This window comes from Coturnix japonica, chromosome 4, assembly GCF_054131305.1.
Source record: "Coturnix japonica strain WE chromosome 4, WE-NBRP24, whole genome shotgun sequence".
Lineage (NCBI taxonomy): Eukaryota > Metazoa > Chordata > Aves > Galliformes > Phasianidae > Coturnix > Coturnix japonica.
The window spans coordinates 11,785,468-11,849,602 of record NC_140666.1 but is presented as its reverse complement, the minus strand read 5'-3'; the positions used below and the strand labels follow the sequence as shown (position 1 = coordinate 11,849,602).

General features: G+C 45.5%; 3 protein-coding genes across 10 annotated transcripts; 2 read left to right on the top strand and 1 right to left on the bottom strand.

The window, feature by feature from the left end:
* Window positions 1-9,621: 9,621 nt before the first annotated feature.
* On the top strand, window positions 9,622-18,965 carry RAP2C (RAP2C, member of RAS oncogene family). The gene is made up of 3 exons (XM_015860416.3): window positions 9,622-9,979; window positions 11,941-12,260; window positions 16,413-18,965. Exons 1-2 carry the CDS (start codon window positions 9,707-9,709, stop codon window positions 12,217-12,219), a joined length of 552 nt encoding a protein of 183 aa, XP_015715902.1. The 5' UTR covers window positions 9,622-9,706; the 3' UTR covers window positions 12,220-12,260; window positions 16,413-18,965.
* Window positions 18,966-22,257: 3,292 nt separating this feature from the next.
* FRMD7 (FERM domain containing 7) lies at window positions 22,258-35,777 on the top strand. Of its 2 annotated transcripts, none has more exons than XM_085544533.1 (12): window positions 22,258-23,996; window positions 26,399-26,503; window positions 26,799-26,841; window positions 27,985-28,018; window positions 28,669-28,766; window positions 28,852-28,966; window positions 29,081-29,228; window positions 30,432-30,527; window positions 30,614-30,777; window positions 30,866-30,934; window positions 31,017-31,092; window positions 31,207-35,777. In XM_085544533.1, the coding sequence occupies exons 1-12, from the start codon at window positions 23,940-23,942 to the stop codon at window positions 32,221-32,223; spliced, it is 2,022 nt and encodes a 673-aa protein (XP_085400659.1). In that variant the 5' UTR covers window positions 22,258-23,939; the 3' UTR covers window positions 32,224-35,777. The 2 variants fall into 2 exon arrangements, with proteins under 2 accessions (XP_085400659.1, XP_015715764.2); XM_015860278.3 differs by having other exon boundaries at window positions 27,940-28,018.
* Window positions 35,382-62,903, bottom strand: STK26 (serine/threonine kinase 26). 7 transcript variants are annotated; one of them, XM_015860394.3, is made up of 12 exons: window positions 62,354-62,903; window positions 62,140-62,256; window positions 47,995-48,225; window positions 43,654-43,710; window positions 41,917-42,025; window positions 41,663-41,820; window positions 39,992-40,177; window positions 39,207-39,355; window positions 38,561-38,654; window positions 38,050-38,112; window positions 37,825-37,961; window positions 35,382-37,336 (listed from the first exon to the last, which is right to left on the bottom strand). In XM_015860394.3, the coding sequence occupies exons 2-12, from the start codon at window positions 62,179-62,181 to the stop codon at window positions 37,312-37,314; spliced, it is 1,251 nt and encodes a 416-aa protein (XP_015715880.1). In that variant the 5' UTR covers window positions 62,182-62,256; window positions 62,354-62,903; the 3' UTR covers window positions 35,382-37,311. The 7 variants fall into 7 exon arrangements, with proteins under 7 accessions (XP_015715880.1, XP_085400665.1, XP_085400663.1 ...); XM_085544539.1 differs by lacking the exon at window positions 41,917-42,025; XM_085544537.1 differs by lacking the exon at window positions 62,140-62,256.
* Window positions 62,904-64,135: the final 1,232 nt, after the last annotated feature.

The window sequence follows — 64,135 nt, the reverse complement described above, 5'->3', positions numbered from 1 at the left end:
ATATGCAAGCTAGGTTGTCCCTTTGCTCCCTGCATGTTGTTTTCCCAATTGAAATGTTAGCTGCAACAGAGAAAACAGAAGATGAATAATGTAAAATACCCATTCCCTGCATCAGATCGCTGATTCCCAGCAATCTGGGTCCCTGGGCTCTCAGTTCCCTTCCCACTCCTGCTCTGTTGCTTGCAGTGCAATGCTCTGCAGCACTGGGTGAGGTGTTGGGAAGCTGGGAGGCCTGCACTGACCCATTTGTTTTTGCAAATGCGCTTCAGATTTGCTCTGATAAAGCTCCTTGTCCCCGGGTCCCTCCCTTGCCCACCCCAGTGCTCTGGGTGCTGCTGCTGGCAGCCCAAAGATCACTCCCTTCACGCTGTCCACAAACGTCTCCTGCCAGCCCATAATTCAACACGCGGTTCATTGGAACGCACGCTTTGCTGAATCAGAGCCTTAGCATCATGTGGTCCCAGTGTCTGTAAAGGGGAAGGAAAATCAGTTGTTGTCTCTTTCCATGTAGATTTTAATATGAAATGATCAGCTAATTCTAGCCAGCGTGCTGTTAAAGCTTCCCGTTACTGTCATCAGGTTTTGTAATCGAGCTGCTTCTCATTTTTAGGATTATGGGAATAAAAAAACACAACTATTTTGCACTATGTGAAACGAATCAGAGATAGATAGTAAACTTCTTTTGCTTGGGGATACGAAAACAACCACAACACCACTGCTGAAATCTTTGCTAGTGATCTCTACTGACGTCTCTATATCAAAAATAACTCTATGCCTCTCAGACAAGATACTTAAACACGCAGAAATAACACAACTGTTAGATAACACAAAGTTCTTTTTTCCAAACACACAACAGAGAGAATTACCTGACACTGAAATACAAGGTTCCAGTTCTTTATTACTGTACACAGATGCTATGTGATAGTGGTGGAAGCCAAATGATTTTGTTGCCATGGCTTTTGTATCCTAGCAGATGAGGGGATGATAAGACCATTCTTAGATTGGGTTATGGGATTTATTGGTTGTTTTGGTTTTCTTTCCTTCTCCAATTAGCTTCCTTTTCATTCTATTTTTGCTGTACCTCATGAAGATGAAGCGAAGCTCCCCGTGCTCCCAATCACATCACCTGACAACAGGTCGCTTTCTTCTTCTGTACAAGCAGAGAATTGTACTTCAGGCAGCCACAGAACTCAAACACAGAACCACGAGTGGTTGATTTAAGTCCATACAAACACACTGTACTGTGTGAAGTAGATAGCCAAACCAATTCTTTTCATAGGCATTCCTGGTACAACAACGCTAAGAGAAACGTTATCTATCCGTTTAACGGTGTCGTTTAGCGTATATACCAACAACTACAGTTACCCCTGTGGCATTGCAAGAAACAAAGTAGCACCAGGTTCAGACAGGCTAACGCAGTGTTTTGGTTCCATAACACGGTAGTTCATTCCCTCAACTGCTACCAATGGTGTATGCTTGGGATTTCCTTTTCTTTTTGCCACGTTATATTGCTGTAGTGCCTGTACGTGCTTTAGAGATGTGCATAATGCTACTCATTTTAGTATGTTACTTCTCTATTGTTATGGTTTTATTTTTATTTTTTTGATCTTTTAATAAAGTGTATAAAATTCTTGGTTATGTTTTTTTGTTTGTTTGTTTTTTGAGGGTTTTTTTGTGTTTTGTTTGGTTTTTTTTTTTAAATTGATCCATATCTACGCATTAATAGGAGTTGAAGGACTTTCCGAGTTCCGATTTATTGGTCCCGACCTTTATAAAGGTTCTGATGTAAAAACAATAACGACTAATGGATTTGATTCGATGTTATACCTGAAAATGTAGAACAACAGAATAAATTCCTTTCCAGAAAAATCCCTTCAGTATTTTGAGTTCTGTAGCCGGTGCCTCCTGGATGCATCGGGCCTGTCCTATTAAAGTTACTCACAGAGCAACAGAGACGTTTGTATTTTAGAACAATAAAAGCCAACCTTTGCAGACGCTGCCTGCTGGTTTCTCTTGTGCCTCCAGACCCTCTGGGACACGCATGGTGTGCTGTCTTTGCTTCCTGGTTGCCCACGCTTCCTTTCCAACCCTGACTGCGTGTGATCAGGGAGGACATCAGAGCTGCACGCTTGAAGGTAACCCTGAATAAGGCATTGAGTGCAATCCAGAGACCTGCGGCTTTTGTAGCACAGTGATGCGTGTTCGTTTTTCTCTTACAGCAGCTCTGTCAGATACCATTTTGAACATCCTGATGCAGTAACACAGCACTCATCACCCTTTGGCTGTGCTGGGTTCCCAGAGTCTCCTCCAAGCGCTCTGCTGGGTGCTGTGTTGCCTGTGGGGCAGTCTGGCCTCTCTGTCCTATTTTAGTCTCAGCTCCCAGGCTGCTGCAATGATGGGAGTCATGAAAGCCATGTGTAAAAGGAGGTTGCAGTGCCAACACGAGGGACTGCAGCCATGGATTGTTGGCCATTGGTTCCTTGATTGACTTAATGAGATCCAAAGCAGGTTTGTTGCAGCTCCTGGGCAGTGTGTGTGTGAATGCCCAGCCTGGGACAGCACCTGGTGTCCTGCATCGTGGACAGCAAGGATCTCCATTCCCAAACGTGTTCAACAATCCTCTGCCAGGGAAAAGCAGGAGCTTTAACACTGACATCAGGCTCCTGGTCTGCTGGGACAGTGCTCCCCACTGCCTTTAGTAGGACGTGCTGTTGACTTTGAAAGAAGGCAGACCAAGACTAGGACAAATTATGTAACCGTTCCTTTTTTATCAGCCTGTTTCCTCGTCTTCTCCTTGCAGGTTAATTGACTCTATTTGTGTGTCAGAGCCACACAGATTTTCTTCTATAAATGACTCCTTCTTAATCTGATGGCACAGTTACAGGTCTGCATTGTTTCTGAAAGTAAAGAAGAAGGGGAAAACTGAAACTTCTAAGCAGTGATTGTTTTGCTGTTCCAGTAATGGTGTGGGACCCTTTCCTAATGCTCACTGTTTTCACTCCCAACTTTCCTCTGCTTTTCTTTCTCTGCTTGCCAACGTTGTTCCAATCGGAGAAGCTCAAAACTCTGGGCTGAAAAACCTTGCTGGGTTAATGCAAGGGTGACACATCCACAGTTCTTAAGGAGCCCAAATCAAGCTCGTCTCAGGGTGGCTGTGGGCTGTCAGCCCTGCAAGGAGGGAGCTGCGCTGCTGCACTGCAGCCTGGCCAGGGAAGGCACATTGTGCCTCCTGCTGACAGCAGCCCAGCACAGCCCGTCCCTGCCAGCTCGGGTACAGCAGCGCTGGGATTTGGGATGGGAAGGAGAGAAAAGGAGGCCAGAAGAAGAGAGCTGGCAGTGCTCCTTACTAGTGAGCCACGGCTGCTCGAGTGCAGTTGATTGTCTTGAGCTGGGACAGAGCCTTATGGATGAAGTTGGATTAAAGAACCCGAGCACATCATCCATGATAGTGTATTTATGGCAAACGTCACTTGGAAATATAACAGCACCCAGCCTATCTGTCTTCCTCTCCGCTGGGGTATGTTTGTGTGGGAAAGCCAAGTTTAATAAAAATCTCCATTTAGCTCTTTGGCTATCAAAGCTTCAGTGGGAAACGTGGGGAAAATAGCTATTTTTCAGGGTTTGCTCCATATTCAGATGAGCCTCTGTGGTCCAACGGCAGACAGTTTTGACTCAATCTGGACTTAGTGCTGGATAAATAGATCACTTTGATCTATTTGTTAGAAGGAAGAGGAGGATGGAGAAAGAAACATTTGGCTAATCCCCACCGAGTTGTGGACTTAAATATCCTCTCCAGTAAAAGCAGCTGGTTAACCCTTCCACTCGGAGCAAGCTGCAGCCCAACAAACAGCCCCGTGCTCTCAATTTTATGCCGATTTTATGCATAATGGACCAGTTTGTCCCTTCTGGCACACGTGGGTTCCTCCCTGGAGAGCATCTCCCTAAAAGCCGATTCTTGTGAAAAGCCCACAAAGGCCCCGGGCTGAGTGAGGGCAGGGGGACCTTCCTGGAGAAGAGCTGAAGCCCAGAGGCCACGATGATGGGCTTGAATGAGCAGGTTCTCCTCCAGGCTGGGCCTGGCTGGGCTGGGAGATCTTTGCTGCAAATGCCTTGTCCCTTTCCTCCTCGCTGTGCCTTTTGCAGGGTGTTTCATCCAGTCAATGCAGCAACAGCAGCTGTCCTCTCCCTGGCATTGCTGCTGTCCTTGTCCAGGATCTGGAGGTGTAAATCCAGCCCGGGGTGATGGCACAGCAGCTGCTGTCGCAAGGAGCACTGCAGCCATGCAGGAGGGTATGATGCAGCACCGAGGATTTCCTGAGAGCCACACCTGGGCTGCACTGAGGTATTTCCGCTTCGCTCCATGGTGCATGTGGATTATTTGCTCATAAACGTTGTCTGTGCCATCCCAAAGGAGCTGCTGCCTCCTTCCTGTCCTCTGTAGCCACCGTGTTCTTGAATCCTGTGTTTATAATCAGTGCAGCTACTGCTTTAATGCTTCATGCCGCCATAATTCAGCTGATCTCAGTGGTGTGGTTTCTGCTGCAGTGTCTGTGTGCAAGCAGTGGCTCTGGCTGGCCCAGGCTCCCCTGCTATGTGCCATTTCCCTACCAGCTGCCCTCTTTCTGTCCCACATCTTCAGTGCCTGGAAGGGCTCTCACTTTGAGCAGCTCCTGGCAACAGCCCTGGGGTGCCCAGGGATGCAGGGAGGGATCCGCATTTGTGCCCCCCAAGGCAGCATTTGGACCCTTCCCTCAGCCAGACGAGGGCTCAGGAGCTTGCCTTGTGCTGGGGGATATGCCACTGCCCCACTGGCTCCAGGCCCTGCTCCACCACCTCTTCTACTTTCTTCCTTCTGTTTGCTAGGAAGCATCTCCGAGTTCCGTGACCTCAGGTTGAGATACCCCTCTGCCCTCTGTGCCAATGCCAAAGCGGCACAGCTCCCTCAGGGAGAGTGGGCCAGGCTGGGGGACTCGGAGTAGCCAGGGGATGCCAATGACAGCTCAGGACTTGGGGCTGATCCAGGACAGACCAGCCCTGCTCACACCACATTAGCACATCCCAGCTGCCAAGGGCACTCCTGCTCCACGCAGCTGCAGGGGCCGCTGTGCGTATTTAATTGATTGCATCATTCAAACAGGGTCACCCGGCTTGTGCCAAAGCTTGGAGCGGGGAATTTAAGAGCCTGCCTAGAGCTGGGCAGCTAATTGCAGGGGCTGACCCCTTGTAAAGCAGCCGGCCCCATGTGCATCACTCTGTGCCCCTTGTTCCTGCTCAGCTGAGCTGAACAAGAGGCAGCAGCCCTCACCTGGCCACACTTAGAGCTGTCTCTCATGGAGAGGATGAGTCCTTAGAAGATTCTTTACTCTGAAGGTGGGGCTGTGGCTGGATTTGGACATCATGGGCAGTGCTGGGGGGAAACTGGACTGCAATCACCCTCCCATGCTCTTGCCGCTCTGCCAGCTTTGCTCAATTATGGGAAATCCTTTAAGCTTTTGCATTAGTGCTGTATTTAGATCTGAACTGCATTAAGTCTTGGTACAGGGGAAGCAGAGTCAGATTTCTCACTTAATATAGAATGTTTTAAAGGTGTTGGTCACCATGGCCCCACCGCTGCCTGCCCGGTGGCTGGGGCACAGTGGGTACTGCAGGAGGGGAAGGTGCTTGCTGCCTTCTTGTCTGGCTGTGCCTGGCTCTGGCAGAGCCAGCCTTCCTCTCTCCCTCCCTCCTGCAAGGCTGCCGGACTGGCAGGAGGCCCATCCTGCTGGCAATAAATGTGTCATCAGGATGCAAGCAGAGATAATGAGTCACGAACACCCACCACTAGGCAACCCAGTCCTGGCACAGGGCTGCAAGGCAGGAGCAGAGGAAACAGGGCAGCTCCAGCCCACACTGCCTCTTCCAACCTTTGTGCTGCAGTGATCAGGCAGGAAGAATTTCCTCTTTGCAGCATTATTGATCTGCACCGTAAGGACACAAAACAAGGGAGCGTCCCTTCCATCCAGGCCTGCTGTGAGGCTCATGGCAGCGCTGTTCTGGGGCTGGGGAGGCAGCTCTGCTCTCCTTGTCCAGTGTGGGGATGTGGCAGTCCCCTAGAATCCCTTCCTGCAGGTGTCATGTCACCTCAGCCCTGTCTGCTGTGAGTGGACAGCTAGGCAAGGATGGGATCGTGTGTACCCCAGTGGCTGGGCCAGCTCAGGGCACGATGGCAGGAGAAGCCTCCCAGGCTCCCATGCTCACTAGGCTGTGCTTTTTGCAAGAAGAGCAGGTGTCAAGTTGTGGCTGCAAAAGCAACCTCAGCACGCTCCCAAAACATCGCTGGACTCCTCAGGGACAGACACAGCCCATGGCACAGATCTGCCTGATGGAAGCTTTGATTTTCCACCCACTTAGGAGGCACGAAGGGTCCCTTCACTCCATCCCACTGACCACCAACTTCAGCCAGGTTGCAGTTTGGGCAACAAGTCATGGGTGGATAATGGTATCAAACCCAAAGCAAAGCTGCTGTTTGCCTTTTATCCACCTCTAATCGCTCCTGGAGCTGCTGCCGCTCTCGGTGTGGTGTCCATCCCCATTCACTGCAAAGTACAAGATAATGGGGGATAATTTTCTTCCCAGGGAACGTGCAAGAATTTCTGTCAGTGAGATGTAATGTGCAAATAGCTCATGTATAAATGATCAGAGCACAGTCTTGATATGGAGGGAACAGAAACCCTTCAACAGCAAAAAACCTAAGAAGAGTGACTTTGCAGGCGGTTATGTCAGCTTTTGCAAGTACAGCCTGGGGAGAATCCCTGTCTGTCCAGACATACATTGCTTGCAGCTCTGCCAATACACTTACAACAGTAGAATCATATAAGAACCTCAGTTGGAAGGGACCCACAAGGATTATCCAGTCCCATGTCTGGCCCCCACACGGGACCACCCTAAATTGAAGCCCCACATATGAGAGCATTTTATTCTCTCCCTGCGACGGTAATAAACTGGAGAGTATCACTCTAATTGATTGTCAGCTGCTTCGTTCTGCTATTGCATGTCATGCACAAGTTTGCACACCGCTGTAGCACTTGAATTGTAACTGCTGAGGGAATGTGATTAAAAAGGGAAAGCCGTGGAGTTTTGAAAGAACTCTTCTCTGAGGTGTCAGTTTTAAATTGCTTTATTTTCACAAGTCTTCAGTATATCTTGACAGCACGTTTACCTTCCCTCACCTTTCTTTTCAGTTAGGGTTTAAAACAGCAGCTTTGGCTTATTTGTTCGTTGTTGCCTTCAGGCTTTTGAGCCTCAGAGGGGCGTATTTTCAGCCTTACTCCACGACAGCACTGGCTGGAAGCTTCTCTCTGTATGTAGGAAGAGGCTGTCGCATGCGTTGGTGATTTGCCATGGGAAAGTCTGAGGCCATCCCCACCCCATCAGCTTTGGGGAAGCTGGTGGAAGCTGGTATCACAAGGTGTGCGGGGTTATGGGGAGGTGAGCGGGACTGGGATTGTCCTCCTCAGAAACTCCAGTTACCTTCCTGTACCAGCTGTATCTCAATGCATCCGCAGAGTCAGTAACTCTTTTGTTAGGGGTAAGCAAAGTAACGGGGAAAAGCAGCTCAGCAGAAACAAGAGATTTCAGAGCAAAGTTGCCTCTGAGTCATCTCCACATTGGCAGGAGAAACTGGCAAAGAAGAGCAGTGTCTCTGCAGGTAGTGCTGCTGCAAAGGCACAGATTAAGAGGCTCAACCAGGTGAACGCATCCAGCCCCTAAGACAGACCTCGTCATACTGTGAAGGAGCTGAAACAGAAAGCTGCTTTTATTATTATGGGGCTGCTGAAGAAATGACACAAAGTCTTCAGCTTCTTTTGCGCGTATTCACACATACTTTGTACCTGGCTAGAGCGCAACTCAGGTGAACTCCTGGCTGTCCCTGCTGGAGCAGCCTCTGCTCTGCCGCCTGCTGTAGACTTGCTGGCAAGGGCCTGGTGCAGAGCTCGTGCAGAGGCAGTGAGTCACAGCCACCTCTGCTCAGTCATTGCAGCCTGCAGAGGCAGCAACAGCAGTCGGGGCGCTGCTCGTGCTTTGTCTGGTGAGGAAGTGACTGTACCCCGCCATGGGAGCTGCTCCCTCCCCTCAAGAGCCCGGGCTGCTCCTCCTCGAGCTTCAGGACAGGGCAGTGTGCAGGAGCAGCCTCTCACCTTTGTGAGCTGGGGATTGCAATTAGTCCCGGCCCTTTGCTTGTGCCATCTGTCTGTTCCCCGAACATCCCTGCAGGATGTGTGTCTTAGCAGGTTAATTTAATAACCGCCTGCTTTATTGTTGCTGGCCGCGGGCACGGCACGGAGCAGAGGAGCACGTCAATAGCACAGAGCAGGAATCAGATCCAGCCCAGATGCTCATTTAAGAGGTTTGTTTTGCTGAGGGAGAGCGAAGCTTCCCATGGGCCCAGCCCTGCGTCGTTCTCCTTGGCAAGAGATGGGTAACAAACAGCAGTGATTAAACTGGGCCACAGACACAGGGAGCGCTACAAAGAGGTGAGGGCAGCACGGAGCAGCAGGAAGGTGCTGCTGGCTGGAGGTGAAGGCATGGACAAACAGCAGCTGGATGAATGGGAGCTGCAGGATGGTCAGGCATTGGAATGCACTGCCCACAGAGGTGGTGGAGTCACCGACCATGGGAGTGTTCAAGAAATGTCTGGATGTTGTGTTGAGGGATATGATTTAACTGGGAAGTATTGGTGATGGTTGGACTGGATGATCTTCTAGGGCTTTTCCAACCTTGATCATTCTGCGATTCTGTGATCAATCCCAGCTCTGTGCACGAGGCCGCCCCAACGCTGGGTCCCACTCTTTACCCCCAGCCCCATTTCCTCGCTCATCCCTCCACCCCAGCCCCATTTCCTCCCTCATCCCTCCACCCCAGCCCCAATTCCTCCCTCATCCCTCCACCCCAGCCCCATTCCCTCCCTCATTCCTCCACCCCAGCCCCATTTCCTCACTCATTCCTCCACCCCAGCCCCATTTCTTCCCTCATCCCTCCATCCCAGCCCCATTTCCTCGCTCATTCCTCCACCCCAGCCCCATTATTTCCTCCCTCATTCCTCCACCCGTTGCACACAGGCCGGGCGGCACCACAGAGAGGCGCACACAAGGAGCCCAAGTGACCGTGTAATCTCATTATTATAACCCTCATCCTCATCCTTTCCCCTTGTCTCCCTCCATCAGTCGCCGATTAGAACCGGGCGGCAGCTCTGGACCTGTGAACAAATAACGCTATTTACGCACACAGCCGCACGGCGGTCGGGCTGTGCTGGTGTTGGAGGTGCCCTGGAGCCCAGCGGGATCCCATCCGGGCACTGAAAGCCCCAGGGGGTTTCATGGGGGGGTTTCAGGGCTGAACCCGGCCCCTTGTTGGCACCGCCCTCCACACGAGGCCCGGCCCCCAGCACCGCCGCCATGTTGGGTCGGCTCCTCGGTGTCACACTCAAATCGTTCCCCCGCGCGCACACCCGGTGCCGCACCCAACCCCGTCCCCATGGGCGCGGTGACGTCACACGCCGGAAGTGACCCGCGCAGAGCAGAGCGGCGGGAGGGGCGCGTCTCCGGTGTCGCAGCGTAATCCTTCCGGGCGGGGCCGGGCGCTGCCGGGGCCGGGGCTATGCGAGGGCCGCGCTGCCGCCTGCCCTAGGCCCGGGCCCGGCGCGGGGGGAAGCGTCGATCGGGGCCCGATGCGGGAGTACAAGGTGGTGGTGCTGGGCAGCGGGGGGGTGGGGAAATCCGCCCTGACGGTGCAGTTCGTCACCGGGACCTTCATCGAGAAGTACGACCCCACCATCGAGGATTTCTACCGCAAAGAGATCGAGGTGGACTCGTCCCCGTCGGTGCTGGAGATCCTGGACACGGCGGGCACCGAGCAGTTCGCCTCCATGAGAGACCTGTACATCAAGAACGGGCAGGGCTTCATCCTGGTCTACAGCCTGGTCAACCAGCAGTCCTTCCAGGTAACCGGGCTCGGCCTTCCTCACACACGGCACAACCGAGCCCGGCCGGGCCCCGCTGGTTGTGCGGCTGTTTATGGGGCTGCCCCCATCGCGGAGCCCCGCGCTGTGCTGCACAACAATGACCCGCTCCCACTTCCCTGTTAGAAACCTGCAGGCGAGCCCCTTCCGCGAGGAGATCACTCGATATTAAAACCAACGCTTCCTCTTTTCTTTTTCTTCTTTCTTCTTAAAAAGGCGTTTTTCTTCGGTTGCTTTTGAAGAGAGAATTCTTGCTCCTCACTTAAGACTCGTTCAATCAGATGCCGTTTTCCTCCCCCCCCCATCCCCCCAAATCACGTTCCTGTCCAGCACGAGCTCGGTGCTCTGGCAGCGTGGGTGGTGCACAGAAGAGCAGCGAGCCAGATGGTGTCATGCGGGGCTCTGGAGCTATAATGCGGGGCTCTGGAGCTATAATGCGGGGCTCTGGAGCTATAATGCGGGGCTCTGGAGCTATAATGCGGGGCTCTGGAGCTATAATGCGGGGCTCTGGAGCTATAATGCGGGGCTCTGGAGCTATAATGCGGGGCTCTGGAGCTATAATGCGGGGCTCTGGAGCTATAATGTGGGGCTCTGGAGCTATAATGTGGGGCTCTGGAGCTATAATACAGGGCTCTGGAGCTATAGTGTGGGGCTCTGGAGCTATAATGCGGGGCTCTGGAGCTATAATGTGGGGCTCTGGAGCTATAATGTGGGGCTCTGGAGCTATAGTGTGGGGCTCTGGAGCTATAATGTGGGGCTCTGGAGCTATAATGTGGGGCTCTGGAGCTGTAATGCAGGGCTCTGGAGCTATAATGCGGGGCTCTGGAGCTATAACACGGGGCTCTGAGCTCGGTCCTGCTATTAGAGCTCTCAAGAAATGGAAGCGTCGGGGCAGCGACTGGGCTGAGCTGCCTGTGGGATTGAGGCTTTATTTGAAGGGAAACGTGCGTTTAGCAGCACTGCGTACAATGCAGGGATCTGCATCTGCTGTGTTGGCTTTGCTTTTGGAATTGGGCGTTTTCCAGCTGCTTGGAGAAACCTCGCACACCCCCCACTGAAGCAGAACGGCTGCTTCTATGAGGGCTCGGTTTGGCCTTAGCAGAGGGTTCCATGTAGCTACAGACATGCTCCCTTTGGAAAACAAGGCCGTCGGGACGATTCTCCCTTCATTCTCACATATTCGGGGGACCAGTGTCTCCCCATTATTCAAGAACCGGCCATACACAGTCCACCCTGTTAATCTTTAGTTCTTCTTATCTGTCTACAGCATGTTTGCTGCAAAGCCTGTAGGTGTAAACCACCCTACGGGATCTTTGACACAGTGGTGACTTCAGATGCTTAATTGCTTTGTCTCAGAACTATGCAAGAATTTGCAGAACTCAGTGGCTGGCACTGATAGTGACTTAAAACAGTCAGGGGGCAGAGGAGTCTGACTCAGCCTGTGTAAACTAATGTTAGCTCAGGCTTGAATAAATGCATCTCTAGGTAATGCAATCTTCTTGCAGCATCTAATTTGGTTACTTACACGTGATTAAACGTGTTCACAATGAATTATTTTAAGCTCTCCACAAGTGAGAAGGCTATTTAAATTATTGGCTTTCTCAAGCTGTAAACTGAACGCAAACATCCTAATGGCTTTTCGAAGCAGCTGGGCTGTCTTCCTCCAGCCAAACTGAAAGGCTCTCTGAGATTTATGTCTTTATGGGCCTGTTTTATAAAACATAAGCATAGCTGTACATGTGAAGTTAGAAAAAACATTATGAAAAGTGGGTGTAGAACTTCCTGTGAGTTCCAGATCCACATGGCTGTGAGTTTAATGAAGCTTTGAAACGTGTTCAGTATTGAGTAGCATGTGATGGTTGGTTAAATGTGCTTCTGTAGTGGTTGTATAGTGATTTCATGTGATTGCTTGCACACACTAACTGCTTGGATTGTTTGATCAGGACATCAAGCCAATGAGGGACCAGATTGTCCGGGTGAAGAGATACGAGAAAGTCCCTCTGATCCTAGTGGGGAATAAAGTGGATCTGGAGTCGGAGAGAGAGGTCTTGTCTGCAGAAGGCAGAGCTCTGGCTCAGGAATGGGGCTGTCCCTTCATGGAGACGTCAGCCAAGAGCAAAACGATGGTGGATGAACTGTTTGCTGAGATCGTCAGGCAAATGAACTATGCCTCCCTGCCTGAAAAACAAGATCAGTGTTGTACAACTTGCATCGTCCAGTGAGAGAACTTAAGGAAAACCTCAGTCATGGCCATACAGAGCAGGTTGGTTGAACGGTCGTAACTAACTGAAGCATGTAAGCTTAATATTTATTACTGTTTAAGTAAGATAAAATGCGCCAAGGAGCCTGAAATTAAGTGGTGTAGCTTTGGAGGTAGCTTTCCTCTGAAAGAGCTGGAAGTTCGTGAGTTCCTTTGCACGTAAGTACTTGAATCACACAGACTTGTTGCCTTACTGCAGTATTGTTGGTTCGGGGAACACTGCCTTTGCTTGTAGCAATTCTGTAGTGCAGCAGAGTTCACAATCTCATCTCCACCTGTTCTGACTGTCAGCACTGCATTGGACATTACTGTATCCTTAATGATGTTTTGTGATGTTTTAGTGGGATTCCTCATTGTGTTTGCTATCTGAATTATTTTCAAGTTAATGTGAAGTACCTTGGACTTGAATAATATTATATTTGCCCAGCTTCCCATTAATTGCACTGAGAAGACTTTGAGCTTGCTTCAAAGAAAAAAAAAAAGCTGTACAGAAACTGAATGTACTTGGAGCACATTTCTGTCTTATCAGTGAAATAAGTTTAAGAGAACTACCCTGAGCTGTGAGGAGTGGCTTGAAGCCCACATGTACTGGTCAAGGACATGTACAAAGTGTTCTTCATCTAACGACTCCTGAGCAGAGAATACATGATAAAATGGCCTCCCGAGGCCTGACTCTGCTTTCCCAGTGACTCATAAGAGGTGTGGCAAGAGTACAGTGTTCAGAAGGGACCCTGAAGGCTTCACTGGTCTTGGGTATTGCTTTCCGTCTTCTGCAAGGTCCTTTGCCTGCATGGTCATCTTACTGTACCACACCTTGCCTCTCACCCAGCTGTGTATGTGGCTCTGCTCCTCCCGTGCAAGCAGAGCACGGTCATCCCTGTGTAAGGTGCTCATGAAACCCCCTCCTCCGTTTTCCTCGTTGCTGCTGTGGGTGTGGTTTTACCACCAGCTCAAACCCCTGCTTCTGGAAGAGGCCCTCTGTGCAGCCAGCTGGTCTGTCAGACCCACAGTTGTCTGTTGCATCTGACTCTGCAAACAACTTGATGTAATCTGTAAGGGCAAGCACAGAGATGAAGGACTTGAAAATGCAGGGGAAAGAACTGCCTCGCTTGACAGCTACGCTGATTAAAGCTTAAGTTCTGACTGCCGTGTTAGTAAGTCAAGTCAAAGGAGCTCCTTGTGTCTGAGTGACAAGAGTGAAAACAGGTTATTACGAAAGCTTTGGACTGTGCATGCTCTTTAATCTTGAGCGTAAGGTCAGAGAGTGAAGTCTCAAAGCTTGTCTTTGAGATTGTTATCAAGTGCTTTGTGGATGTAAAATTTTAGGTACTCATGACCCTGGTACTGTCATTCTAAAGACAGCAGGGTATTTTTATCTCTAGTTCTGTGAAGTAAGGAGAGGCTGCTGTCACCGTGTAAGACATGCGTACAGGTTCAAGGTTTGCTTGCTGAAAGGCGAGTAGACTGTATTGGAGCAGGGAAAATACAACTGAAGTGCTACAGGGTTAATATCTCAGACCACTCATAGCAATGCAGTTTCAGCGAGTTCTAAGGCTGCTTCACAAATAAGAGCATCTCTTATGGTATTGGGCCAAAAGTTACAGCAATCTGTTGGGTTACAGGTGTTCATCTGGTGCAGGTTGCTGTCTTCAGCTCTGACTAAACAAGGCCTGTTATTGATGAAATTTGTACTTCCAGAGTTGGTTGCTTCTAAGAGAAGCTTCTGAATAACCTGGCCGGTTTAGAACGTGACTTTAAATAACAAATTTAGGCTTAAAGGTGACAGGGAACAGAGCCATGTTATCCCTTTGAATCCTTCTAAGTTATGCTTAATCAGGATAGGTTTTCTAAGCAGAGCGCGCTCTTGCTTCAGAACAAACATCTGCGTTCTCATGTCTTTGCAATCCCTTGAAACACAGGATTCTAAGTTTTGTGGTATGGCTTTCTTCTTCATTCTGCCATGCTCAAGAAGTCACATAAAACCTTTAGCATCAAAAAACTTCCTTGCTTCTGGGATATGCTGCTTCTGTCCAATATCTCTTACTTCAGCCTCACATTTTTGGGCTGTTTTCTTATTCCTTGCTTCCATTTGATTCTTCCTCTTTGATTTAGGGGTAGGATCTCGTTAGCTGTGCTGCCTGGTAGTGAACATCTTGTGTAGGAGCTGCTGATGGTGTCTTCTGATAGCTGTAATCTGCTCTCTAGGGGTAAATGTTCTTATCTGTGATCCAAGGGACTAGCAGTGCTTCTCACACATCTGCCTGAGCAGTGGCCCCTCCTAGCCAAAGTGAAACCAGGGCAGTTAAAACAGTTGTCTTAAAAAACCCATGCGTGGGAAATGGAGTTGAGCTGTAGCTCTGTCCTGTCATCACCCCTGCAGCGTGTGACCTGTCTGTGTCTGGGAGCTGTCTTTGCTGTGGACCAGTTAGTCAGCTCGGGTTGAGGTACACAGAGACTGGTTGTGTTTCTACATTTTTGAGGAACTTAAGGGAGGGGTGAGAGTACATGCTGCTCCTCGTCACATCTAAGGCTGTTTCAGGATCAGTTTTAAGTAGCGGTTATCACTTACGTCTTTTTGGTTGGTAGCTCAACCTATCTGTTGAGGTATCAAGTAGGACATTGTTGTATAGGTTCTTTAACAGTATTTCTTGAATAACATGTCTTTGAGGTTCTGTTCCAGGCAGCCTTTGGTGCAATGGGGGCTGGAACACACACACAATCAGAATAACCCATAGTTCCTCTTAAAATGTGCGTTCTTGCATCTTGTTTCCCTCCCTGTCCTGCTTCTGCAGTGCTCATCTGTCATCTCGTTCTTGCATTCAGTGACATGAGATTCCCAGTAGCTGCTCCCTGTTGCTCAGTCCAGCATTTCTCTTTAATTTTCAGTATGACAGTGTTTCGTGTTTTACATCTTCCTTGGAAAGTAGTGCCTGCTGTTGAAGTTCTTCTTTAGAGGCACTGAACAGATGGAGAGCACTTACTGTGGGCTGCTCCTGGTTAGTGAATTCTGGCTCCTCCATTCATGGCTAACTGATATTAGCAAGTGCTGAAGGAAGACCACTCCTTTAGGGATTAAACCTGAGCATCTGCTGTCTTCTGTGTGTGACTGTGTGACACAGACAAATTCATCTTACCAGGCTTTTTTAACATCCCCCACCCCCTTCTGCCTGCTCACAGAAGGGAGTGTAGGAATGTCACAGGCCAGGAAAGCCAACCTGATGGTGCTCTCTGTAGTAAATAAGGTAAAATGGAAAGATCAAAAATCTAAACTGGGTGTTCCCTGATTTGCAAACACACGGATGCTGAGAGAGCATTTTGAGGAAGCTATTACTTGCTTCTGTTATTGCTGTGCCGTGTGATTCTGTGCTGGTCACAGCCCTGGGTGCTGCGTTTTGGTGAAGTTTTGAGATGGATCAAATCCTGGTGGGATGAAGAGCTGCGCTGTAAATGTTTTGCCTCCTGTGCTCCAAGCAAAGATAAAAGATGTATTAAGTAGGTCTAATGCACCACTACTGAAAGCTAAATGCTGTTGGCTCTGCTTTGGTTTTAATTCTTTTCCAACAGTACAGGGACCCTCCTAGTCCAAAACCAATGAACATCAGAGATACAGAAATGTCTTGGGCAGTGCTGATAAAGGTTACTTGTCTGTGTGTGCTTAAGAACAGCAGCACACGATGCTGCCCTGCTTTGAAGCTGTCTGAGAAATATTAAGGGTTTTTTTTTATGGTAATTTAGATCTGAGCGCTGAGAACTCAGATGTCTAAAGCACTTCTGTTGGCTCACCTGCCTGCTCCCAGAACTTGTGCACTGTGCCTTTGCTTTGCATTGCTCAGTGGTGAAGGGCCTCTGTGCCGCCAATGTGAAGCTTGGTATCACTCCAGAGGAGAACTAAGGTTCCCTTGGTTGTTGGAGATCTTTAGAAACAGCTGAGTGTCCCTTAGGGGCACCTGTTAAGATGGAAATGGTTGTTAGCTGCTTGCTTCTTACAGTACCAGAATTAGAGGAGAAGGACTTCAAGAATGCCACCGTGTAAAGTACTGCTTTGGATCTTAGTTCCACACTGTGGAAGCAGCTAAGTTCACTTTGAATGATTGATTTGAATTCAATTGAATTGAATACATGTGATTTTCATTGCTTGTTTTGTTTAAATTTCAGATAAAACTCAGAGGAAACTTGCACAGATGCTGCTTTGGAGAACTTTCAGCCCAGGTTGCAGAGCTGAGCCTTGGTAAACCTGTCTCTATTACAGCACATTGCCATACATCTAAGTGCATAAGGTTGGTGGCCTCCAGGATCCACACACCTTAATCAGAATGCTTAGCATGTTTACCATAAGTTTAAAATCTGTTCTTTATCTATCAGTCCTTTTATAGCTTTCTAAGTTCATATAATGGCTAATATGCAAGAGTTCATTTTTAATATTTTAATTGATTTCTTTAATCAATTTCTGAACTTGTATTTATTAAATACTTAAACTCAGTATTACCTACTCAATGCCTTTTAAAAGAGAGTTTTAATGGAGAATAAATTGAGCCTTAAACAAATGGTTACTTCTGTATATTACCTCGCATCAGTGCTTATTTCTCTTTGCAAAGTTTTCTCCTCCGATGCAGTCTGTGATTCTTTGAGACTTTTTGTTTACGTGTGACAGTGTCATGAAAAGATGCTGAAGGCACCTCTGTATGGATGTAATATCCCTATTCCTGGCAAGTGCAGCTGTGATAACTGTAACCAGTCTGATTTGACAGCAGGGATCTGTTGCAATGGGCTGTGAAGTCTCCAGCTGATGTTTTTTTTTGGGGCAATCGTGGGTTTCTTAAACTCATTTAATCAACGAATGACAATTGTAGCATTGAAAAATGGCAGCGCTCTTTTCTGTCTACTGAGTTTCTCAACTTGCTTGTTTACATGTAGCTTCTCTATGCCTTTGGGAAGGGATAATGTATCCTTCAGAACGGGCCTCGGCTTTGCCTGGCACAGCAAGTGACATCTGGTAGACCTCTGCACATGTAAATCTAATGCAAATAAGATCACTTTACATTTTATAGTTCCTAATATTTGTCTTTCTGAATAATGTTTGAAAGCAATATTTGTTAAAAGTTTTTTTTTTTTCTTGCACTGTCACAAATTGCTTTTTAGGTTTGTTTTCGGTTTTTATTTTGTTTTTCCCGACAAACGAGTTTAATATTAGAGACAAGTTGGTGTAACAAGGGGAAAAGCACCAGGTTTCAGTGATACTAACTGCGAGTGTGCTTTAAACAGCCATTGCCTTCCATATTGTTTACCTGATCGACATTTTTCTCTGAATACTTGAAAATCTTAACAATAACACAGGTATAAAGAGCAGAATGGAAACGTACAAAGGGCAGATGAAATGGTTTTGTTCAGTTCTAGCGACGCGTTTGCGTACACGAGAGCTTTTTCTAGCAGTGGTTTCAAGCGTGTGATTTATTTTTCTTTGCGGAAGTTGAATAACTGCAGCTCACCTACTGCACCAAAGGTCTAGGTCTTTAGGAGCCCGGCTTTAGTCATTTGAACATGCTTCTAGGATTGTACGTTCTTTCCCTGTAATAGCTAAAATACCTTTGAGAAAAGCTCCAGTAAAAGCAGTGATGGATAATATGAGGTTAAGCAGTTTCAAACTCACCGAATGTATTGTGGATGATGGCATTTGAAACAATAAAGGATCACCAGTTCAGTATCTCAACATTAATGTGTTTTATTGGTAATAACGCAGGCTGGCTTCAGCGTTTAGCAGGGATACAGGTTCTGAGTCTACGTTCAGCTTTGAATTTGAATCCTGATGAGAAGAGCAGAGCAGGTTTCCTGCTTGGCTATCAGAACACCCGATATTGTCTTGTGGGGTCACTTGAAATGTATTATTATTATTATTATTATTATTATTATTTTTCCCCTGTTTGTACAAATTTATCAACAGGCTGAGTCTGATATTTAGGTTTGCACTTTAATATCAAAGTAAAACCAAACCTTGTACTCAGAGTAGGGTTTTTCTTTCAGTGGTGGTTGTTGATCTTTTTTGGTAGGTTGTAAGGAAGTAATTAGGACATACAAGTAATTGACAAAGAGCTTAGTTTTCCTTTGTCTAAAGGGGGGAGAAGGTCGGTGGATAGGAATCGGTGCTTCGTTCCTATGGGTAGTTATCAACGCTGTGTTCATTTTCATTGTCCTCAGCCAAAAAATAAGAAAAAAAAAAAGGAAAAAAAAAAAAAAAAAGAGAGAAACCTTCAACTTGAACCTTGCTTAGAGTGACAGGAGGGGGAGAACGAGACATGGTTGCTTCAGCACACTTTGGGGGGAAAAAGGGACCAAAAGTTATTTTAGGCTTCCTCAATTAGATTGCATGTTGAAGTTGCTTATTAGAGTTAAGAGGCTAATAAATGAAATATGTATCGTCTTTCCTATGGCATCTGTTTAGGAGTTGTTCAAATCACTGCAGTAGGGCTCTACAAATACAAATGTAACCTAACATCACGTATCTAATGTACTGTATCTTTATCAGTGATAGGTGAAATCTGGAATAACAAGTGCAAAAAAACAAAAAGCCACCCGAACCCACGGAACAATTCCCTATAATGCTTTGTAAAAGAGTTTTTTCCAGTAGAAACCATCCTTGTCATTTTGTAAGACAACCCTCCAGTCCACCTGTTTGTAACTTTTTTTAATAAAATAGATACCTGTATTACCAAACTGGGCTCTACTGGTCTGTGTTCTATTTCTTCTACAGCGGGCTGAACAAGCAAGCCTCTTATTTAAGTGTATGTGTGTGTATATATATTAGATATGTGTATCTAATTATTTTTCTGGTTTCAGTGTATATGTTTGTCTTGTCCAAATCTCTGCCTTATTTCTTCATGCAGGCATTTAGGCCCTGGAACAGGCTGCCCAGGGAGGTTGTGGATGCCCCATCCTTGGAGGTGTTCAAGGCCAGGTTGGACGGGGCCCTGGGCAACCTGATCTAGTAAAGGTGTATGTTTGGTGGCCCTGCCAGGCAGGGGGGTTGGAACGACATGATCCTTGAGGTCCCTTCCAACACGGGTCATTCTGTGATTCTGTGTGTGATTCTGTGTGATTTCTATATTGTAGGTGGCAGTGGGTGCAGCTCCTGCCCTCACCGTGTCCTTGTAGCTGCTGGTCCTCTCCATGACCCTGCCTTGCCTCCCCCACACTCACTGATGAGCAACTCTTGGAGCTCAGCTTTAGAGACGCAGATTTCTCTAGGAAACCTTTCAGCGGAGGGTGCTGTTCTCTGGCTGTTAGCTTAAATGCTCGCTAAAAGGTTCGTGAAGTCAGTGATTGAGTCATCTGGGCGCTGTAACAAGAACTGCGTCTTCCTCAGCACTTACTGTCTTGGTACTTGACCTTTTGTGTTGCTTTTGTAACCAAAGATGTGTATTACCGTGAAATGGGTTTGAAACGTTACAAACAGCCTTTGCAGCGCTTCTGGTTGGGTAGGCAGGAGGTGTCGCCTCCCAGATTTACTGCCCCTCCTCCTGGTAGAACAACGTGAGCCTCGTCTCGTTGGTAGGCTGCCACTTCCCCTCTGAGATGGGGAGATTGTTTCCATCTCAAAGGAGGATGGCAGAGAGGAAGGGCAGCCTCCCCACCTCGCTCAGCTTGCAGCAAATGAGTGCTTTCTCAGTGAGTGCATGGGCTGACAAAGGCAGCCGTGCTTTGAGATGTAGTTGGTTGCTCGTTGTCTGTTAAAAGGAATCAATAAATCATTGAACAATCATATTCCTGCTCCTTGTGGCACAGAGCTGCTCCTGTTCCTGCACTCTGGGTGCCCTCAGCTCTCTGGTTTCTACAGTCATCAGGGCTGGGGGCTTTAAGGAGCCGGGTAAGATCGCTGTGTAAAGCCATTCTATTTCCAAGGTGTCGGTGCTGAGAGTCAGCTCAGCTGCTGCTGTACGAGGTGTCGGGTGGTGTCTTGCAAAACAGGCGTGCCAGCTTTGTGCTGCTGTAAGCCCGGGTTCCAGGGCACAGGGCTGGGGCTTCATTGGCAGCTTTGTCTTCGGTTTAACACTTCCTGCTCCCAAAGTCCACGTGCAGAACGCTGCCCCTGTCCTGCTTCTCGCACAGCTTTGGCCCCCGCAGACCTGGAGGACAATTCATCACCGTCCTGCACAGCGCTGTGACACGTCAATGAGCTGCTAACGAGGGCAGGGCCGGCCTTGAGCCCGCTGCGAAGCTGCAGCCCCAGGAGGAAGTGCCACAGATCCCCGCGTGGGTGGGGTGCGACTGCGAGCTGTTATCTGCCCCCATCAGCTGTGCTGTAATTACAGCTCCGAGCCAGGTGCGAGTGTCTGGGCTTCATTACAATGAGATGCGGCTTCTAAAACAATGGGCGCTGAGCACTTTGAGTTCTCTCTGCTGCCCACCCAGCGGTGCTGAGGTGCAGAGGTGGGCACTTAGGTTATGCATTGGGTCACAGCTGAGGAGGCAGGGAGCATGGCCGTGTGCTCCAAGGGCTGTGAAAGCGAAATCATCGGCTTTATAGAACTTACTGTTATTTCTAAGCAGCCGTTTTTAGCTCTTCCTGGTCCGTATCGCTGCGAGGAGCAGAGGAGGTGAACTTTCAGCTGCGTATCAGCAACAGCAGCGCTCGATTCAGAGGTCGAATCCAACTGCAGTTATTTGTTGGCTCTGTTGAGGGCAGCGTTGAGCTTATAATAGCTTTGCTGGCAGCGATGATGCAGTTTAATTACGGGATTGCACAGGGCGATGTGCATTGCTCTCCTCAGAGCCTGTAGTTTAGTATGGAATCAACGTTGGAAAATTGCCTCTGGTTCTCTCTCAAAGTTCCATCTCTGCAAAAATCCGGTGCTAACTGCAATAATTGGTGGGGAAGGGGCTCTTGTGTTGCAGGAACCTGAACTAATCCTCACTGAAGGGATGTGCATGCTTTTAATGTGATATATCTGAGGGTTCCTACGACCTCAGTCACCTTCCTGATCCTGGCACTGGTTTCCATTGGATGTCCCAGCTATTAGCAGGGACGTACCAAATGCACTGTGTTTAAGCTCAGAAATGCAAACGTAGCTTTAAAATAGGTTTGAATAAAGATTTTAGCTTCAGGGTTTTTCCCTGTGGTCAGGCTGTGTTTGGAAGCACCTTGCAGTCCGGCTTTGAGTGGCTCTTTGGATTGCTACAAAAGCAGCAAGCTCCCAGCTTCAGGTGGACGCTGCTCTGCTGTTTTCTCCTTCCTGCTGTAAAGAATGACTTTAACTTCAGCTCTGAATTGAGCTGTATACTTGGAATCTGGTGGGCCTTGATAAAGCTATTAAGGGTCTTTAAAAGGAAGGGAGCAGTAGATGAGAGGATAGCAGGGAGGAAGGCATTACAAAAACGCAGGGTCGAGGTCTGTGTGGTGAGGTGGGTCTGATCCCTTAGCCCGGAGGCTCCTTGACAACATGTGTGTTTCTTCACCTAGATGTAATCAAGCCTTACTCAACCAGAGGTGGTTGTCTCAAGCTTAGAGGGAAACCACATCTGTCATGAAAGGAAGCAATATAGTTCCTTAGAAGTCCATCCTCTCTTCTAGCAGTCATTCTCTTCTTCCAGAGAATCAATTTAAGGCTTCCTCAGCATCAGCCTTAGGATTGTTCTTGACGATGCTCAACAGAGGCTTTAATTCTGGCCTTTAATTCCCCGCTGATCACTTGCTGCTGCTTATGATCTCATAACTCTACTGCCAGAGCAGAGAGCAGGCACTGCCCAGCTGCCATTCTGCAGTGTAGTACCTGTATGGTGAAACCAATATGAGCTCCGGGCTGGGGTCTGATGTTTTTTGCCTTGGAGCAGAAGGTGGGAAAGCTCTGCGTGTGGCTTGGAGAGTCAGATGGAAGGGATCGATGGGCTCATCTGACAGCACTAATGAGGACAGAGCCTGAGCACCGTGACCTCACATGAGTACTGAGTACAGGTAAACCTGCACTGCGTTGCCTTGTTGGGGTGGGGCTGTGTGGGTGGGCCTGGAAGAGTTCATGCTTGATACAAACTGAGGACAGTCCAGCCAAGTCCTGGGGTTTTCCTGCTGTTACTAAGATGTAGGGAGCTGCATCCCCCTATAGAAATGACTGAATGCCTATAGGGGTATCTGTGCTCCTTTGGCTTGAGAGATTCACGAGCCTTTGCTTTTTCTGTATAAACTGCTTTCTCGTGCCTTGGAAGTGATCTGTCAGAATTAAACATCACGGAGCACAACCATCATATTAAACATGAGATAATGTCATATTCTGAATAATAGGAGCGTTGGGCTATTTACGTTGCTTAGACATCATCTGCATGGAGATGTGGGTGCCCCTGCTCAGTGCAGAGAGTTGGACCAGATGGCCTTTAAAGGGTCCCTTCCAACTCCATTGACTCTATTTAAGCCTTATTGCCACCTTCACCATCTTCTTGTCGGTCACAGCCACGAGAGGGAGCCCGGCTGCAAGCACGGCTCTGTAGGGATAGAGAACAGAAGATAAACGGGGAGGAACAGAACTAATGATGTGACTGCTTGGATTTCCCAGCAATGACTTCTGAGTAATGAGCTCTCTGATATCAAGCTGTTTTGCTGATGCTGAGCAAGCAAAGTGTGATGGAAACGCAAGCGCATCATTATTGTATTCAGTGAATGGGGTGGTTCTGGGTCAGAAGCTTCAGGAAGGGCAGAACTTTTGGCTGAGTCGATTGAGATGTGCTCAAACCAAAATGACTTGTGGGATCAATGAGAAATGCTTGTCCCTGTTAAAGAGTTGAGGAGCTTCTCTTAGTCAGGGCCAGTCGCTGGTGCTTTTCAGCCCTGTCAAACGACTGTACCAGCTTTTCTCAACAGCAAATTGATGAGGTGTTTATGCATAACAGCACTCGCTGGCAGCCGCCTGCTGAGTTAGTTAGCCCGGAGGAAAGCCTTTCCTTTTGCTTCCTCTTTCTTCCCCTGCCCACATTGGTCCCCAGCTGCCACCAGCAGCAATCCAGGAACTGGCAGTCTAAGAATCCTTCCCTGGAGCTGGGAAGGTCCTTGCTGGCAGGAGTTGGCTGTGCTCACATGCAGCAGCAGGAGGGGACCAGACCTCCTGCCCCAGATATTTCCCTGCCTCACAGTTATAGGATTGTGTGCCTGGGACACAACTCAGAGCTTTCAGATGGTACCAGGGATAAGCCCCAAGCTCTGCTCTGCACCCCCAAGAAGGGCTCCCACAGGGTTTGGTTCAGCACAAAGCATGTTGGGGTTCGGATGACCCCCTCCATGGCCAGCTGGTTCCTTGCAGTGCAGCAGAGCACAGCACAGTGCTGCTGAGCCACCTTTGCAGCAGAACCACTCTGCCCTTTCTCCTGACCCCGCTGTGTGACTCCTGCCCTCCCTTCACCCTCTCTTTTCTCACCAGTATCTGCAAAATCAACCTCTGTGCCAGCCCCATCAGCGCACACCGCACAGCGTCAGTGCTCAGCCTTCTCCCATAGCAGAGAAGCACAGTTCACAGGGGGAAGCATCCTGCAGCACAGCGATGCCGTTCAGCCCACTCTCAGGCAGTCCATGCTGCAGCTTCCCCTGCCCATCTGTGTGTGCAGCCCTGCACCCAGCTGTGGGGAGGATGCATTGTGAGCGAGCAGAGGGGGCTCTCTGCCCTGCACGCCGCTCGCAGCAATAGGGCTCTGTGCCCGCCCAGCTCCAGGATGCTGCATCTGAAGGTCCAGTTCCTGGATGACTCCCAGAAGATCTTTGTAGTGGACGTAAGTGGGCATCTTATAGAGAAAGAGGAATGGCTTTTGCTTATCTGGTGTTATCCTTTGGATACTGGGGAAGGCGAGGTGATGCTGTGGGCAGGGGTGGGGTGCTCTTGTTTGTCTGGCTGCTGTGTTAGCATCCAACAGGCGAAAATAAGTCTGAGAACAGCATGAAAACAGCAGCTCGAACCACACGACCCATGGTGAGAAACATCTGTGTGCATCTCTCCTTGGGCATAGGGGTGAGAAAGGAATGTGTGTGCTTTGGGGAGCAGCAGAGCAACAAGCTGACTGTCTCTTGTTTTTACATGGCAGTGTCCCAGAGCACGCTGTCACTGATAATTCACATGTAATGAATACCAGCTCTGAATATTGACTGGTAGGATATGATTTAAATGTCTGACATTGATATCAGAGGTGTTAGATTGGTGTGTGTGTGTGTGTGTGCATATGGGTGACTGGAAGCAGCTGTGCCCGATGTAGTGTCTGTGTGCTGGAAGTGGCACTGAGCTGTTGGTTGGGCTTTATTAACCACAGCAGCTGATTGATGAGAGAATCCAAGTGAATCTGTTCTAACCTTTCCCTGCGTCTATTATGGGACTGCTGCGTTTAATACGAAATTCATTTCTTTAATGTTCCATTGTGGATCTGAGGCACTTCTGTTCTCTTCATAGCCTACCACTTGCTCTTGATGTTCTGTTCAGCTGCTTTGTGACAGCAGTTCTGCACAAAGAGGGTTGCAAAGTAATTCCATCATTTGGAACAACACGGAGGTCGCCTGATTCGGTTTCTTTGATGCATTTTAGACTTGAGTTTGCATAAAAAGTGATCATTTACAGATGTTTGCAGGGGATTCGTATTGATTAGATCGGGGCACAGCGAGAGACCATTGGAAAAGATGCTACTGTTACAATATTGCTGTGTTTTATCCATCTCTGCTCTCTCCTTTGATCAAAACACAGCCCTGTGCCTCTGCACGCTATAGTGCAGCAAATAGGTTCCATTAGAGGGACTCAGAGCCGTTTCCTTTTTTAGTGTGGAAGGGTCCTGGAAATCCCTTTGGGGCACGGAGTGTTTCACGCTGTGTGGTTCAGATAAATGAGAGCTGAATTAGAGACTTCTCCATTAGAAACGGACCGCTTTGGGCTAAGTCTTGAGCACACATTTCAAGAGACTCATCCAAAGCCCTTCCCTAGTTTGGAAAGCTTTTTTTTTTTTTTCAATGGAAAGCACTTGAGTATAATGGGAGGAGAAGGACAGCAGAGACAAAACACGGCAGGGCTGGTTAGAAATCAGCATAACACAGTGCTCTGGGGCAGGGGAAGGCAGCAGTGAGCGGGTGCGTGGCACTGGGAGGGCACTGGGCTGCTCTGCTGCTTGCAGCGTGGTGAGGGAGGGCGAGCACAGCCTCTCCTTTCTCCCACCCCCACCACTGGGCCCTGCAGCAGCCCCACAGGCAGCACCGAGGGCACACTTAGGGATGTGGGGTGCAGCCCCATGCAGCAGCTGAGTGCACCCAGCCCAGCCAGCAGCTCGCTGCCCACACACAGGTGGGGAACAACCCGCTGGGACGTGCCCGTCTTCCCCACAAGCCTGACGAGGGCCAAGGCCTTTCATGCTGGAAAATTCTAGCTTAGAAATCAACCATTATAATTGCTTTTAATTACCCTTGTGATCTTGTAATTTCGAGGAGAACCGGGCGTGCTGCGGAGCCAATGCTGTTATTAGGCTCTCACTTTGCAGCAGGCTGACAGTGCCGAGCTGTGACAGGTGCTCATTACTGAGCCCTCAGCCACCCACAACACCCCCCCCCGGATCTCTGAGCTGCCCCTGCAGGCACCGACCTGCCTGTGTTCCTGGGTGGCTCTGCCCAAGTCAGTTAATGACTTAGGAATGGAGTTTTTGCTGGTTTTTGTTCTCTGCCCAGTTCGGTTTTGGTGCTTTCTTGCCTCCTGTGTCAGAGGATGGAGCTACTTCGTTAGCACTGTGCTGACCCAGGGTGCAGGATCTCTGCAGGGTCTGGTGCTGTTAATTACCACTAATTGCAGCTCGTTCAGCCCAGCCGTGGGGCACCCAGGTAGTGTCTGTCTGCAGCTCCAATCCCAATGGCGGTGACTGCAACAGGTGTCCTGAGACCGAGACTTCTCTCCTGGTTTATCAAGCTCCTAAAGAAAGGTGAGAAGTGACCTCCATGAGCCGAGATAAGTGGCATAAAGCCGCAATTGTCCCACCCCACATAACAAAGACATTTACTGAGTAAGGTTTTGCTGTGGCATGGTAACAAAGCAACCCACAGCCCATCTCAGAGGAAGGGAAAGGGATGAACTTCTTCCCTACCTGCCTGAAACCCCCTCCCCGCTGCTCTCAGCACTGCTAACCTGTCATTTCTGCATGTATTTGCTCACCAGCAAAAGTCCTGCGGGAAGGGGCTGTTCAACCTCACCTGCAGCCACCTCAACCTGGCGGAGAAGGAATATTTCGGGCTGGAGTTCTGCAGCCAGGCTGGGAACCATGTGAGTGCATGCTCTGTGCCCATGGCCTGGCAGCAGCGTCCTGCAGCGGGGCACTGGGTGGAAAATGGAGATGGGAATACCTTGAAAACGGGAGCTGCAGGCCACAGCCGGGCTGACAAAGCCCTGGGGACAGCCACGGTTTGCTCATGGGGTTTATCCACAGCCACCTGTGGCAATGCAGGGTAGCCCCACACTGGCCAGCGCTCCTTTATGGCATCCCACCATGGTGCTGCTGCTTTCATTCCCACTGCCCTCGTGCTGTTTGCTGACACAGCTCTTTGCTGCCTTGTTTCAGGTCTGGTTGGAGCCTCTAAAGCCCATAACAAAGCAAATTAAAAGTAAGTATTGCCAGAATGAGGTTCTTCTCAAGCACTGCGGGGGCAGACAGTGCTGTATGCTGCTGTCCTTCCTTGTGCTATGGGGTGGGAGCTCTGCTTTCTGGCATTTAGCTGCCCTCCCTCAATGGGGTGAGGCTGGGCAGGGTTGTTTGCAAAGATATGTGAGTCCTTGCAGAAATGCTTCTGCAAACTGCTAGCTGCATGTTTTAGGTTTGAGCTGCTCATATCCCAGCAGTTTGATACAGAAGCAGGGCTGGCTGTGTGTGCATTGCTGAGTTGGCAGAGCAGTGGGAATCTTTCTGAATGCCTTCCTTTCCCATTTGCAGCCCAGCTGCCCAGCTGTAAGGCATTCAACACGCAGTGACCCCACTCCATTCCAGACCCAAGGCTCCACTAGGGCACAGTGATGCTATGCAGCCTGACCTGAATGCACGAGCAGTGCTAACACAGCCCCTCCTTCAGCCTGTTCCTCCCCCCACAATGAACCAAATGATTTTTGTCACAAATATGTGATGGCTAGGAGGTGGTCCAAAGCATAGGGCCATGCATGACCCTGTTTTTCTATAGGGAGTACTGGAGCTGTCCTGCAGTGGCTCCCTTAGCATTGGCTTCCTATCTCCCACGTGCTTTGCCTTGGGTTTGGCTGCTTGCTCTTGCTTGTCTCACAAAACATCTCTGCCTGGATTGATTCCATTGAAGCTGTTGCATCCCAAGTGCTCAAAGGGCCAGGGAAAGCCCATAGATTTTGCTGAGGGTTTAATATACTGCCCCAGTGGCAGCTGCACCACCCCAGAGTAACACCCAGAGCATTGCTCCCATAAGAACCTGTGCAGAAATCCCTTTCCTGACCCTTAACAATTTAAAGTATTGCTGGGTCATGTTTTCTGTAATGCTATTGAGGAGTTCAGCTCCCTGTTTATTTCTGTTGGTGGTGGTGGGGTTTGGGCAGGATGGAAGCCCTAATACTCAGAGGGCTTCTGCTCCAGGCCTGTAAGGGGCAGAGTAACACGCTCTGTATGGAGAGGGGTGTGTGAAGAGAGTTGTGAATGTTCTCCAGAGCCACGTGAAAGAAAACTTATGAAGGTGTTGTGTTTTAAGATCCTAAGGAGGTTCTTTTCAAATTTATGGTGAAATTTTTCCCAGTGGACCCCGGACACCTGCGAGAGGAGCTGACAAGGTACCGTGTTCGTTCTGTGCTCCCTTTACTGCCCCGTCCCCTTGTTTCTGCAGTCGCTATGCACGTGTTTATTTCCTTACCATCACCCAACCCAACCTGTCTGTTAGCAGCATTAATCCCAAGTACTGACAGAGCCCCGTGCTGGACAAAACCAAACCCCAATGCATATCTCTTTCTTGATGCTCTGTTTGTATACAAAATCCACTCAATGGCCATGCAATGTGCTCTCTGCCAAACGTGTGAGCTGCTGAGCTCTGAGTCAGCTGGCTCTTGCCTGGAGCCGTGTTCTGAAAGAAGAACCTCAATTTCATCTTTGAAATTGACAGGGCGAGCTCTTATGTTTCACAGAAAGCACTGCAAACAGGAACTAAGAATAAAACCAGTGCAGTGCTTCTGCAGAACATTAGCCCCGAGAGACATGAATGCCCTCCGAAGCATAATGGAATGTTAGCTCTGAAACCTACTAATGGCAGGATGAGCTCAGGGTGTGCCCAGCTGGATCCTCCCTGGGGTCCCCACCCACGCTCCCCCCTCTGGCCCTCCATCCTTTGGGCAGGGGCACAGGTGAACACCAGGAGAGGCACGGGGACACCTGGCTCTGTGTCCCATAGAAGGATCCATGCTCAGAGCACCTCCTGTCCCCCCTGCAGGTACCTCTTCACCCTGCAGATCAAGAAGGACCTGGCGCTGGCGAGACTGCCCTGCAGTGACAAGAGTGCTGCTCTGCTCGTCTCCCACCTGCTGCAGTGTAAGGGCAGCGGGGCTGAAGGGCACTGTCTAAGCCATGCAGCACACGATGCCCCCAACCCTGCTCTTCCTGTGTCCCCCTACAGCCGAGCTGGGTGACTTCCACGAGGAGACGGACCAGCAGCACCTGGCCACGCACAGGTACCTGCCCAACCAGGAGTACCTGGACAACAAGATCATGCACTACCACCGGCGGCACAGGTGAGGGCTGCTCTGCCGCTCCATCTGTGCCACAGCTTCTCAGTACCCCGGCACGGCTGCATCCAAAAACCTCTTAATAATTCCTGCCACTTCCCGCTGTATTTGGGACTCCAGGGGGAAGACGCCGGCTGAGTCGGATGCCCAGCTGCTGGATGTGGCCAGGAAGCTGGAGATGTATGGGATTCGCCCACACCCTGCCAGCGACGGCGAGGGGACGCAGATCAACCTGGCGGTGACACACATGGGGGTGCTGGTCCTGCGGGTGAGCACCTCCTCTATCCTCCTATCCTCCTATTCTCCTATCCCCCTAGCCCCCTATCCTCCTATCCTCCTATCCCTCTATCCTCCTATCCTCCTGTCCTCCTATCCTCCTGTCCTCCTGTCCTCCTGTCCTCCTGTCCTCTTGTCCTCCTATCCTCCCGTCCTTCTATCCTCCTATCCTCCTCTCCTCCTATTCTCCTCTCCTCCTATCCTCACCTCTCCCCGTGCCAGCTCCAAGTCCTCCCCAGTCCCACACAGCTGGTGCACCCCAGCAGACCTTGGTGCAGCTCTGGGCACAGCCCCAGGCCCAGCCTCTGTGCTTTGCCAGCTCAGGCTGCACGCTGCCATCCATGCCCATGCAGAGCCCTTGTCAGAGCATGCACGGCTGTGTAAGCACCACAGGTTACATGGCTGCGTCACGCACACTCACTGTGTAATCTTCCAGCAAAAATAGCCCTCTAACGTCTGTGCAATTACATAATGCCGTAATCACAGTGTAGCTGCAGAATAAATACAGACTTCCTCGCAGCCGGCGTGAAACAGCACTCGCCTCCCACACCGGCTAACTTCAACCTGGGGACATGGTGCCAGCACAGAAAGAAATCCTAACTGTGGGTCTGCAGTTGGCAATTAGTGCTGCCAGACCCGGTGATTTATGGAGAGCCGTAAACACCCCCTGTGTGCAGGCATGATTGGAGCATCTGTGAGCTCACGGCAGCCTGGGCTCTCCCTGGAAGCCAAGAGGGGAATCAGTGCTGTAGCGTGGAGTGGCACCATTTGATCTGCTCCTGCTGCGTGGCTGTGTCCAAATCAATGTGTAATGGTAATAAAAGTAAGGTGTGCTTGCAGGGGGCATTAAGGGCATGGAGGTAAGCTGAGTTCTTCCTTCAGGAGCAGATTCTGCATTAACTCGCCTGCCCTGTGGGCTGGGAAGGGTGGGATGCTGCTGTGACCTCTGTGAGTTTTCTCTCAAACTCCTGCAGTTTCAGCTTTAGTAGGCAGTGTTTATCACTTCCCACTCTTGGAACCAATTGATCGATCAGAACAAAACACCAGAACCCCCAGAGCCTCTTTACTACAGCCAGGGAGGGGCACTGAGAGCTGCAGTGGCAGTGTGGAGCCCACAAGCTCAACTCTTGCCCAGTTGCATTTCTGCATTCTTTGCTTGCCCCGTCCCACAGTAATGCTCTGTCATTCCTTGCAGGGCAATACAAAGATTAACACATTCAACTGGTCCAAAATTCGCAAACTGAGTTTCAAGAGGAAGCATTTTCTCATCAAGCTCCATGCAAACATTGCTGTAAGTGCTGTGCTGGGGCTCAGGGCTGGGAGGGTGGACAGCCGAACAGAGCCCTGCAGCCTGTGTGCTTGTCCCGTGTCACGTAGGCTCTGTGCAAGGACACATTGGAGTTCACCATGGCGAGCAGGGATGCCTGCAAGGCTTTCTGGAAGACGTGTGTGGAGTACCATGCCTTCTTCCGGCTGTCCGAGGAGCCCAAGTCAAAGCCCAAAGCCCTTCTGTGCAGCAAGGGCTCGAGTTTCCGCTACAGGTAAGGGCCCAGGGGAAAACCCTGGTGTGAAGCTGCCCAGGGCTGGGCTGAGGGCACTGCTCACACCTTTCCATCCTCACTGCTGTAGTGGGAGGACACAGAGGCAGCTGCTGGAGCATGGGAGGAAGGCAAAGATGAAAAGCTTACCCTTCGAGAGGTACTGGGAGGCCAGGGGGGGTTGGGGGGGTGGCAGGGCCAAGGTGGAGGCCACGCACCCATCCATGCTCTTGGCCTTGCAGGAAGCACTACACATCCCACTATGATGAGAGGCAGTGCCGCTCCTCCCCAGACCTCCTGACAGATGTGTCCAAGCAGGTATGACCCAATGGGGTGGGTGTGGGGCAGCTGGAAGCCGAGCCAGCACCTGGCTCTACATCCAGAGCTGGCCCTGCTCTGCCCCTGGGCACCCACACACCCCTGGTCCCACAGGTGGAGGAGCTGCGCTTGGCCTATGGCAGCTGCGGCTCCTTCCGCACTGCCAGCGGGGTGCACACCTCGGAGCCCACGTTGGACAGCCGCCACAGCGGGTCTGCCACCGCCATGATGTTCGCTGCCGAGCTGGAGCGCTTCAAGCCTGAAGTGGCCCCCACCTTCCTGCCTCACTCCAAGAGCAGCTCTGCCTTCCCCTTGCTCTACGCCCAGCTGGAGCTGGAGCGGGCATGGGAGCCCACAGACCCCTTTAGCAGCAGGAGCCCCTTGACGTCCTTCCGGCCCCACCACAAGTTCAGTGGGAGCAGCAGGAGCCCCTCGGTGGGCAACATGCGTGAGGTCAGCGCCAGGCCGCTGGTGTACACAGACGTGCCATGCCCTCCGCTGCCACCCGCCCCGGCTCCGCAGCTCCTCTTCTATGTGGACAGGCCACCAGAGCCCCTGTGCCATGTGCCCAGCGAGGAGGGGGGGGGAGCGGCCGGTGGGTGCATCCCCACAGCCACCAAAACGGGCAAGTGGGGCCCCAGCAGCACCTGGATGGGGGAACTGCAGCACGAGGCTGTGGGCACCGGGGTGGGCCCAGAAGGGGAGAGAAGGCAGCCGGCTCGTTCCTTCGACTACGGCCTCCAGGAGCAGCCGCCCAAGCGCTCCTGGAGTCAGTCGGACATGAAGGCCATCCGCTTCCCCTACAGCTCTGAGTTCAGGCCCCTGGGTCCATGCCCAGCCCTGAGCAGCAGGAAGGCCAGCATGCTGCAGCACGTGCTGGCCCAGCACAGTGCAGTGCCAGGGCTGCGGCGTGCCAATGAGCGCTATGTGGGCAGCAGCACCGAGTCCAGCGACTCCGATTCTGACCTCTTGGCTGCCGACTACTGCTCCCTGTATGGCAGAGTGCTGCGGGCACCCAGGGCCCGTGTGCGGCTGTCCTCAGGCAGCCTGCAGCTGGAGGAGGAGGAGGATGAAGAGGTGTCCTTGGCTACTAGTGCTGCTGAAGAGAGGACTTCCAGGTATTTCACATAGGTGCCTCCTGCCTGCCAAAAGGAGAGGCCAGGCAGAGCCAAGCCTGCTGAAGGATCATAGGCCTGCTTGCTGTTTGTGAAACAAGGTGGTTGGCTTGTGTAGTGTGAGTGATGTTAGCTGTAGAGGATGTGTTAACAGATAGCTGAGGGCATCCAGAAGTACCCATCCCCTGTGGCATGCAAGGAAGCCACCACATCGCTGTCACCAAGCTGATCCCATGCCCAGCAGAAGGGCTCTCTTGAAGCCCCACAGCCACCATCTCCAGTCCCAGCAAGGCTGGTTCAGAACTCAGCCACTGCTGCTGTTATCAGTACACTGTGAGAGAAGGAAAAGGCAGCCCATGGAAGTTCATAAGCATCTTGTTTTCCCAGCCCCAGGAAAGCAAAGTCAGGGAGCTGCTAATGCCCCAGCAAAGAGCTTGTCTGCTACCCCACCTTACACTGATGCTCCCAGCCCTTGAGAGCAGCTGCACACACACGGTGCTTCTCGTAATGCTCGGAGCAATGCACATTATCATTCCCTAAGAAACATCATGGAGAGACTCATAAATCATTTAGGTAGCTTCCCACAGTGAGCTCCTGAAAGCAGGGTAATGAATTACATCATACAGCCTCACCTTTTTCAGGTCTTTTTTATTTAGGTTTGAGAGTTTCTGGTAGCAGCTCTGACACCCAGGCCCATCACTGCCTTGATCAAATACAGGGGAGACATATGTAATGGAAGCCCCTGGTCTCCCCACAGGCCACAGTCAAGCAAAGTGGGGTTAAAAACCTTAGGAAGGGGCAGCTGATGCTCACCCTTGGCTTGAAGAAGCCAAACTTTCTTGTTTGCTACTTGAATACCAGCTCTGGTAAAAATAAAGGAGGGAGCTTCCCAGCAGCCTGAGGGTGGGAGGAGGGAGATCCCCGATTTATCCACTGCTTCCAGAAAAGGAATAAAGGTACTTCTTCGAAATGTCTTGCTTTTTTATTCTGTGGTAATAAGACGACCTCACAACTACAGGTTACCTACTCTGCCTACAGGACGGTGATGCTACCTCCGTAAGATATTAGGAGATCTTTCTACTTTGTCTTCAGCCTTTAATAACAACTCCCTAAGACTGTAGGCCATGACTACAACAGGGACAGTATGAGAGATGCTAGAATGGATTTCAGGAACACAGGAGCTGAAGCAAGGACCAAACAAGTTCAAAGGTACAAAGAAGTACATTGATGGTTACTGCCACACACTGTCATTTTGTTTTAGAAGCTGGACAATGAAAAACAGTTGTTCAGAGCTGAAATTTGCTTTCCTTCCTGCCTTATCTGCACTGTGACCCACCTTCCCCTGCACCTCAGAGCTCTGTGGTAGCCCTCACTGCTCCACAGAGCTGCTGGGCTAAGTTCCCTCTGCGCCTTCATTGTCTCAGCTACTGCTAAGACTCAATGAATGCTGCTGAAAACAGCCACATTCTTGGTCAGCTGCCCAAAGAAACGTGTTAGATCAATAGTGGAACACAGTTTGCTTTTGCTCTAAATTATTCCAGGCTGAAGCTGTGAACTACCTGGACCCTACATGCTGCTTTGGGACCGCTCTATTAGAGAGAAAAGGTGTCTCTTCTTAGCCCTGTTCACCAAGGAAAGGAAAGAATATCAACTGAGCACACCTTACTAGTGAAAGGAAAACAAAGCACAACAAAAACTAGAGTAGGAAGGGATGACACAGAAGGATTTGAAGTGCTGATGGTGGAGGACATCAGTACATAGGAAAAGGCAGATGTATGTACTCATTAAGCAAGTAAGCCGCACTACATGTGTGTGTATGTATTAGGGTATAAAACATCAAAACACACACAGTATAGGAAGAACAAGCTTTGCTGCTTGGAACAATGTGAAATAAGGCAAGCCAGCATACATACCATGACTACTTAGCGAAGAAGAACATTTTATTCCAGCGTCAAGTCATGAAACAGTGTGATAAAAATCAGACTTTTAACAGATACTAAGCTTTGTGCAAACACATTAAAAATCTATATACTCTCCTATCCAACTACAGACATCCAATTCAATGCAAGAACAGGATTTCACAATACCGTGTGCTTACCATACAGAAGAGCATCAGAGGAATCAGACTGGCATTTCAAGAGATATATATGCTTCAATATCAATTCTTCTCCACCTACAGTGGGACAACTAAGAAACTAACCAAGCAAGAAGGCTCTTGACTGAATATTTTGGTATCTTTCCCCATTGGTTATCTGCTAGCAACAGAATAGAGTTAAGTTATAGAGTTAACAGTAACTAATGGGGAAGTAATGGGGAAAAAGTCCTCTGGAAACCAGTAATACAGATGTCCATTCTTAAAGTTACTGTCCTATGAAGCACAGATGCAAAATAAAGTTTTAAAGGGACTGATGTTGTAAGAGAATGACAACATGGATTATTCCCCCCTCTCCACCCACTGTCCATTGAGGTAGGTATATATCCACCCATTTCTTAGGGTGCACTGTAACTCAGCAACACGTCCTCCTTGTGATATGAGATGCTCCTTTCTCCCCTTAATTCACTACCCTTAGCTTCCCAGGATTGCTTATAGAGTTGCATAGATTAAAAGACCCCGTGTCAACAGGCTAGAGCCACCACTTACAACACTGGAGAAAAATTCCCCACCACCTCTCCACTTGGTCTCATTAAAAAAGAAAAGCACCTTAAAAGGAAGTGGCACAGAAGTAAGAACATGATTTTACTTATGAGAAATTAGCATGCAGGTCTTTCAAACGAGATTTAGGATGAGACAGGTGAAGTAGATAGAAGCTGAGGTCACTGTAGCACAGGCCTTTTTGTACCTCCACTCCACAACACCCAGTTCATCAAGCCAGCATTCCCACATCTGCACATGGCTGTCAAAGGACAGGAATGCTTGTCTGATCCTGGAGATGCCTCTGTGGGACTGAAACCAAGATGACCACCAGAGCTGATCTGCCTTTCTAGTTGCACAACAGCTTCTAGGTGTTCTGTGGGTAAGAACAGCATGGGGGTGGGAGGGACCCCAAACCCTAAGAATGACCACACAGCTCCGTGTGCCTCTGCTGAAAAGCAACATCAGACTCCACCAAGTGCATCCCCACCTCTGCACATCTCTTAGAAATCCAGAACAAAACGCACCACAGAAGCGGCTCATGAAAGTTTACAGAACTTAAATATTTATTTTTAAACCATTTAAAACCCCCCGAAACATTGAAATAAGCTTCATCTATAAACAGATTTACAAGACTAACAACTACGGAAGCTAGAGGAGCACTACAATTTGTTTCTGTGATGCAGTTATTCTGTAAAGCTTCAGATCAACTGTATTTACAACTTCTGCTGCTTTTACATTTATAAAAATATTTATTTAATCCATAACATTATTGTTTTCAAAAACTATTTCCAGACTTTGTTTCTCAGATATAAATTCTAATCGGATCTCAGTTATATAGCAGATGAAAGGTTTAAACAGAAACACTTTCTTAAAATTAAAACAAGGAATTAAAAGTAATTTCTCTTTTTTTTTTTTCTTTTTTTCTTTTATACAGTGTAGGCACCATTGAAAATAATTGTCCTTGGCATATCTAACCACCATCTCTCACAAGTGTCCTTTATATAAAAACGATGTAATGGCAACATTTGACTAAGAATGCAGTATTTACTTGCACACCATTACTTTTTCCATATTTGGCAGATATATTTCAGATTCTTTAAAATGACTTTTGTGCAAAAACAAAAATGTGCAGGTCTGAACCATAAAATAAACACACCCAGCCTTTATCAAAACAGAAATTTACACCAACAGTTCCACAGCTAAGTACTGAAAAACAATCCCAGTTCAAAACTTCAGCATAATATACATACTGGGTTGAAAAAGAACGGAAAAGAAGAACAAAACCAAAACAAAACAGAAGAGATTACCCATCTAGCAGTACCATAAATATGTAACTGAAAGCAACTTTATAGTCTTACCTACTTCTTATGAAAAAAAATCACTCCGTACTGCACGGTACTACCTGTTTGTGAAAGAATATCTATAACTCAGCTCTTTGCATATTAACTGGTAAATACATATTTAAAATACACTTCCAGAAAATTATAAACAAATTATGTTGATGTACTGTATTTCATGTATTTAAGAACAACAACAAAAAAAAACGTGTATAAATATCTTACAGGAGAAACAACACCACCACAAAGAACGCTGGTGTTACGCTTATACCTGCTTGTGAGGTATGTATCATGCGAGCTCGGCTTCTCTGGCTCCCTTCCATCCAGGTATATATAATAGTCAGAGGAGAAACATTAAATTAAATTGGACTTCAGGTTTCGTCCATTATTGCCAAAAGCCCCACCCCCTCAACTGTATTGCTTTAATTTTCCTTCCACGATGATGTAAGATTGAGTTACTACTTGTTCTAAAAGGTAATACATATATACTGTACATCAGGATATACCTGTTGCTACATATCACCTGCAAACTATTGACATATTGCTCTCAAATATATTTAATCATAGAGCTGCCTAAAATACTGTACCAATTTAGAATCGTAGTAGATACTGTTGCAGGTTTATTTTCCAGGGCACGATAACTATATGCTGGTCGAAGCAGGTGCTACAGCAATAACCTTGCCACTACGTTTTGAATACGCTCGTGAAAAAGCTACTTTCTCTGAAGCTCGTTAGTGATTTACAAAAGTTCAACTCATGAATACAAAAGACCTGTACATCCCTGTGTACAGGAACGAAATAGCATCAAAACATACTGTACTCGCACTTCCTATTAACTAAAGTAATGGTTATTTCTAAAAGCAAAACTGCACCTCAACTTGTATCAGATTAAACAGGTGAAACTACAATATTAAAAGTTGTTCTTTACAAAATAATTTCCTGAAAATATAAAACCATGTGCACTGCCACAAAATAGTTGAGTAGGTTCTTTCAAATCCTCAAATCACCATCAATATGTTGCAAAGATCCAAAAGGCACAAGGAGCTCATGAGCTAAGCACTGCCAAGCTTGAAGTAGTTTTGGTGGGTCTCACTGGGTCCGTACGAAACAGCAGTCAATTATGTGAAGTTTCTTAGGATGAGTCATTAACAGAAAACCTACAGATATAAAAATGCAAGGAAGAGCATTAATCACTATATTTCGGTGTGGCAAACAGCAAGTAACCACCTGTGCATCATTGAACTGGTATGTGCCTTCACCTCATCCTAACAGCTCAAAGGAAAAAAAGGAACCACACACCAGAAGACACTCAAAAAAACCCAAACACTCCCTAAAAAGATACTGGCAAAGGAGACTCCTTGACTTACTTGCTATAAACAAGCTTAAGTTACAACTGCAGGATAAACTAAAGGAAACAAAGTATGACAGCTATAATAACATTGCAGGGCTAAAAGACCAAGCGGAAAAGGTTACTGTTACCATTAGTTTTTGTTTTAATACCCAGAAGCTCCTGTATGACTAGTGGAGCTAAAAGCTGAGCCCTATGCATAACAGGGCTGTACTCATATCTCCCTAACACACAAAGTGCTCAAAATCAACCAGCTTTCCCCAAATGGAAGTGCTTCCCCCCACGGCATCAACTTACTTCTGAAATTTCTCCATAAGTTTCTTCACCATCTTGTCTGTGATCCCTGGACACGTTGCTTCTGCCATATTGATGCTTTTTTCAAGTTCCTCAATTGCTTTCTTTCTGCTAGCATTATTTGTGTCCTGCTGTTTGAGCTGAGCAGTAAAGCAAATGAGATAAAGCTTACAGAATTGATGAATGCTCAGACAATAATTTAGAAGCTAATTTGCAAGGAAAACTTACCTCAGCAAAGACAGGAGTGATTATCATAGTTAAACAGCTCAAGGTTTTAACAAGATCTTGATCCTAAAATTAACAAGAAAGCCTATCAGTATGTTCCTGTGCAGTATATAAGCTGCATTTAACACACCACATGATTTTAGAACTTCTATGAATTAAACACAGCCCTTAAAGTACATCTTAAAATAGGCTACAGGACATCAAGCATTATGTGATACGTAAAGAGATGCTGATAGCATGCAATATATGTTGACAGCTCAATTTTCCTTCTCTAATATTACATCAGAGCTCAAAACCAATCATATCTCCATGAATAGATACTGATCTATTAGTACGTGATATCTTTTGAAGTTAAGGCTGAAAAAGTTAAAGGATACATCAGTAACAAGCATTATCTATTGAGGTACAAAAAGGCTGTCAATTCTTATGAAAAACCATATAGCTACGAAGTTTTAATACTACTTTTCTCCCCATGGCTACAAAAGCATTCCTTAACAGAACTCGGACTACATACCGTCCCATTCTGCAGCTTCTTTGCATCTGGTTTCTTCCGAACTGTAGTAAAGCTCCACTCAGGATGAGAGTTGTTTTCTTTGTTACTTGACTCCCTGAAGGAAAAGGATACGACGTATACAACACCAGTCACAACCCAATGCTAAGCAGCCAGAGGTAACCCAAATACATAACACATCTCTAAGGATTATTTCTGTTAAGTCTTAAAATAAGAAAAAAGCATGTATTTAAATCTTAGGAAAAAATACCTCAGAGACCAAGCTGAATTATTACCAAAGCAAACAGAAGATGCTGCCTCTACCTATAGGACCTTCCATCTCCAATGGCAGGCATCTCACTGAAAACAGTTATCTGATATCCAGAAAAACCAAAGACTTGAAGAAATGTTATGCTACCCAAACTGTGCGAACAGTATTTCCAGTTGTGATTCACTACTTTTTGTATAACCGCTAGCCTCAGAGTAGGAAACACACAGCACTTAAGCAGAACTGAAAACGAGTTCAGAGGTTAAAAAAAGTTTAGAGAACCAGCATATAGCCTGACTTAAGCATTAACCTTTAGCTTCAAACAGTTTTCTTTAAAGAAGCCAATGCAAAACACAAAGAACAAAGCTAGATGGAGAGATTAAATTGTGAAAATTAACTTACGAATCAGAACCATCGGAATCGCTTTCGTCACTACTATGTCCCTCTGCTTTCCATCTCTTGAACCTATCAATTAGTTCTGTCAGGTATGAAGTCTTCTTGGCATTTTTCATAATGAATTTGTGCTTCAGGAGTTCTTTTGCTGTAGGGCGCTGTGGAAAAAAACCCAAACCACTGGAATATTTAATGTTACGCTGGCATTTTGTGACTATAAATGTTAGTGGGGAAGATGCGGCACAACAACAGACTCTCAGTCCTAACTTATACAGCATCAGGAAATTAGTAGAAACAGGAAGTGAAAAAAAGCCAGTAATCCACATTTACAAGCACTCTAAAAATATGATCAAGTCACACAGACTATATTGCTTACTCTCCTATGCTAGAAAGTACACACCCAGGAAAATGACTAATCAAGTTTCTCCAATGCATTTCCTTGTAAGCAGCATTCAGACAGAAAACAAAAGTTCTACCAGGGAAGAGATCTAGGATTCCTCTGTGAGGTTTCTCTTCTGACATTATCCTAGCTTTGCATCCATTTCTGGGAGCTGCCTCTGCCATCACTTCCTTTGTTATTCCTCCTCCTTCCATTACTTTAAACAAAAGAGGCTTGGGTGGAGAGAATTACTAAAAAGCACTGTTGCTATTTGCAGTCAAAATTAGCCTCTAAAATTATTTTAGTCAACTCTGATGCACTACATCAGCAAAAGACTTCACAAGCATGCATTAAAAATAGAGACGTGAGCATCTCTACACACATTACAAACATACACACACACTTATCTACTCACAAACGTTGGATCCTTATTCAGACACGCATCGATGAATTCTTTAAAAGGTTTACTGAATTCTCCTAATAAAGTTGGAGGATTGTTTTTTGGAATGAGAAACAGAACTCTCATTGGATGCATATCGGAGTTGGGTGGCTCCCCCTTGGCTAATTCAATAGCAGTGATTCCCAATGACCAGATGTCAGCCTGAGAAACAGAAAAAATACTTTCAGTACAAAGTTGAATGCCATCACAACACTGTATTTAGTAACCGAAATCTGCATCTATGTAATAGAATCAGTTTTAGTACCAGTAGATAAACACATAAGGACTGTTTTTATACCCCAAGGCTATTACTCCTGAAGGCACATAAATGATTTAATCAGTCTTTATTAACTTTGACTAATGAATACAGCATCATGTTGTTGCTAAATTCATAAGGTTGTTAGAGAAGAAAGCTAGGAAATGACCAGCAACTCCAATTAGACCTGAAACATCAAGTTGGAAGCACAAGTTCCTAAAGAATCATGAAGTGATACTGATTCTACCTAAAAGATGAGTTTTATTAATGTCTTACAAGCTATGAAATCTTTCAGTGTAAAGACTTCTCCCAAGTGAAACATACATTCTTTGCACTATTTTTAGATGAGTTACAAGTGCTATTAAAAATCACTCTGAGCATTTCTCATTAAAAACTGCCTAAGAATGATTTAACTACACTTGGCAAAGTTGTAACCCAAAGCTGCCCACGTAATAAAGTGTTACAAGTTGCATCTCTACAATATTCCTTTCCTCTTTACAAGAAGAACTAAAATAACTATAAATCTATAAATACTGAAGACTTAAACTACCTCACTGTTTGTTACTGAAATAGCATAACTAACAACTGTAGACTAGAAATCAGTGTATTCTGTCCTAATACCTTCATCTGTTGTACCCAAAGGCTTAGAAAGAAAGGGGAAAGGGTACAGCTCGTGCAACAACATTGAAGAGACAAGGAAGACGAGGTTGCTGCAGAATGTAAATGAATGGGTGGTACAGCTGACACAGGAAAATCTGGAGATGAATTATTTAAACTTGGATTGGAGAACATACTTTTAAAACAAGGTAGAATGCTTTCCCAAAATGCCACAGAATGAGAATTCCAGTTGTAATGCTGAAACCCTACACATGAAAACTACAGCTGAATGTACAAACTCTTTACTATCATCCCTGATCTGGCTCTGGGAAAGACCTCTGTAGATCTTTAAAACATCTCAGATACTCAGCAGGCTTTTTTTTTTTTATTAAGTATAGTTACAGACTTACTATCTAAGAAAAACAGTACAAAAGGTACTTCGTATGTGCCAAGAAGTTTAGCTTTCTGGATGCATGTAAACAGTGTGGAAAATCTAATGCCAGCACTAAAATACACTGTCATTTCACTCACCCTATGCTCTATAGTACCCGGTGGGCATACACACAAGAGAAAAGGGACTACTCCCTCCTTATCATCACTTTTTAATCAGCAGCTCTAAACTCTCAGAAAAAACAAAGCAAGGGAACAGGGGTGGTGTTTTCTACTATAGTTATAAGCAGTAGATTTTCGTAATTTAAAATCAATTTTATTTTTTTTATAGAATTAGAAAGACAAAAAACAAAACCATTTATGTTAGATCAGCAGAGAGAGAGATCCTCTACATTCATACTTACTTTGGAATCGTATGCTGACTGCTGAATAACTTCAGGGGCCATCCAAAACGGAGTTCCAACAAAGGTATTCCTCTTAATTTGTGTGTCTGTCAACTGCCCAGCAACTCCAAAATCAGCAAGCTTAACGTCACCTTGCTCTGATAACAAGACGTTGGCAGCTGCCAAGGGGCAATAACACAACGTTAAGTCAGAATGCTGTTCTTACTTTTAAGGACTTTAAAAAAAAAAAAAAGAGAGATGCATTTGAAGTGAACCTTTTATATCCCTGTGAATCTTCTTCTCTGAGTGCAGGTAGTCAAGACCTTTCAGGATTTCCTTTAGCATAGTAGCTATCTGGAACTCATCGAAAGGGCCAGCACGAAGCTTTAGAGAAAACACACAGGAAAATAATTCTAGTCATATCTAATTTCTGGCCTTATTATTGATTTAAATAAATCTTAAACTTGAAAGAGTTTAAATTTAAAGATATTACAGAATCCATAATGTGAAGATTCAAATTAAGTAGCTTAATATCCTATCAGGAAAAAGATGTCATTAGAATAACCATCTTCACACCTCCTCTACGGATAATACATTACAAATTCCATTACTATGCTATACAGTACACGCTCCCCTCAGCATGCAGCACATAAGAAAAGCTAGAAATTCCCAAGAAGTTTTATGCTCTTATCAAACACAGCAGACCCAATACTGCATTTAAAATGAGTGCTTTAAGAAACTATTTCAATAAGACTTTTTTTTTAAAGTTGTTGCAATATTTTTGATTCTCTGCTTGCTTTTGCATTAAGAACATAACACACAACTGTCAAAGCTTTGCACATCAGAAAACTACATACATAAAGCAGAATAATTAAGATGTGTGATTGTACTATTTAAAAAACACACACAAAAACCTCACAGCAGTGAAATGGAGAAAAAAAATCATGACAAAATTGAGGTTAAGTAAAGGAAATAAAAATTAAGTTGCCCTTTAGAACACTAAAACCTAAAACCACTGAACCCTACTAAAAATCCCCACACAACTTCATTATTATCTGACAGTCCAAAAGAGACAATAAACTACGTAGAAGTGTTACAGAACAAATTCTCTCAGCTTCTTTCTCAAGAAGATCAAATTCCAAAGCCACAATCTATTACATGCTACTCATAATTCCTATGTTTTTGCATCCCTAGAGTAAAGCTGATATGATGTAATTTCATGAAGTTGAAATTGACTTGTGAGGCTAAGCACATACACAGACCTTTGCAGACAGAACTGCTGGTACCAAATGTATAATTAACACCAATCTATAATACTGAAGACATGATGCTTCTCCTTCAGATCACACAAAGAAGGCGTTATATTATCTTGCAGGAAAGGGTGGGTCTCAAAGCTTTACAGCTGAGGTACAGCCATACTGAAAATATGGGGAAACCACATCCACGTACAGCAAAATGTGCTCTTGCACTGTTTAAAATACATCCTTCATGAATGCTCCACTATCTGAAATAAAAGGTACTTTCATGTTCAACCAAGGTTCCTGAAAGTGGAAAACTAAACCCCACTGAACCAGTTAATTTTAACTGCACTCTGTGGTGACATACAACATTCATTCCTGAGATCCAGTCCTAACAGAAATATTTTGTATGCGAGTGTAATGAATAAACTGGTGGTGGGGCTCACAGAAATACCCCCAGCCCCCCAGGTACCTCCTCATCACATGTTGCAAAATGTACTTCTATACTAAGAAAGAAAACTACCACCTTGCATTTGACTGAGAATGAAAGTTCCCACACGCTTAGAAACAACCATTAGGAACAACAAATAGGCAAGAAAATCAGCATCCACTCAATGCACGAAGATGTAACAGAACTATTACACAAATTAACACTTCCTGGAGCATTACAACGTAGTGCTCATGTAACAGTGAAATCTGGTCTCTGTTACCAAGAGATACATACAACCACACAGGCTTTACTAGAACTTAGAATGCAAACAATCATATACTTACAAGATCCAAAGCTGACCCTCCACCCAAGTATTCCATTATTATCCATAGTTTTGTGCCCTACAGAAGAAATAGGAGATGTTAGAAATCCCAGGGTACTTCAGCAGAGGACCAGCCAGCTGTTAGGAGAACACAAACAGAACCCCACGAATCACCAAGTTACAGCTCCCGGGCAACACCCCCACCCTACAAGAATGCTCGTGTTTCTGACATCTTTACATCAGACATTCCAAGCCAATCACTAAAAGGTCAATGATAAGAACAATGCAGATCCCTGAAGTTATACTTTTTATTAAATTATCTTAGATTTCACAATGTTTTTCTTTGTTTCATTTTTAATTTTAAGCAATACTTCAAAGTCCATGTGTTCCTTTCTGTTCTTCATTCCACACTACTTGATTCTTTACTCCTGAGAGTGCTTCCTTTATTAAGATATCTCAGCTACAGCACTAGAATTCAAGTTCTCCCAACAAGGGTTTTTCAGATGCTGCTTTTGACCTTAGTGAGCAACTGCAAGAAGTGCCTGATTCACATAAACAGAAAGATCTGGTACAAGATACATAGAGAATGTTTAAAAACTGGGAACTTCTCCCATTTGCTCACCAAAATCCCCTCACATTTCAGAAACAGAAACCTAGAACAGTAACCCATAGGTTAATGCTTATGAAATTACTGGAGTAAAAACTTACTTGAAAACCACAGCTATCAGAAATACTAATATAGCCCAAGTACCACGCACACTTTCTAAGTAGGAAGTATTTACTGGCACTACTTCCTTACTGCAAAGCACGAGCTTATAGCAGAAGTCCTGTTTAAAGCCTCTTGCATTCTACATTGTACTCTGACCTACCCTATTTCCTGACTAGTGATAGAAATCTAAAGGAAACAACAAGCAAATAAAGGTGCAGTTTCTGGAAGTACCACATCCAATTACGTTAACAAGGCACACTCTGTTAGGTTTATACTAAATTTAAGAAACATGTCATTTATGAGAGTCTATTCCAATATTATGAGATCAGCAGGGAAGGGTTGGCTAATTTTAGCAGTTTTTATAAAGCCCAACTTTGTCAGTTGAGAAGACCCGCACAGAGCTCCAGTTTAAGGCAAACATTGTGGTTACAAGACATGTTTGGAGCATTTGACCATTACTTGAAAACAGTATAAGGTGGAAATGAATAAGTTCTGTGTTTCTGAAATAATGTCTCAAAGAAACTGCTGCAATCCAGTGTAATCGGGTGGGGATATTTTCTAACCAGGCATGTACAACCTTTTTCCTAGCTATTTTAGGTCAACCATGTATAAATAGACAATGTAGAACAAACAATATCTTCAGATGGCCTCAAAGCTTCGCTGCACTAAGTGCTGTACAGTCTTGCTGGAATACACTGGATGTTACTATAGGAATTTTCCATGCTTAAAATCTGAAAAACTGAGAATAACTTCAGGCTTGTTTTAAAGGCAAAAATCAAAAACTAAAAGCAGCCCAGGTGGGTTCAGTAGTTACAAGTTACAGAGTAGATAATTAACTCCCTAACCCAAGGGCTACATGGCACAAATAAGGAAAACAATCCACATGTTTTAGTCACCCGGAGATGATCACTCTCTATGGGATCAGATAAAATAAAGCTTACATATTTGATTGAGCTTCACAAACTGGCATAACCAGAACATACCAGAGCTGGAGTAACTCTCAGTAACTTTAATCTTTCTGTTGGATAAGCTAATAAGGCAGTAATACTGACATTCTGACACAACAGAGTTGAGGACAACACTTTAGCACTCTAGCATACCTTACACTGCTATGCAGTATCATTTTGAAGGGTACTTTCCACAATCTATGTTTTATTTTGTGAGATATGACGTTCACTGCAATCAAAGTGCAATCCTGGATGACAACTCAAATTTAGATGCTCACCTACCACAGACAGGAATGTCTACAAACATCTATATCAGGATTAAAGTTATCTTGCATCTAAACAAGCTCATCAGAACAGCTGTATAACCTTGCACAACTCCACACAGAACAGTGAAAGACACTAAATAAAAGGCAAAACCCTTTACTACCCAAAACAAATGTACTCATAATGGTACGTTCTTTGACTACATGTTTATACATCACCTACTAATGCTTAGGCCTTGCAAGACAGCCAGATTTAAGGGAGAAAGTTATTAAGACTAGCTGAGTTTTAAGATTTATTAAACAGTAAATTCCCATTTGAGCTCCAAAGTTCAAGATACAAAGGTACCCCATGTCTTTGTGATTTGGGAATTTTGCACCTTTTTGTGTCACAATAATGGAAAATTAGCATCAGTCTTATCTCAGTGGTAAGGAAGATGACCCTATCTTATCTCAATAATGTTTTTAGAATATCTACTAACAGACAAATAACACTACAATGTTAAGTAAAAATGCTTAGGGGCTGTCTGTATTTCTTAAAATCACATTTACAAGTCAAACATGCAAGCTGTAGCTAAAGAGCAGCTAGGCTGCAGAATATAAGAGTATCTCATACGGCATCAGTTGAGCTGACTAGGTTACAAATTAGTAAGTCAAGTAATTGAGATAAAGACACTCTTTCCTCCTCCTGTTCAGTTTCTGCTTAGCAGGAGGATCACTGGGAAGATCCTGCACGCTGCTGGTAAGTCACAGGGCCTCTGGGACTGGGTCACTCCATTCCTGTTAGTAACACTGGCTCTGCATCCTGACATGCAAGAAACTAAGAACCATGTAAAGCTCCAGAATATTTAAAATAAATTGTATACAGAGGGAAAAACAACCTCATCTGAAAGGCTGAACAGTTACAGAATCCTTGCAGTTAACATACCTTGTTTAAAGTTTTCATCATAACATTCAATTATCAAATGTGTTTTCTTAGGAAGGAGAAGAGCTGAAGCTGACTGGTACTTGATGGCAGTAACCATTTGCTTATTTGAAGTTCAATAAAGTTGGTTACTTCTTAAATACTGAAATACACCTATGCTCTTTTTGCCACTACCTTTGAAAGTATTTCTAGGAGCTATTTTCAATAATCTTTATGTATAAAACCAACAAGCCTATTTGATCACTTCTGATGTAATCTTGGTGCCAGTAATATCCATTAAGAACTGCTATTGCTCTCAGCAGCCTAAGACTCTGCTTTCTATGAAATAACATAGTTATTGTTATCTTAAGTTTCAGGATCTAGCCTCAACATTCTTTAACCTTTAATTATTAAGTCATTTTGTACAAAACTGTACATACTTCATTTCCAGAAGAAGTCTACAGAATATGCAGAACAAAATACTGAACAGCTTCATACTAAGGCTGACAGCCATCCTCAGAATTACAGCTAATAGAAAGTTAGAAGCTACAGCAACCTTAGTTTTTACTTTTAAGAATAGACAGATAGTACTCTCGAAATGCCTGTCATTACCAAAATTAGAGTCAGCATAAAAGATTACTTGGACACTTGTACCAAAGCCAATACACTCTCCCACCTGAGAAATCTCAAGCTGAAAGAACCAGTACTAGCAAACAAGGATGAATCTAGTCTAAGGCAGGGAAGAGCAAGCAATAAAATTAACTGCCATGTTAGTATGAGATTAAAAACAATCCTGTGATTTATTTTTTTAAGGGAAGTTTCTTAAGGGAAAATAAACAAAATTTCACAAACAACTCTACAAACATCACCCAAAAATGTTTCCCCCAAAATAGTAGACAAGAAAAACCAGGGGACCAGCATTAATCTTTCAGAATGCATTAATATTCTTTCAGTGCTATACATTCATATACTTCCAATTTTTATCTCTGTAGGGCTGAGCATTGTTGTGTGTGTTGATGTTTCCTTTTTTTAAAGCTTGTTTCTTAATTTAAGCCTTAGATAACACGTTAGAGTTACATAACCACTTTGTACTGTTGTCAGTTCTACTTTGTTTCAGGCCTACTATAACGCACAACTACAAACATCTCCACACGGTGCAGCGTTTCCTTCCATATCAAAGGAGGGTTTCTCTTTTTTGTTAGTCTAGCTATGAAAACATATTTTTCCCCCTCCAAAAAGGCACAACATTTCACTGGGAGTTATGAGGGAAGAAAGGAGAACCTCTTCCTCCATGTAATTTTATAAGCTCAATAGCAATAGGAATCTTCTGTCAACTCCGCTCCTTTTGTAGCCATTTTGTGAACATCTGAGCTTTAAGGAACATGCAGCAAAAGAAGCAGAACAAAGGCAACACCATTCAAAGGGAAAAACAGAAAGTCAAGTTGATGTGATAACACTTGCTCAGTTATAGGAACTTCCCTGTGCATCATTCAAAAAGGGCTGACAAATTGCTAATAAATGTTTATGCAGTAAGATACATTACCTTTAAATATGATCCATAGTATTTCGTTACATAAGGACTATCACACTGACTTAAAACAGTTATCTCTTGCTGTATATCTTCTATTTCATCTTCTGCTTCCTCGAGGTCTATGATTTTTATAGCAACCACTTGCTGCGTCCGATTATCAATTCCTTTAAAGACTTCACCAAAGGAGCCTTTCCCAATGCGTTCCAGTTTTGTGAATAATTCTTCTGGGTCTGCTCTATGGTTCTAGAGAAAAAGTTAAAATAAATAAATAAATGATGAGCTATCTTCATTTACTTCCAAGTTATTAACCCTCATTAATGCCCATGAAACACATCACCCAGATTTATCATTATTAGAGTGCTCGTATCAGATGAATTTATTTCCCATACACTAACTTCTAATTCAGCTATTAGTTACAAAATGTATATTATGCAATTACATCAAAAGTAAATGAATTTCACCACGGAAAGCAACAGGTACAAATCTCATTTCCCACATAATGCTTTTAAAGGAAAGAATAGAGCTGTTCTTAATACTGATCCTGTCTGTGTGGTAATTCAGGAGTCTACAGAATGCAATTACTGGCACAGAAGTGCTAACATCATTCCCCATGTGAATAAGGCTGGGCTCACCTATGAGGTCAACAGCCTTGGGCAGACAAAGCTCCACTTCAAGTAATAAAACACAGAGGTAGCTGCAAGAGGACTACAGCACCTGGAGCCCATTAGCAGCATCCTCCACCCAAGCACACTGAGCTTTTGAGATCTGCTAAGATGTAAGGCAGCAAAAGGGATTGACAGACATTCAAAGGAGTACGGATGCAGAAATTAAACTTGAAGCATTGGTCAGAACGAGCTGATATCACCCAAACGCGCCTTGGATGAGGAACACAGCACCAGACAGCACTCATGAGGACATCTGGTTTCCTTGGAAGGTTAACTGCTCTATGATCAGCGCTGACATCATACAAAGGTCTTAACGCTTCCCAGCTCCATTCAAGGAATAAGAGGGAAGAGAGGAGGACCCACATGTCATGCCTACCCAGCAGACCAAGTGAACTGCCATGACAGAAGTGACAGCTTTGGCAAAGGCAGCCATTGTGCATCTGCTGCATGGATTACCCTGCACAACACACAACTCTAGTACCAACGGGAAACAAAACATCTTTACAGCATCATCTTGAAAACGGGTGCAAAAATCATCACTGGCAAAACAAAATTATTGCTCCTTTTTTTGACTGGAATACAGCAGCAATCTCACTACCTTATTGGCCACCTACTGTTCCCTTCCTTCTATCAGGATCAGATCTTATTCCACAATACAATAAGATGAATCAGGGAGCAGATTTAGCTAACAGTTAACTGTATGATTTGTCAAGTTTATTTTCAGCAGAACCAATTCACTGCTCAAATATACCGAGCTGTCATTTGTGCTATCACAAGAGGAGGGAACATTAAGTAGTAGGGCAGATTTGTGCTGAGCTGTGGAGTTGAATTTTTAAATCTTGCAAATATATGAAACACTGCTGAGCCCTGGTTGTACATTAAAGCAAGAACTAGGAATTCCTCCTTTGCCTACAAAGAGCTCTGTAGTACCCTGATGTATTAAAGAGCAAAGAAATACACAAGAATACACCTTCAGAAAATAGCTACGCATAGATTTCTATTCCCCCCCCCCCCACACACACTGCTAGATGTACCAAAGGACTTGAAAGATGAGCAAATACACAATCAAAGCAAGTATTTTGACCTGAAATCTGGGATAATTACAGGATAATAAACATAAAGGGAAAGAAACTGTAGACCTCATGACTATTATTTAGTTAGCAAACTAATGTATTCCTGAACTACTGCATCAACTGCAGTAAGAGCAGTTCTTTATTAACATAAAAAAATGACAGGAAAGTGTAAAGAGAGGATTAGCAAAGCTTTTTGTTAACCCTAAAACTGTCAGCTGTAGAAATACCAGCTTTATTTTGAGATACCTCAGAGCCTGTGGTTCCCATTCAAGTCACCTGGTACCTACTGCTGGATTTGATAGAAAACCTGTCGAACACTTTCCACATAGGTAAATGAAGAGAGAAGTGCTCCCAGCTACAGTCACTGATCCAACCTCCACAGGAGCCTGATGAACTCAAAGAGCAGCTCCTAAGGTTCATCCCCAAGCAAAATGTAAGCAGAGATTTCCTCTGGACTCCTCAGTAGAAACACTGCACCATTACATCCCATCCACCCACTTAATAGTCAACAAGGCAGGCCTCAACTCTTGCCCCCAAGCTACCCCAGGTGAATCAGAGCTTTTAAGGCTATTTTAACTTCCAGCAATTCCTAATGCCATCATGCGGGAGTGCTGTAGTATAGGGACAGATGAAGCGTGGCTGGATATCCTGACACACAGAACTCTATGTACACCCATGGGAGAGAGTGGAACAACAGCACATCAGAAGTGAACAAACGGTGTGGAATTACTAAAGGAAAAAGGCAGATCTTTAAGCTTGCATTAAAAGGATTTGCTCAGAAAATTCAGCTTCACAGCTTCTGTTATTCACCTGAGCTGCCAAGTATTTGTAGGACACTCCAGGATGAAGGCAAGAATTTCTGAACAATCATGGCTAATATTGAGGTAATTTCCCTTGGAAAGGTTTCAAACTAGGAGCACTCACATTACTTCAGACACAGGCTTAGAACAAAGCTGTGCTGTGAAACAGACTTACCTTCACCTTTCTTAATTGCCTTATCTTTCTGGGTCCTGTTCCAAAATATTCTTCTACACATCATTTAAAAATATATATATATAAAAATACAGGAATCTACTTTTTAATCCAAGCCAAATTCAAATGATGCAGCAATGCCTATTCTCTCCCTTGGTACACAGATAGATGGAGATATATTTTATGGAAATAAAACATGTACATACACCAGCAACATCCACCACTGAGATTTTGCAGTAGAACTGTCAGTTAAGCTTCTAATGTGCCAAACATTAATGTGCTACTAACCCTCCTGAGCAAAACTGTTACTCTGCTGTCTTACATTGAATAGGAAAGAGGTTTAGAAGCTTTGAAAGTTGCCCATGAGTAACTGTGTGCATTATTGTTGTTTTTTTAATTGGTTTTTATGGAGAGTCAGGTCTGTTGGGCAACAGATGGTATCAATATAATAAACAGAATATGGACTCCATCACCTCTGATAAGGTGACACCTATAAGTGGACAAATCTGTAAGACTTGGCTCCTCTCATCCCTTCATCTGCTTCCACAAGCAGAAGCAGCACCAAATATGACAAGCTCAGGCATATGCACATGCCAGCTTCAATCTAGCCAGCATGAGTAACAGCACCAGTATCAGCATGACAACACAAGCCCTCTGCATAGCTCAGGAAGTCCACCATTCCAACAGCACAGCACAACACAACCTACACTAATGCTTACCAAAAACCCTCCTATCCTTCTTTCCAACTACATGCCATTACTGCCTGGGTTCAAATGCAAGTGTATCTATACACACAGTCCCAGAACCATGCCAAAATCTGGCTAGGAGGGGAACATCAAGAGGCCCCACTGTCCAGCCTGCAGCTACAGTCCCCATAGAAAAACCTCTACAGCCCAACAACTTCTGCCAGCATACCCACAATAGCTGCCATCAAGCACTCTGCCAATATGGCTTATGTAAGCATTTTCTTTCTAATAAACACAGCAAAGCAGCAAATGTCCTGGCTAGATTCAGCTACAAGACTGGCTGGCTGACTCACCTTCCTATCTATCTCTGACCCTTTCATATACCTGCTCTCCCAATCCTGCCTTCTTCCTTTAAAACAAAAGGTAAAGCATGTTGCATATCTGACTTCCAAGATTATACAAGCTTCTAATGATATGCATCAAACTACGGTAATTTATTTAGTAATTAAGCTGTATTATAATACTGAAATACAAATGAACAGGTAGAAATGGATAATCTCCACACAACATCTTACTCAAGACCTACAACTCACAGAATTGAGCCTTCTTGTACTCAGCCTTAAATAAAATTCCTTAATGAATCTTCTTACAACTGGAGGAAAAACACAAGTTGCAAAGTATCTTACATGCAAGCCATTATCTCAGTTCCAGTCCAACTAATTCAGATCCAGGATCCTCCAGGTGTCCCAGAGCAAATAATTCAGCACACTCACATTAGATTCCATCTAAGCAGTCCACCAGTATGAAAACAAACACTATTATCTCAGAAGTATCTCTAAAACCTGAATCAGAAGTGCTTAACGTTATGTGGATGCTCAAACATTTCACACTGTTTATTTGGAATAGAAGTTCCCTTAAAATTGCAGGAGTATTACAGAACAACTCACCTGCACTGGGAGACACTGCTCAAACACAGAAAGTATTACATAAAAGATAAAGTAAATAGCTCAGAAGAGTTAATAACAGTGAAGACTAGAGTGTCTACCATCACTTTTTCCAAGTGTCTCCTTCACTGGGGCCATAACACGTAGTGGTATCTTTGGCTGTCATTAGAACTACCTGTGTAATTTCAAACACTTCAGACAACTTCTAGAGTGAAAGTCTGACCTTTCTAAGTCTGCTAGAAGTCGAGGGTGAAACTTAATGGGAAGAGCCACCTTACAGAAAGCTTTTGGAGAAGAATGTTGTGGCAAAACCTTAAACAAAATAAATCTTACCTGTTGTGAAACCCTGCAATCATATTAGCATTAAATTGCCAAATCAAGAATACATGTAAGCTTTGCTGCTGAAGCCAGTGTGTAGTGCACCATTTACGTCCCAGTATCTGAATTACAGCCGACAATAAAATAAGCTAGGTATATTAACTGATACTTCACTATTAACTGCAAAATCTAAGATACCCGATTGTCTTAAGAATGCAACGAGTAAGAGACGTGTGGTTTTTAATATCAAGTTATGGGCTTCCAAATCACTTCATCTGTTCTCAGCATTTACCTGACTCGAACAAAACGCTGCGTCTGGGCAGAGCACATTGAAATCACAGGTAACCAAGTTATTCACAGATACGATCTATTCTCAAAGAATAAGCTACCTGAAAGTTTCTGTTCTATTTAGATGCAAAAGAAACTTGAAAACATGTGGGAATGGGATTGGTGAAACCAACAGGTTATGGGATTTTGAAGTAACATCTTACTCAGCACATATGCCAAAACATCTTAATTGAATTTCTTTGCATGCATTACCTCCATGCAGCTTCAGAATTACCTAAATTATAAGCCACACACATTGTATTATGTATCTCTATATCCACGTATTTTATTTCCATATTTCACCTGCATGGGGAACATTTTACTTCTTTACAAAACAAAGCCACAACAGGCATAGAAAGAATTTAATTCCTAGATCTCTTCTTCACCCACATATTTTCCCTTAAATGCATATTGCAATGTAAGTTATTCACACAGTGCCACAGGCTTGTATATATATATAATATTAAAATAGTTTGAAGTCAATGAAAACACAGGTGCAAACCCATTATCACTTACAAAGAATCAGGGGGAAAAAAGAACCTGTAGACATTCACTATAAGGGTGGAACCTGCAAACACTTTCTCCTCCATCTTGTATGCACTCTGGCTTCTCAGTGACTTTCGTAGGGAATTCAGCTCTGATGTCTCCCTGCAGTCCTTTCCAAGACTCCAACATCAAGATAACAGACATCATTATGCTTACCAGAACCGTATGGTAAGTAATGAAGTACAAAGTGACTTTAAAGTTGTTTTACTGTCAAAGTATCAAATCTTTATACTACCTAACTTTTCTACACTACAGGGAACAAAAACCAGACTTGAGCTCTGCTGTCCTTAATGGGGACCTAAGCTCTGTTCCACCCTTCATGATGCACCTCCTTTAACTCAAGGCCAAGACTCACTGCTGTGTTTAGTAAGAACCTGAAAACATTACTGTAAAACAAAAGCAAAACAAACAGAAACTCACACTGTGTTTTCATCACATTGGCTATAAGGCCAGCTGCTGGACAATTCTTTTGACTATCAGTTTTAATACCAGCTTTCCTCCTTGCCCAGTCTCAGACTTTTAGAACCATCTTCATTCTCATCTCTCTCTGACCTGTGACAGATGCATGCTGTCAGTTGCACACTGTGCTGAAAAAGGAAACGACCCGACTTATTTCCTATATTCTTAGCTACTCTCCCACTTCAGTAGCACAGCATGAAGCAGCTTAGGGAACAGGGTAAATAAGCAAAAACCAAGAGGAACAGCACATCCACTATAGATGAGCTCTTTGATGCTGGAAATTATAAACTGACCCCAATTGTTTACGTATCCTGCATAGAGGAAAGACATAAAAAGGAAGTCTTCATGCCAGAGAAGTTTTATGTAATGCACAGTTAACGGAGTCCCAATTAACTTTCATTCTACAAACAAATACCTTTTATGCTCACAGTATTATTTAAAAACAAAAATCCTCAAACCACTGCATACCGATGCCTGTCCTTCATTTGTTTCCATCTGCGAGAAGCACGACCTGGCAAGGGCCATAAAATTATGTGACCAGCTCTGCACTGTAATTTGAAATAAAAAGGCCCAAATGACAACAATCTATAGCCAGGATGCTTGGGTGTGCTTTGATGCTAACAGAGGTCAGAACTCAACAGATTCCTGGATCACCAAGTGTTCAAATTCCATTCTGTATTTTATTATGGAGTTCACCAAGCCGCTCTTTCCAAACAAATGTAATCTCCTTTGTTGAACAGAGCAAGACAAATGACTGCTGAACGGATAATTAACCCACTTAAATGAGCTGCCTGTATATCACAATTAGAAGATAGAAGACTACTTCAGTTTCTCACTGGAAAAAGAATATCTGCACTCTTCCTACTCTACAAACTGCTTTGAAAAACCTAATCTGCAGAGAGATTACAAAAGCCACATCTAAAGGGAACACAGGGAAACAACCATTTATGGGCTGCAGCCTCCTTGCAGCGTATGCCCTTCCTTCCAGCCAGCAGTCTACTTATCAGTACACAAACAGTTTTTTTCCATTTTTGCCACACCCATTTAAAGGAACGACTACGTCACGGCTCTACCAGCAATAAATTATGTAATTTTGGCATTTGCACTATTTTTATAATACTCGGAGGTTTAGCTTCTGCAACTAAACTGCAACTGCTGCACAAACTTCAAAGGCCTCCTTGCTGCTCTATCATAGAAGCCATTTCAGCATTCATTCTGTGCAAGTTAGAACATGACATCCAGATTTCCCTCCTGTAAATATGATTAGACTCGTGCTATAATCCAGATAGAACAAAACAAACAACAAAATCCAGCTGGTTCATAGACCAGAAAGCAGCAACAAAACCTTAAGTTAAAGGCAGACAAGTATCCTTGTTAAATCTCTTTACTAAAATAACTACTTGTTAACAGGCTAAACAAATTAAAATGTGACAGAAAAAAACCCACTGGCTGGAAAAGAATAGCTCCAAAACACTGCATGGGGGTAAGGAGCAAAGCCAATAACTTTATTTCACACAGATAGCTTTCCAGGATTAATCACTGCCCGCAATAAATCCCAAGTGGGAACACACAGTAAGGGGATATGGCACTATTCCTTTAGTTCTGGAAGGGACCCTTTGGAGAAATATAGCAGTTTTATAGAATGCTGCAATCCCATCCTCTCTTCAAGGCCTCCTCTTCAATACTGGCCCCTGATCATATCAGTCACAGTGGATGTGAAGCTACAAGAAGCACACAATGGAGAAAACAAACAAACAAACTGAAATAAAATTCCCACATGAGCTACAAAGGAAGGAAGAAACCTTCCCCACCAAGAGCCAACCTGGCCATTTCAGGGAACTCCTTTTTCCACTCTGCAGCACATTCACAGCATGGCAAAGCAACTCGTTACATAAAACGCAGAGGGAAGGGGTAGAGGAGGAAGAGAAACACCTTAAAAATCAGATTCTTCTTGCCAACTAGGCTGGAATAAAGCTGAGCAGGAATGTAAAAGTGTTCTTGCTGTGAGTGTGCCAGATAACGCCTTCCTAGGTGAGAGATCAACAGCAGTGATCTCTGCCAGCCTGCCCCACCACACCCAGCAGCAGCTTTCAGCCAGCGCTGGCACTGGAGCTGTGTGGATCACATTGCCCCTCCATGCTTTTAGGTCAATCAGTGGAAATTCAGCCTTTTTCGCTCTGTACTTTACAACTCTATTAGTCATTCTAAGGTGAAGGGGTATTTTCTGTATTCTACATTCAGCTCTCAATGCAGAAGCCTGAGCTGTAATACAGCTTGACATCCAGCAGAGCATAAATGGTAAATACCCTCTGATAATCCCTCATCCCCTCCAAGCCAACATCATTCTAATATTCAGGACATACACCCAGTTGAAAGCAAAGCCTGCAAAAGGCAGACAAGGTGAGGAAACACAAGCACTGAGGGAACAGATGGTTCTTGATTCCTAGTGCATGAAACCAGAGCTGTCACCCTGGGCTCCCAACATTCCCACAGCTCAGGTGTGAAACCCGTTGTGAACCAACAGTTCTCATTCATCAGCGCATACAGAATTCACGCAGACCCAAGATACATAATTGCACAAGGCAGATACACTGCCTCAATCAAGACCATTCAGATCCAAATGTTTTGGCAAGACAAACTTTGCTTCACACTTCTAACACCCTGCCATGAAGGGAAGCTTTGAAGAACTGTAATCAAGAAAGATCTAAGCTGAAACCCCTTCCCCAGCTACAGACCTAAACAACGCACAGTATATACAGTGTATCTCTACAAAACCGCACGCACAAGATGAAAAGAAGAACGAGACCAGCAAGATACTGTTACCTCATCAGACCCTTTATTACCCCCTTCACTGATGGAGTTCTTTCTGTCCTATTTATTTAGGTAGCAGTCCCTCCGGCAGAATGGTTTTCAGTATCACCAGATGGGCACCTTTCTCACGAGATTTAAGTTTCTCCTTCAGAACTAAGGATCGTGTTCAGCGATCCTCATCTAATCAGCAGAACAGATTACTAGAAGAACTGCTGAAAGAATGAATTTAAAGAACAAACGACAGCTCTTTAAATAGAGTTTCAGAACATCAAGAAACCTGGTGAGACAGGTGAGAAGGAATTTGATTGTCAATGATTATCCTGCGTTGGAAAGAAACAGCGGGACTTACATCAATGGATTCTGACTCGATAAACACTTTACCAACACTTTATTCCTGCAGGGAGCATATATATAGCCACTAATTGCAGCATACCAGAAAATGATGTTACAGAAGAGTTTGAAATCTACCCTTATACTGTTTGTCCCCCACTCAATCCCCACCAAAAACATTCGTGAACTCTTCAAGTTGCCTGTCAGTTATTAAACTCTGTTTTTCAGCCTTACAAACCATCTCTCAGCACTTCTCAGTTTTTGACCCACTCTTAAATCTGAAGCTAATCGCCAAACACAATCACTAACGGGTTTTAAACTCATCCTTTTGCTTTTGGGCAAGACTGAAAACCATATTTTAAGGGCACTGAAAGCAATGAAAATGAAGATAAGGTGCTCGCCCACCTTTACTAAGATGTCCCCTAGGTCTCACATTACAAATACTACTGCAGAGGCACGTTTAGTCATGAGCTCTTAACTTATTACAGATCTCTAAGAGAGCAGTGGGCACTGCAATAAGTTCTGCAGGGTCCCAGGCCTTCGTTTTCAGAGTGAATCTTTCCAATGCTGAATTCAATAAAACAACCTCTACAGAATCAAGTTAACAACTACATGTATTTTTAAAGCCAAACATCTGGTTTTAGGCATATTTAAAAAAAAAAAAAAGCTTTTTGAGGGAAATTGTTCTCTGCTCAAAAGTGATGGTATCAGGTGGTGCAGAAGAGCAAAGCAATTAAGGTGAGAAGAGTCAAGTTTGGCTCATGTATTCCCTGCAGCTTCAGCAGATTTGCTGAATTCCAGGTCAGTGCACTTAACAAGTGTAGAAAACTGTAAAATCTGCACCCAAAAATTACTAGTAAAAGACTGCTTTCTTCTCAGACTGATAGAAGTGTCTGCTGAACTCCAGCTGGTTATACCTACACAGCTTCCATGCAGCAAACTTCCCAAAGCTTCCTCTGTCCTCCCTTGATGATACTAAGCCAACATAAGTATGACTGAGCTCTGCTTTTCTTTGTCATCAGAATAACTTATCAAAGTGCATGAGATGGAAGAACCAAGCTCAGCTAATGAAGCCTGAGCTGAGTTAGCAGGCTGCTATTAGGTATGATACAGCTCGTACAGCAAGCACAACAAGGCAAACAACTGCAGCGTTAAATTCCACACGCGTTTTCATGTGAATCTACTTGAAGAAGCAAACAATATGCTCTCCCTATGTTTTTAAAATGCTGTCTTCCTGCAGCTTAACTGTACTGCGGCTCAAGGCTCAAATACCTTAGTCCAGTTTCAGTTCCTTGATTTCATCACCAAAGTTCTAGGGTCCATTCTAGCTCAATCACAAGGAACCCCTCTTTGGTAGGCGCTGTGGAAGCCCCACAATGTCCCATAAGAGCTGGATGTCCCCGTTTCTTCTAGTTAAGTCATTTTTCTAAATAACAGAAGTGTAAAGCCTATAGAAGCTCACTGTGGAACCATCCGAGTGCAACTCAGTTCTGAGGGCAGCAGTATTTCAACAGATCTTTCCTCAAAGGTTCAAGTTCCTCCAATGCACACCCTCGAAACATTTAGGTATCTGACAGTAATAAACTGCCTGCTCTTAACTAAGTGACACTCCTGAAACTACAATTAATAAGGCTTACTAGAAACCTGACACACCTCCAGACTATCTTTAGGCACCACACAAAAAGCACCTTTCTACAAAGGCACCAGTTTATTTATTAAATCTCAGCCCATCACTTCCAAATCTAAAAGCGATTTCTCTTTTCATCTCTCTATACCCAACCAGTAACCAGATGTTAACTTATCTCCCTCACAGCAACCTGCAGGAAGAGGCTCTGAGCCAGGCTCAGGCACTGAGCAGCACTTTACAGCTTGTCTGCTCACAGGCAGCAGAGAGAGCAAAGCTCAACTTTACATTCAAGTTTGTATTTAATCAAGCAATCCTTCAATCGTGAATCAGAGTACAGTGGCTGACAGGTCACGTGCTTCTGGCTGCTCTGCTTTTAGAGGAAGTTATGCGTTTTATTGCAGGATAGTCTGGATGCCAGTAAGAGCAGATCAGGTCTAACTAACCTTTGTGGCTGCACTCAAGACTACTGCCACAAAGGATCAGGATATACCAACAAAGCCATCCGAAAAACAAAAAGTTAATAATATTTAGATGAGTAGAACAGCAGAGGCACAGAAATACAAAGCCACAAATCAGGTTCAAGAAACACAAATACAAGAAACACAGGTGAGAACAGAATCAACACAAACACGAGTTTAATAACATTCCAGACTGGGATTTTGCACAACAAAATAGAATAGGAAAAGTTCAAGTGTTGAAAATTGCACCAGTTTAAATGAAGAACTTATAACTTATGTGAAGTTCCACTGCTGAAATCTACAGACCAGCCTAAAAATTTAGGATGCTGAGAGCAAAGTTTCCTCACCACCCACCTCAGAAAAGCCAAATGTCAGCCAATTGTCATTGGTACTAACAAATATTGGAGTGATGTGTAAGATGCTGTCAATAACATGAGCCCATGAGAAGCTGCATCAATCCAAACTGACATACTTCACATTTTCTGTTAACTCGAAACAAACAAAACCCTCTAAATGAGAGCTTCAACCTGACTCATCTTATGCATTTATTGAGTACCTTGACCATACTAAACGGACTTATAAGTCTGACTGTTCTATACATTCACAACATACAACTGATGCAAACTGGGCCTTTCCAAGTAAGTGAAAAAAAACCACCACATATTCAGGAAATTGTTTGCACAGGCATGAATTGTGTGGTATAACATCTGGTTTTGTCAAGGACATGAGACAGGTTCAACAGAATGCAACCACTACACAAACACATCATTCTGGAACTATTCATAAGGGCAGCAGATAATACTACCTCTGGGTCTTCCATTGTTGTCATACTACTCACAGGCAGAGTTCAAGTTGACCAAAACAACTCTATGGGACCTGCAGTATTTTCAGCTATAAAACATTTAAGAAATCTTAAAACAGCCAGAAGAGCTTGTGTAATGCTTCGGTGATAAACTGGTAATGTCTTTTTAGAGCCTGATTTGTTTGTTTGGGATGGAAATCATAGGATTACAGTAAAACTGAAGGATTCATACCTGAAACACATTCTCTGGCAGATTCTGTTTCAATCTGTTATATTTGGTGAAAACACTTCCCCCAACACAGGCTGCAAACAAGGAGCTTGACATGACATGCACTTGTGCACGGTGCTAGTTTTAATACAACTATTAGATCTCCCTCCTTCACAGGCAAAACTGTTCATTCCTTCTTTAGTAGCCATGCGTTCATTTTAACACTGAGCAGATGCAGGGATGCTTTCGTAATCACTTGGATGATCTTGAATGAACAGTTTAAATAGGTATTAAAAGGAGGGGGGAAAAAGCAAGGTTTAGACTATCACCCTTTGCAAGAGAGATTTTTGTTTGCTTTCTTAAGCTGTATTACAATCCCTCTTAAGGAACAGCGAGGTGAGTAATTTTGCACCAAATCCAATTCCTTTGTATTACAAGATTGTCTGGACTTGTGTAATAGTCTTCATCAAAAGGAGCTATTTCTTAATTTTATACAGCTGCACATATCTAATAGTTAAAAAAGCAGAGAGAGTTTTAAACATATGTCTATACCTTCAGAGATCTGGGTTAAACTAACAGCACTAAAGGAACTGTTACATAAACGTTATTGGTTTAACAACAGAAAACAGGACCTCAAATAATTTCCAAGGTCCTTTGGTGGTGACAAGGCAGCCATGGAAAATAGGTCAGCAATGGATCAAGGAGGTATGACAATAAGGAGCTCATAAGTTTGCACCTTGAAAAAGGAAGTCTTCCAAATATGTAAACATTAACAGAAAACAGAGGATAGAAAGTGTGGCTTATGTCATCTTATATCAACAGAAAGTCAGTGCACGATCAAATTTTACTGATTTCAGAAGGTCGTTAAGTTACTAGAAGTGAAAAAGGTAAACCAAACCTCAGTATTAAAACCAAGGCAGAATAGTATAGGAGTGGTCTTTATACATCGCTTCTACACTCTAAAAAACACAGAAGATAACTGACCAGGAGAAATTTCAACCTTCTGATCTGAAACCTGAACTCCAAGCTGTGTATCTCACTTTGATGTATCATAAAGACTTCTCTGTTATTGGAAATGAGGAAAGGAAAAGCAACCCCCCAGTCCCTCAGCTATGGGGCAGGTGAGCCAACCCCAAAAGCTGAGAGAAAGGCCAAAAATGCTGACAGAGCTGCCAGCCTGACAGGTAGAAAACAGCGCTGAAATGAGCTCAGCTCCTCTTTGTTTGATAAAGATCTGCACCCAAACTCACAAGGGGCTGTCCAGCAGAATAAGAAGGAAGAGTCACAGCTATCCCAGCCTCCCTCTGAAAAATCACTTACATATCGCTTGTTTGTTTGTTTAAACAAGTTCCACAAACGCTCGAAGGACACCGGGCCTCGCTCCCAGCCAAGGAGAGGTGGCATTTTCTGACAGATGATGGCTCCCAGCGGCACGCAGCACAAACATCGGACCTCCACTCGCACCCTTCCCTGAGCGCCAGGCCCTCATTACAGGCAGAGCAGCAGGGCTCAGTGCTACAGGCCCAAGCGCCGGCGGTGGGCAGCCCCACGGGGCCGATATGTCACTTGCAGCGCACTCCCCGATTCACTTCGTTTGGCCTTTCACCAATTTCAGAAGCTCTTCCTCGCTCCGTGTCGCGGCCCATCCCGAACAAAGCGGAGAAGGGCTCTCAGCCCCGTGCGGGCCGCAGGTACGCGGCACCGCGGCTCCTCCCCGGGCCCGCCGCTACCTCAGCGCAGCCCCTCCCGCAACGCGACGGCTCGGGCCCGCTCTCCCCCGATACCGAGCGAGGCCTCCCCGCTTGCAGGCCGCCCCGCTCCGCCCGCCCGCACTCCCCACGACCCAACGGCGGCCTCCGCGCGGCGCCGCTTCCGGAGCCGGAGCGTTGCCCGCCGCCTCCATTTTGGGACCGGAGCGGCTCGGAGCTCACCTGCATGCCGGGCACTTGCACCGCCACGGGCGAGTGGGCCATGGCCGGGCTACGGCGGCCGGGCGCCGCCCGCTGCTCCCTCCTCTCGGCCTCCCTGCTGCTGGGCGGCGGCGGGGCCTGGAAGGACAAAGCGGCGGGGAGCGGCTTCAGCGCGGGCCGCGCTCCCTCCTTCCCTCGTTCCCTCCCCGCGCGGCCCCGCCCGCCGCCGACTCACCTCGCTGGGGCCGCGGGGCCGAGCTGCGCGACGCGGGCGGGAAGGGCTCCCCTAAGGCCGCTGTGCCATGCCCGCCGGGCTCCCCGCGGCGGCCCTGCCCATGCCCCCCTGCCCGCTCCCGAAGCGGGGACGGCGGCTGCTCGGTGCCCTCCGGGTGACGGCTCTGTGCACGGCTGGGGCTGGGCTCACAGCGCCATGTCGGGCCCCGGGCAGCAGGAGGAGGAGGAGGAGGAGGAGGCTGCTGTGCGGCGGCGGCTTCTTCCGTCTCAGCTCCGGCCTCGTGGGGCGGAGCCGCCGCCGCCGCACGGGGCTCGGCGTCACTGCCCCCGCCTACGGGCTGGGCGGGGAGGAGCGGCCGGGTGGCGATGGGGCTGTGAGCGCGGTGTTGTTCAGGCGGGGATGCTCGCCCTGCCGTGGGCCCTGCGGCGCTGTCACGGCGCTGTGTCCCCCCCAGGCGCCTTGTGGCAATGCTTGTCCCCTGCAGGCCCCGTCCTACCGAGCGCAGTGCCCACAAACATGGTCAACAGTGCGCGTACATCGCTGTCCCCTGTGCGAATAATCCGGCGGACGTTTATGGTCTTTTCTTGGCTTTTTATTTTGCCTTTCCTCACCTTCTCCTTCCGCTGTGGGTCAGGAGAAAATGGCATTGTTTTAGGGCGACGTTTTTCCCATTCGTATGTGAGTCACCTCTCCGTGTTGCATGATTCACGTTCCTATGCATTGAAGTTTTGCCAGTTACTCAAGTGAAGCTAAAAATGATATCTTTTATGACGCCGGTCTTCCCCTTCTGAGCAGGCGCACAGGAATCATGAGCGGTGGTCACACTCATATTCAGCTACAAATATCCTTGAGGACTTTGCTCAAATTCACAGCTCCATGGGCCTGAAAGCCAAGCAATGGGAAGGTCAGTGGAGATAGCAGGCTGTTGTCCGTACCCCGTCCATAGGGTGGTTCCCTTCGGAAAGGGTGTGATCAAAGGAGGTCTCTCTCCATTACAACATAGAGAAATGCTGTACTGTGGCGAGGAGCACAAAACACCTCTGTTTAAGGTAAGGTTGTGCTAGCGCCAGGAATTTCAATGTTCAGCAGCCTTTCCAACCTTAACTCCCTGTGGTTTGAACCAGAAAACAACTCGCAGTGATGTTAGCTAAGGACAGACTTGTGGCTCATGCTGGTATTACTTTATTTTCTGACTTGCCACTTTGTTCAGCCTTCACCGTTATTAAAGTATTACAACCCCTCTGCGCTCTTCAAAAAACACATAGCTGTAAAAGGCTTCTGAGTGAAGTTATATACGCCCAGGTTAACTGAGAGGCCATCAGGAGATAGGTTTAATGACTGGAGTATTTTGTTTTCTAAAGTTTGTACTGTGCACTTCAATTTAGAAAGATTTTGATTAATGAATGTTTGGGACCAAAAGAGGATTTCTACTGATTTCTACTGCTTATTAAATTGTGTACAGCGGATCAGTAAATAAATGAATAACTATCGACTCCTAACAACTCTGAATCCTGCCTGATTATTTAACACGCCCAAGTAAATTCTCATCTTACTTAGTACTGATCTTTAGAACATGATTCCTGTAAAAATCCTGACAAAGGAAATAGAGCAGTTTTGTTCCAGCTGCTGATGCATCACTGTTCTGGTTCCCTCTGTTCCTCTTCTGGCTCTGAAGCTCTGCTTCTCTTTCTCAATCCATTAGTTACCTTGATTTTAGTCCCTAAAATCCTGCTAAGCAGTTATCTCAGCCTTGCCTGGGTTTTATCTTCTCCGTTTTGAAGG

Bases quoted from the DNA above. Each gene is read 5' to 3' on its own strand.
- RAP2C (XM_015860416.3), top strand. From the start codon at position 9,707: ATGCGGGAGTACAAGGTGGTGGTGCTGGGCAGCGGGGGGGTGGGGAAA. The intron at 9,980-11,940 runs GTAACCGGGCTC...TTGTTTGATCAG, and splicing joins TCAACCAGCAGTCCTTCCAG to GACATCAAGCCAATGAGGGA.
- FRMD7 (XM_015860278.3), top strand. From the start codon at position 23,940: ATGCTGCATCTGAAGGTCCAGTTCCTGGATGACTCCCAGAAGATCTTT. The intron at 23,997-26,398 runs GTAAGTGGGCAT...TTTGCTCACCAG, and splicing joins AGAAGATCTTTGTAGTGGAC to CAAAAGTCCTGCGGGAAGGG. The intron at 28,967-29,080 runs GTGAGGGCTGCT...TTGGGACTCCAG, and splicing joins CACTACCACCGGCGGCACAG to GGGGAAGACGCCGGCTGAGT.
- STK26 (XM_085544534.1), bottom strand. From the start codon at position 61,612: ATGCCACCTCTCCTTGGCTGGGAGCGAGGCCCGGTGTCCTTCGAGCGT. The intron at 43,711-47,994 runs GTAATGTATCTT...TTTCTTCTGTAG, and splicing joins ACTATGGATCATATTTAAAG to GGCACAAAACTATGGATAAT. The intron at 42,026-43,653 runs GTAAGTATATGA...TTTTCTCTAAAG, and splicing joins GAGGGTCAGCTTTGGATCTT to CTTCGTGCTGGCCCTTTCGA.